We start from the raw sequence: 60,948 nt of genomic DNA on the forward strand, positions 1-60,948 counted from the left end.
TGTCTCCGGAATGTGTTCCAGGTTTTAAGTTTTAACAACCGTTCAATAATACCACACAGAAACCTGCCTAAGGCAGGAAAGTTATGACTGGCAGGGACCAAGGGATGGTATAGATAAATACCTAGGAGAGTGAGTACCCCCATATTTTGGAACTTCAACCTCTGAAAAAGGTATAATGTCTCTCTGGCAATTCTAGAGAGAGAGAAATCACTGCAGTGTTCTGGGGTTTGTCCTACACCTGCTGAGAAACGCTCAACACTAATCCCATCCCCACAATGGGCACTTTAGCTAACTGAACTCCAGTAACAGGTTTGGTGGCTACTCTGGCCCTCATGACATATCCTGTAACTGAAGGAGCAATCAGCAAGACTCACTCACCCTTCAGTAGTCCCATCTACCATCAAGAAAGTCTAGTGGACAGTGGAAGCTAACAGTGGACTATCATGGCCTAAATGAAGAAATGCCACTGCTGAGTGCTGCTGTGCCAGACATTCTAAAGTTATATGAATTGGAATCAAACACAGCCAATTGCACACTGCAAATGAATACTAGCATCGCTTTTCTCTCAACCTGTTTTGTAGCAAAGTGCAGGAAGCTACTTGATTTTACTTGAAAAAGCATCCAGTACACCTGGAATCAACTGCTCCAGGGGCAGAAAATCAGCCGTACTATATGTCACTGGATGGGAACAGGGGACTGCTCCTAAAGATCCACAATACATTGATGACATAATTGTGTGAGGCAACACAACAGAGAAAGTTTCTGAGAAAGGAGGCTGAGGGGAGACTTTATTGCCCTCTCCAAATACCTGAAAAGTGATTGCAGGGACGGTGGTGTTGGTCTCTTCTCACTGATGACAGAATAAGTGGAAATTATCTCAAGTTGTGCAAATGGAGGTTTAGGTTGGATATTAGGAAACACTTTTACAGAAAGGATTGTTAAGCACTGGAATAGGCTCCCAAGAAGCTGGTTGAGTCACCATCCCTGGATGTGTTTAAAAACCGTTTGGATGTGGTGCTCAGGAACATGATTTAGTGGAGGGTTGTTAGGGTAGTCTGGTTAGGTTGAGGTTGGACTTAATGCTCTCCAAGGTCTTTTCCAACCTGAGCAATTCTATGATTCTGTTTGCAATGGAATTGTGGCATATTAACTATTTTGGAGGTGGTATTTTATTGCCTTTTATAGTGATCACATTATATAGCAGAAAAACCAACATTACATTGTTTCTCAAGTTAAGAATTAGGATTTTGACTTGCTTCAGTATGACTTCATTTTGTTTCAGTACTTCTTAGCTTTTTAATCAGAGCCTTTTCTATGACGTAGAGACTAAACCAACTACATGATTTTATTAAGATCCTTTGGGGAAAAAAAAATTCTGAATGTAGCTATCCCCTCTCCTTTATACATAAATAAATATGTATGCCTTTCATTTCACATCTGTCCCAGGCAGTAAGACTGTTCCCATCTTTACCTTCTTCTAGATAGCTACCGTAGGTGAACAACAATAGTACAGTAATTCTTATAATTGAACAGTAATTCTTATAATCGTCTGTCAAGGGACAGACTTTTCAGGGGATTTACAAGTGAAGGTTGCATCCCAAAATTTGAGAACTTCAGCACTTTTATCGTTAACATGCTTACTTGATCAATACTCAGCACTTTTCTTCATCTTCCTTGAAAGGGAAACAGATGCTAAATACATGTAATTTTTCCCATATATCTTCATAAGCATACCATCTGTGCTTATCTAAGTGTTGATTATTCACTTCTGTAACAACCCTGGATGTTTCTTTCACCCAGTCCCTCCTGCCTTACCTGTTTATCACAAAAAAGTGCAGAAAGAAACACAAATGCAGTTTTCCAAGCATCTTTACAAATAAAGCATAGCATCTGCCTGATTCTCATCAGAGCATTCTGCGTGACTTTGTAAAGAAATCTGAGTATAACTTCAGCTTTCACCAATTCTTGCTGTAAAAAAAACAAAAACAACAAAAAAACCTCTTCCTTAAACTTTAGTCATCATGTTTCACTTTCTCAGATTGTGTTTGCTGACATGGGAAGTCACCTGAATATATATTTCAGAATAAACTCCTTCTCTGAGCAAAGTTCAGTTATAGCAGTGGCATTATATCTCAACAGCCTTAGCAGCCAGCAATGACCAAAGAAATGCCCAACAGGTGAAGTGCTGAATTTCTAACTGATTTTAAAAAGCAAATGAAACTTAATGAAAAGAATATGATGTTTCTCAAATTATTTTTCTAAGTGAGGATATATCTGAGAAATTTAACATTTTTCCCCCTATGCTCTTCTCAAAACAATGTTAAGTTCTCAACATTTAATTTCACCCATAGTAGCTATTTTGAACCCTAAACAATTTTAGTCTTCTGTGTTTAGCTTTCAGTTGGTTTTTATGTCCTGTTTCATTCCTTTAAATAATGTCCCGCACAACTTTTAATTCTTAATCTTTAGTTTTTTGTGTTTTTATTTTTATCCCCCCAAGTTAGCTCTTGGTTATCCTTAGCCTGAGTTAATTCTGTCTTGCTGCCCTTTCAGCGTTTCTACTTAAAGGTTGGTTTATACTTCAGCATTTCCCATTGTGTCACTGGTCACACTGATCACCACCCCATTCGGCCAGTTTTTAGTTTATATCACTGTCTGGCTAGCCAGTTCATATATTACTAGCTTTTTTTTTTTTTTTTTTTTTAAAAAAAAATGATGATCTTAAGGAGGACAGCACCAAAAGCTTTCTGATATCCACATAGACTGGATTTATCCAATTGGTCAAGCATATCTGTCTCTTCGTGAATCTGTGCTTACCTCTCCTGATGACTTTCTAACTCATCATATTCCAGATGGTTCCCAAGGTTAGTAGCTTCATCGCAGTCCCAGTGATGAAGGTGAGGCTGACAGGAATGACATTGCCTGGGTCTTCTTTCCTGACATTCTGGGATTTAAGAATATGTTTGCTTTCCTCCAGTCCTTGGACATTTTCCCCAGTCACTCTGATGAATCAAAGACTCATATTGAGAGTGGCTTCACAATGACAGCAACCAGCTTCCTCAGCACCAGTGCATACCTTTAGGTCCCACAGACTTATATTAAATTGAATTTGTTCAAATACTGCTTGCTCCTCTTCCACCAAGGGTATATGCTTCTCACTCCACTTCTTCCTGGTCTTTGGGACTTGAGATTCCTGAAGGTTAATTGTAATAGTACAGGTTGAGATAAAGGAGTCATTCAGTGCTTCAGCCTTTTCTTTATTCTGTGTAACCTGGTCTTCCATCTGCAAGTAGTGGACTTGCATCTTCTGTTGTCTTCCTTTCAGCATCTGTGTACTTGTAAAAGTCCTTTTGTTGTCTTTGACATCAATGGCCAGATTTACCCCAATTGAGCTTTGGCTTTCCTAATTGCATTATTGCATGCTTGGACAATGTCTCTGTATATCACCTAGTTTACCTGTCCTTGCTTGCACATTCTGTATGCCTTCTTTTGGCACTTAATTTTCCCAGGAACATCTTGTTCATCCATGCAGGCCTCCTGGCTTTTTTGTTTGACCACCTACTCACCAAGACTGACAGCACTTGAACTCGATGGAAGTCAAAACTCTTCCTTAATGTCCTCACCAAGTATTACACTAAATGGCACAGAATATATTTTTCATAAGTTTGTGTGAGCTGCCCTTCCTGTTTCCACTCCCAGGCTCTTGCCTTTCCTTTTCACTTGCTTAAGGCACACAGTAAGGTACAGAGAAAGCCTTGGTAATACGCAATTATGTTTTAGCAGCAGATAAGACACTGATGTGTTAAAACTGAATTGGTCACAAATCAAAAACACAGTGCCATATGGTCTGCAAGGAAGACAATCAACTTATCTGAACCAAACTCAGTATACCTACTCTCATGGAGTGATGTACAAGCTCTCCAGTAGGCCCTGCAGGCGCCTTTCTAGCATCATCATCAACTTCTGTAATACACAGTCTAAGAACAATTTGTAAAGTTCGCCACTATACAAAGAAAATTCCTGTGGACAGGCTTTTGATCCAGGGAATAAAATCAGGACTGAAAGGGTTTTAATGTCCTTAAAAAGAAATTTAAAAAAATGCTTCTGAAATATAAAAAGCATTCAGGCTTCAAATTAATGAGCTTCCTACTACTCATCCTATGCAGTGCTGCAGTTCATTCTGACATCCACTCTTCAGTGTGATGTATCTGAAAACCTACTTTAAATTTCTCATCTCCACTCATGAATGTGGATTAGGGACTTACTAACATTTTATCAAGGTGAAAGAAAACAGTAGTATTTTTCATTGTATTTCTAACAATGCTGTTTTACAGACCAGAAACACGGACTTTATTTCAGTGGCAGCATGATGGGTTGTGGTTCCTTTCAAAGTACATTTTCACAAATACTTAAGAAGCAAACTGTGTTTGTTTTTACTAACTTAGCACTTCAGCTTCCCAAGGAAAAGATTGATTTGCTTGCTGCAAGTCAGCATTACTTAAAAGTAATTTTCAAAAATGTCTTTGACCATCTTTGCACTAGAAGGGATGTGTTTATACATAACACAAGTCTTTCTGGTTAACCCTGACTAACAGGAATAGTTCACTTCAAATGGATATGCCCAAATATGGCGGGAAAAACAAAAAACCTACTTCATTACTTGGTTTAAAAAGATGAGACTGAAGAAAGATCACATAATCTTTCTAACAGTTCACTTTTTTGTTCTCTTGTTGAGATTAGCACTTCTCACAATTTGACTTTGGTCCTATACTCTTTACATAGAGAATTATAAAGTGGTTTATACTAATAGCATTTAATGATTATGTAGTAAAGTTTAAACACACAATGTAAATTACTTTGTTACTCATCATCCCACTGATTTTACAGCAAAAAATAATGTGTAGTTCAAGTGTCTTGCTTTATTTTACGTTTACAACTTTCAAGTAGCGTTAATTCTTCCACACTCACCAGATCCTAATAAAAAATTTGTCTCTAATTCCTAGAAAATCAGTGCAATGGTAATAGAGATGTCTGTCCTCTTTCTGCAGTGCCAAAATGAGAACAGACCCAGTGGAAGGTAATTTGGTTTTGTGGAATAAATCTTGCCTACCTTTAGGTATCAACAAACACCAAAATTGCTGCCATGGACTGGGGTGGAGGGGTGGGGGTGGGGGGGGAAGGTAACAAACAAAACAATACAGTAACGGAAAACAAGCAAACAAAAAAGTGCCTCTTCTATGAAGCTGATGCAATAACAGTGGTGGACTGACCATGTAAAAGAGTAAGGCCTGGCCTAAGATTATTTTGTATGCATCTCAAAACCAATCTCATTTATGTCAGATGATTTTTTCTGCTCCTATACAGAATTTGAAAATGAATGATAATCTCATCCTGGGTTCTTTAAGGTTGTATCATTTTTATATTCATACAGAACAATAACAAAAGCAACAAAGATGACAGAACTCTTCACCACAACAAAAATCCAGTATTAGTCTTATTACACTGGAGCATCACAAAAATCACTGGACCTTCACAATCACAAAAAAATAATTAGAAAATGAGACAGAACACTGTGTAAAACTATAACAGTTAAAAATGATTTCAGACTTTCTTCAGTATCAGAATTTACCCTGCATATTTGTGCAACAGTAAAGAAATGTTAAATTTTAGGTACACGATAGATGGTTATCTGAATTAATCAAGAGCAATAAAATCTCCTGTTAGGTACAGAGAAGCCATGGTGCACTCTTCCAGCTTCTTCCACAGCAGAGCCTAACCAAAGTTTTCCATGTCTCATCTCACAAATTGGCAGTAACAGTTACTTGCTTCACAAATGTAAGCAAATGCCTGGATTGATCTAATATGGATTGATATAATCTGTGCTTTTTAAACAAGCAGTGGACAGGCCCCATATATATATATATATATATATACACACACACACACACATATATATATATTTTAAAAACATTTCTCCATTCAAAATAGTTGCAGAAGAAGTGGCCCTAGAGGCTCACTATTCCTTTAAATCCTGGCTTCAATTACATAATCTGCTACAAAAGACATCCCATCAAACATAGTTGCTATGGGAGCTTCAGGACTATAAAATGACAATAATAAAAATTTGACCAGTCTTGTCAGAGATATAGAGCACCTCTGACTCTGCTTGGGCTAATGTCAAGTTTAGCTATGCCACCCATATTTTGGGAAGAGATGTGCAAGAGTACCACCCTATTTTCTTGAATGAGACTGACAGTATGACTCTTGACAATTATTCTTGCTATAAACTCAAGTCTGTTAAGCCAACAACCAGAAAAAAAACAAAACTTCTGATAGATAACTCAGCAGCAGCATCACATGTTCTGAGACAATCACAAAAAACTGGATTGATTAACATTTTCTTAATAATACCACTACTTACTCTAAACATCTAATCTAGTGAACCTAAATACAGATATAACGCAATGAATAACAGAAAAAATACATGCCTCTGACTGAAAGTTTTTGTAAATTTGTTGTGTGCATGTTTGTGCATGGAAGAAGCTCCGTAAAGTTAAGAAATGAATAAATATTTCATGGTTTTCAGCAAATACTTCTTGTAATACTTAAAAAAGAAAAAATGTAGCCAGACCATAAAAACTATCATAACACTGTGAAGAATAGTTGTCCCCTCTTGGGCAATTATATATGCCTCCATAGTAAGGTATAAAGTCTCATTAGTATTCATAACTATGGTATCATAACATGGGTAAAAACCTTCTTCTAACATCTACCTTGAAGAATTAGGATATAAAACCTCTTTTTCCCTACTTCACAGAGCTAAAGTTACTCTTCATAGCAGCCCATACTTACAAAGCAATTTGTCAGTGTAATATACCACAAAGGAGAGTTCAGTAGATTCACTTCAACTTGAAAGAGAATTACTGTTTCTTATTTTAAATGTACCTCCTCTTAATTTAATTCAGTGTTGCTTTCTAGATAGACACAGGAGTTACAGTTTGATGATAAATCTGCTATAATACTGATCTTCTTCCTCAAGCAGACTCAAATTCTACTTTGTGCAACTCAATGTTATACACTCATGAACACATTTTTATTATCTGATTTTTGCCTTTCTAATAGTTTTTTGGACTAATATAATTTAGCATTTTTTTAGATCACAGAACTTCAATTGATTTAATTGAATCCTTAAATTGCTTACCAAATCTTAAATTTATTTCTTCAGAAGTGAAGAAATGATTCTACCTCTAGGGATACTAAATATTGCTAAAATAAACAGAAACAAATTTTGCAATACTCTCTTCCCCTTTTAATATCACAATATCATTATACTCTCTGTAAAGGGGCTGAAGTTAAAGCTTTAAAGCTCCAAATTCTGCTTCCAGAGGATATCTGAATTCATTTCCATCTATTTTTAGTTCAGAGCCTCTGCAAGAGGAAAGAGAAGGCAAATTTTTAGAACACTGTATTCAACACACTCATGTTGAAAAGGGCATTATAGGATAGAATATAGATGGATCACTCATGTATCCACAAGTCACATAAATAGTGTTTTGAAAGTCATACCTATTCACTCTTTAAGACTCTTCCATATATTGGTAAGGATGTGAGGATGTTTAGATGACCAGTTCCTCACTCTGAAGCAGCGTGATCCTTACTCCTGGGTAGAAAAGCCAATGAACTGCAAATGCTGTCTGTGTATCTTTGTTCAATATTGTATTGAATTTATCTACTTAAATAGTGATTTTCCGCACAACCATCTTTAAAGATAGATTGGTCTGGATTGATGATTGCCTCTACTTAGCCATTATAGCATAAGTAGACTCTAGGTTACACGGTAACTCCTTTTACTTTAAGCATGACAGAGTCTAAGAGTTGACTCCTCAAATTCCAGACTTGGCTGTTCATGCCTAGAACACCGGTATGCTATTTGCCAATTTTTAATATACATTTTCTTCTAGGTTACCTGAAGTATAATACTCCTGAAAGATAAGCACTTCTATATCTAGTCATCTCCTGTAATCTGAATTTACAGTAAACAGGAATAACAAGCATTTCAGAAACAGCTGTTGCAATAAGGACAAGCTATATTTTCCTTATTAGTTAGCAAAAACTAATTAATAGTTAGCAAACCTTTTTTTTTTTTTTTTTTTTTGTAAGAGAGAGCATGAAGTGTACTGTAAACCAGACCTATTACTTCCCTGTACTTTCAGAAGCATTTAGCTCCAGGGGAATTTTGATTTGCCTGAGACACTACACAATGTTTTACTCCAGGTCTCCCATGATACTTAGATTCAGAGCAAGGATGTCTTCTTAATTGAACCACTGACTCAACATGAAGCTTCAGGCAGCACAGCCAGCTCCAACAACATGTGAAAGTATGCATGATTATTTCTTGCTTTTTAAAGCCATTCTTCAACTACTGAGGGCAGGGGGACTGGTTAGATTTGACATACATTCCTTAGAAAAGGTTTTCTATTATATATCAAAAAATAACAACAACAAAAAAAAATCTACACTAATGATATCTTTCAGAGCTTTGGGTAATTCATTCCTTAAATATCTCTTCTATTTTACCTTCACATCTACTTCAGTTTTACTACTGTTTCAAATTGCCTTCTCTTTTTATGGCCCATGGCATTCTTCAGAGGAAGTGTTTGCAGTAGTACACCAATTCATCTCTGCTTTTTCCTGAAGTTTTGAGTGAGCCTTTTCTTCTCCAATATTTTTTTCTTGATTACAGTTGCAAAACTGAAATCACTTCTGCCTCATTTCAATCTCTGCATGTTTTTTATGGTGTTTTCTTCATCTGCATTAGTCACGCACAAGCTACACTTAATTTTGTGTACAAAATCATGATGGAAATGTATTCCACTAGTAGGATCTTCAGCTTTGTCTAACTTCTTACTTAACTAGCAGGATTAAGCTACTAGGTGACAACTTTCTAGCAGTAAACTCAGAATTATTAAACTATCATTTAATAATTTTGAAGATGTTTTAATAATTTATATTAAAGTAATAAGAAATTAGATTGCTTTCTCAGTCAGAAATCTACCATTTTCGTAGTAACTCCAAAGAACACTGCTAGACATGCAACGAAAAGTACTGATCAAGGAGTCAGACCTTCACCACAAAACAAGCTACAAGCCACAATCAGCTGTAAAGACACCAAGCAAAAAGCAATCTAGAGTCAGAGCTCTGTGGTTCAGTACAAAGTTGGCTGTGGCAACTATAGCAAGTTATTAATTAATACAACCAATCAGTTCCAAAGTAGCTAACATGTTTTAACATGAGATACAGGAACTGTCAGTTGATGTAGGGAAACCAAGCTAAAAGATTTGAATCAACTTTAAACCGCACAACCATTTTCAGAAATAAATAGAAGTAAGCTGAGATATTCACCCACATAATACATGAACACAGCGTAAACCTTTTCAAGACCAGAACTATACTACTAATGCATACTGTATTAATTACTAATTGTAAAAAATGTCTGCCTATCTGTTAATGACAGCAGCAAGAAAAATGGCTTATTCTGAGCATTTCCTATATCTTAGAAATTACTTTCTAACACAGGGAGTCTTAAATGAATGAACACAATACTGGAAGCTTATCCTTTAGCAACAGAAGCTTATTAGCCAGTAGTATTACTATAAACACCAGAAATTCAAACTGGAAATCACTTGGAGCCCTGAAAAGCACAGTTAAACAGTAACAATACAGATAGAATATTTCAACATTGAGGGAAGATTATTTAGTGAATTCAATTTATACTTTCCAATATTTATCCTTTCGTTTGGTAAATATGTCTCTAATAAAAATGCATGTGTAAATGAAGAGTTCGCTTTCAAATTTTACTGCTTGCTTGACTTTGAAATTGCTCCTGTGATCATGTATTAAAAAATTTCTGCTTGACTGAACTGAAAGTGTGGGATTTCTGAACCTCATTAAGATGAATTTCAGCACATTGGAAAAAATTTACTCTGTATGATAATAAGTGAATAGGTAATGTTAAAGTTAATTTTTCTTAATGAAATCTATTATTGAGCTTCAAGAAACCTTGTAAGTTACCTAACTTATGATGCAGAGCTGCAGTTCCTACAGGATGTGTGGAAGGTCTGCTCCTCTAAAAGTGTCTGGCCAAAGACTTTCTCACCACAAAAGGGGACATTAAGAAGAGGAAGCCATAAACAAGAACAGAGACAGACACAAGCCCAACCAACAAATATTAATGAAAGCAGTAATTGGTCAGTTACACTGTTTGGTAATGCAGTGTGAGAATATCTCTTCCAGTATCATTGCTGGATCAAGGAAGCAAAGGGACGCTAATCTCCAAACAGTCCTTTCAGCCTGAGTGCAGTGAGTGGGCCTCATGGGAATCCCACCCTTATTCTGGTATTTCCTTTTTGTCACTTGAACAGGATTCTCTTCAGCAAATGGGTCCTTTCACTTACCTAGCATTTCTACCACCACTGGGCTCCATCAGGAGAGGGGTGGTCAGCAGGGATAGGGAGGTGATTGTCCCTCTCTACTCTGCTCTTGTGAGGCCCCATCTGGAGTACTGTGTCCAGGTGTGGAGCCCTCAGTACAAAAAAGATATGGAGATTTTGGAAAGGGTCCAGAGGAGGGCCACGAAGATGATCAGGGGGCTGGAGCACCTCCCCTGTGAGGACAGGCTGAGGGAGTTGGGCTTGTTCAGCCTGGAGAAGAGAAGGTTGCGGGGTGACCTCATTGCAGCCTTTCAATACCTGAAGGGAACTTACTCCCAGGAGGGGAGTAAACTCTTCGAAAGGGCTGATAATAGCAGGACACGGGGAAATGGTTTTAAGTTGAAAGAGGGAAGATTTAGGTTGGATGTTAGGGGAAAGTTCTTTACTAGGAGAGTGGTTAGGCCCTGGAACAGGCTGCCCAGGGAGGTTGTGGATGCCCCGTCCTTGGAGGTGTTAAAGACCAGGTTGGACGGGGCCCTGGGCAACCTGATCTAGTAAAGGTGTATGTTTGGTGGCCCTGCCAGGCAGGGGGGTTAGAACTACATGATCCTTGAGGTCCCTTCCAACCCGGGTCATTCTGTGATTCTGTGACTCTGTGCTTTCTGACAGCCTTTTCTCAGCATAGCTCCTCTGCTGCAAGTGAATCCCATGGAAAAAGCAATGCATGCTCTTTGTGCTCCCTAGGGTCCCTTGACTACTGCAGACCTATGGCTCAATTATCATTACTCCAGACAAATAAGCCATCCATATTGAGCTTAGATGAGGAACAGCAGGAGCTGCTAGGTTTGGCAACAAAATCTGCTGCCCTTTTTAGGGAGTTTCACATTTTATTTTTCTCCAGGTATTGTTTTCTCTCCTTATATTTTATTTTTACTTTCCTTAAGAATCAGACCCCAGCCATTGAACCAGTAATGCCAAAATACAACCTGAATTGCTTTTGTAATATTTACAGTCAATATCACTTATCTTCTGCCACATCAAAGTACTCCAACAAACATTTAACTGCAGGAATTCCTTTTGAAGACTATACAGTTACAAAATTGATAGGTAAACCAAAGTTAAACAGATGCTTGTAAGAAAGATTATTGTGATAGAGAGCTATTTTATGATAAATGGGAAACACTTACTGATGTTGAAGGCTCACAGTAATCTTCACAAAGGATTGATCTCCAAAGAAAGAGAACCTGTCTCAATGTCAGTCAGCCCTTAAATTAGATCTAGGAGATCTAGCTTGGGTTTACCCCTTCTGGGAGCACATCTGAATTACATCCACCTGTGCTCCTGCAGCTGCCTCTTGTTTGCCTCAGGCGGTCAATCAGAGGTTCAGGCTGTGACCATCAGTTTCCCACACAAAGACAAAAAAGACAAATAAGCCAATAGTTAACCTCCTGTCTGACCCCGTAGATTTTGAATTATTCTCTCAGAAGCTGGTGAAATATGACATCAAGCTATGGGGTGCAGTCGTCAAACCAGAGTGATAGGATGTAATTCAGAGGGACCTAGACAGATTTGAGCAGTGGGCCCAGGTGAACCTCATGAGGTTTAGCAAATCCAAGTGAAAGGTCTTGCACCTGGGTCAAGCTAACCTGCTACCAATGTAAACTAGGAGACAAAAAGATTGATAGTAGTCCTGCAGAAAAAGACCTGAAAAGTGGGGGTTGTTACTGGTGGATGGCAAGCTGGACGTGAACCAGCAATGTGCCCTCACAGCTCAGAAGACCAACTGTATCCTAGGCTGCATCAAAATATGCATGACCAGCAAGAATAGAAAAATGATCCCACTCCTCTACTTTGTACTGGTGAGGCCTTGCCTGGAGTACTGCATCCAGATGTGGAGTCCTCTGTACAGGAGAGACATGGAGCTGTTGGAGTGAGTCCAGGGAAGGGCCACAGAAATGATCAGTGACATGGACAGTAAAATGAGGACATGCTGAGAGAGACGAGGCTTTTCAGCCTGGAGAAAGCTGTGAGGTGACCTGATAGCAGCCCTATTAATTGTAGGGGACTTGGACTAGATAGCTCACAGAGGTCCCTTCCAACTCTAAGGATTCTATTAACTAAATGAAGAAAGTAGATTTCTCATATTGCAGCATCTAGATGTTGCTGGAAATGATGATGGCACTGTCATATTTGTCCATGGCAATGCTTTTTCTTTTTGGATTTGACTGTGTGTCTATTGGCTTGTGACAGTAGTGACTGGGTTGTGGCCACCCAGCACTTCAGAACCTCCAGGCTTATGGATTCTGATGTCCAGTTGGTGTGATTTTTCTGTTTCCAGTCTGACCCCCCTATTTGCAGCTCATGTCAACTGCCTCTCCTGTTTTTTGCCCCATGCTGAACCGGTTCTGGTCACACAAGCCTTTCCTGTAAGAGAAGTGTTCCAGTGTCACTGCCTCCATAGTCTCCAGTGAGCCCCTCTGGATGGGCAGCGTCATTCCTGTCTACAGTCCTAGAAAGGAGGCAGAGCCTGGATTAGGCCTGTTGTGTGTTGGGCAGAGGGGATCACCCCTGCTGCTCTCAACTAGAGGAAAGGATAGGAGAAAATTTACAATAGTGAGCCACAGGCTGTCTTTGACCTGGTGTGGAAGGAAGCAGTGCATGGAGAGGGCGGGGCAGCAGTGTTGGCTTGTGGGGGAGTGAATCTGTAGGACTGTGTCCTGCTGCCTCAGAGGAAGACACGGGTTTCATTGAAGGCACCCCAGTGCTGTATGGATGAGGAGATCCATGGAGTGACATGGGAAGACTCAATCAAAGCCTCAGACACTGCTGTGAAATGCCAACAGTGAGCAGATAGGGAATGGAACAGACCAAGGTACTGTGGAAAACCCAGATGGCATTGCTGGGATAGGAGTGCTGCAGATGATAATCGCCTGTTGTGATGTCACTGGCACCAGTACCCCTAGGTGAGGGATAGTGACATACACAGCAGAGGACTGTGACGTCCTGGCCCTCACTGCTTGTAGCCGGACACAGTCTCTCTCTCTCAGTCTGGCTTGTGCCTGCACTCCAGCATGTCTGTGAGGTTTGGAGTGAGCAGCCTTGCAGAACAAAGATGCATATGAACCATTCTGCAAAGTACCAGTCATCACATCTTCCAAGGAAGAGCAAAAACTTATAGCCACTTCTAACAAGCCAGCAGTGAAGCTGCTATACAACAGAAGCAACAACAAATATTCCTATACCAGCAACTCTGACGACAACATGCTGAAAAACATCGAGCTATTTGATAAGCTGTCCTTGAGGTTTAATGGGAGAGTGCTCTTTATAAAAGATGTGACTGGAGACAAGATCTGCTGCTGGTCTTTCTACGGGCAGGGACGGAAGATTGCTGAAGTCTGTTGCACTTCCATTGTTTATGCTACTGAGAAAAAACAGACAAAGGTGGAGTTCCCCGAAGCCCGCATTTATGAGGAGACGCTGAACATTCTGCTGTACGAGTCTCAGGATGGCAGGGGACCCGACAACGCGCTCCTAGAAGCCACAGGAGGAGCAGCTGGCCGCTCCCATCACCTGGAGGAAGATGAGGAGCGAGAGCGCATCGAACGCGTGCGAAGGATCCACATTAAACGTCCGGATGACAGAGCCCATCTGCACCAGTGAGCTGAGCCGTGGCTGCGCGGGGTCTGTCTGGAGGGCTCTGCCCTTGTCCTGATGGATTGTCTGCAGCAGGGGACCAGGCAGCTTCTCTTTGTTCAATGAGTCTGTAAATTACGTTTTGTAACGAAGTAGGTTATCTGGGGTATTTAAATGCGGTAGTTCTAGGGTGAGAATAAATAAGGTTACTGGGCGTATGATAGGTATGTAAAAAGCCCACTGAGCAGCTGGAGAAATGCCCTGAGTTTGTAGCCCTCTTGTCTTTGCTATTTTGTGGCTAGTGAGGAAGAAGGACACCTCAGCCTGGGCAGCTTGGAGGGTTTCCTTGGTAGGGGACCTGGGCACTTGTTCCTCCCCTGCCGGGCTCAGCATGTGACCATGGCCTCTCTTCCTTTTCTATCGTGACCCCTGCTGCTTCAGCAGTGGTGTGAGGAGCAGCCCCTCATCGCCTGAGCTCTCCTGTCCACCATAGCAGCTGGACAGCATGGTTACTGAGCTGGACCATTGCTGCCCCACACCAGTTCTGTTTTGGCTGCATCCAGTGGTGGGCCCCCTCTGCAAATGCAGGGTGAGGTCCATCTTGCACTCGCTGTGTGTGGACAACAGAGTTTGTGGTCAGACAGTGTGTGACATGGACCAGAAGAGCACCCCAACACTGAACAGGGATGGTGTCCACCTGGGCGGCCATGTTCTGCCAGCAGCCAGCTGTGCTCTGGCTCCTGCTGGCCTGGCTGCACCAGGAGCTGAGGCAGTTCTTTGGGGCTGACCACATGGCAGCCTTTGCAGTGCTTCACCTTTTCATCTCCGAACTGTGCTTCTCTGGCCTGGATGAGAGTGTGCTGACTGTGTGGCTGCTCTGCTCCCTGCAAAGCCAGGCTGCCATCTTTGTGTGATGGCTCATTGCCCAAGCTGTGCCGTTGTGCAGTAGGGGGGTGCAACATCTGCTTGGCCTGGAGGCCTTCCATGCTGAAACCGGGCAGGAGAGCAGCCCTGCAGGTACCCCTGGTGCAGCTGCCTCCCCACCAGAAACTGCTGACTATGGCCTGCAGCCCTTCAGCAGCACACAGGAAACACCAGTGTGGAGGCGGAGCTTCCTGTCCCCTCAACCACTGCCCTTCATGAGTGTCACAGCCAGCCTCCATCCATCCCGGCTCCAGTGCAGACAGTCCAAAAAGCAGCCCAGGAGGAGCTGGGGGAGACAGTTCCAGGTCCCTGAAGTGATAGCACAGTCAGGGTGCGCTCATGCAGGGCATATATGCAAGCCCCAAAGAGGAGAGCCCATACCTCTGCGGCCACTGCACCTCCTGCCACCCTGCTGGCAGCCCCTGCAGCTGGCCAGAAAAAGTTGGGCCACAACCAGCCCTCAGGGACTCATACTGAGTCAAACTGAGTAAAGTAATAATATTACAGAAAAGTCTCTGTGTTGCTACCAGTGCCTTTGTCAGTGCTGTGCAGAGCTGCAAGTTGTTTTATGAATCTCTTGGATCTGTATTAGATTTGTGGTGTTCCCAGGTTACATCTTGTGGTTTTGAAGTCACACATAAGGATAAGGGGAGCTGATCTCTTAGAACCTTTACGAATAATTCATTGGTGTTTTCAGCCTGGGTGGGATGACTATAACACCACAACATCTGCTTTATTTACTTATCTCTTCATCTCTGCCCAGAGGCTCTCAACCACATCATTGCTAAGCAGGAATTCTGTACAGCCCAGCCCCTCTCTCATGCACAGCCACTCGTTTTAAATAAACCCAGTGCCAGCAATAAGTGTCAGACTCAGGGCATCAGGCAGCAGGGCATGCACAGGTGACAGGCCCAAGGTGTGCACAGAGGGGCTGTGCTGTGCTGTGCTGTGCTGTGCTGTGCTGGGAGTAATGGGGGTGTGAGTACCGGTGATGTTCCAGAGATATTTGCATGTGGGAGTGCAGCAGGGCCTGCTGGCTCTGCCAGCCCCAGGGCAGGAGGGGTTGGGCTGCACCCTTCAAGTGTGAGGTCCTGTGTGCAGGGCTGCTGCAGGCAGCAGCTGGGCTGGGGCTGCTGTGGGATAGTCACGGCAGGATGAAAGCTGCATCAGGCAGCAGCTGCTCTAATTTACATCACTTAACATTTTATGTAATATTTCATTAGTGACACTAAACAGCCAGATGTCTTATTTTTATTTATTTATTTTTTTCCCCTCCTCACACCTTTTTCCAATAGCTTTTTTTTTTTTCCTCCACTTTCAGTAAGAGGTTTGCCAGGTGCAACTTGGAAAATTCCTGGCTGAGAATATGCTGGCCTAAAATATTCTGATTGCCCTCCCACTAGAAGGGCTGGTAAGGCAACCTGTCTGGGCTTACTCATTATCTTTGTTTTCAACTTAAAAATAGTATTGCATATGGGTAGTACAACAGGTATTTGAAAAACTCCCTTGCTTAAGTCCAGACAGTTTATATTAAAAATAAAATGAAAAGAAAGAATAAATGCTTTTTCAGGAATACAAAAGGCATGCAGATGCATCTGGTTGTGTTGCAGCTCTGTGTAGTGAGAGGTACAGGTGCAGTAAAATTGTCGCATTTTAAGGCCAAGAAAAAAACTTCAAATGCCAGTTTTTCATCAGGGTATTTATATTGTACACACTGTATTTCTTGCATCATGAGCTTTACCTCATGATGGACTATGTAAACTTATGGATGGGGATGTCTAAAGATCTTCAGCAAAACATAGAACTATCTTGCCTTCAACAATTCCACAGTATGATGTCTAAAATATAAAGCATATTTATTTCCCTTCTACTAGTAGTAATCTACATAAACCTATGCAAAATATTCATCAATTCAGAACATGTTGCAGCACTTTCATTACATGTATTGAAATAAGTGAAAGAAAAATGCTTTAAATCATGGTACCTCTAAGAAAGAAAGGTTGTATTGCATCTAAATGGAGTCTTAAAATGATGCTGTCTGTAAAACCGATGTGTTTATCCAAAGTACACTTTGAAAATTTAGCACAAAGATAAATATATTTGCTAGGAAACCTATATAATATGCAGTATGCTTAACATTTGCCCACTGGTTAACAGAAAATAAAATGTGTATGTGTGTATGTATGGCCCATACATTTAGAGTACCCATATCATAGAGGAAGATTAAAAAACAAATACAAACCAACAAATAAACAAAAATAATCCACAAGTTTTTGTGTTTCTATTAAGCAACCTGACCTTTCCTGAATCTTTCGTCTGTGTACATGAGATTATTCTGGGTGTTTTTAAAAACCATTTGGTGTGGTGCTCAGAGATATGATTTAGCAGAGGGTTTTTAGAGCACTATGGTTAGGTTGAGGTTGCACTTGATGATCTTTGAGGTCTTTTCTGACCTAAGTAATTATATAATTATATGGTTCATATTACTTTCCGATAGGAGAGGAACATGTTGCCACACAGACCTTTGCTTTTTATCTTAACAGCTTTGGTTATTTTGTTTTGTAAAGTGGGTATGTGACTTTTAGATACTACTTATTTGTTCTCTCTAAGGCATAAGAAAGTGCAGTGGGTTACACAGAAATGAGTCAAGGTCACATGACATTGCATAGCCATAGACAAGAAGGAAGGCATATGTAGTACTGTCCACAATCCACAAGTATTACATTCTCTCCAGGACAAGAAGAAAGTAGTTTACTTACTTGTCTTTTTTCAGGTTGATGGATTATTCTCATGCCTTAGAATTCCCATGTCATGAAAGTAAAATAGCATCAAGTATCCACTATTCAACGCTGTCCAGAAAAACAAGGCAAAGATTTATGTGACCTTCATTCCTACCATAATACCTATGACCAGAACATCCATCAGCTTTCATTTTTTTAAAATCTAGTAGAAATCCACAGACTAATGAATCTGATTCTTAAAATACTGTTAGTAAAAATGCTCAGGAATTGTTTGGGTGTTTTCAATAAACATAAACTTTGGAATAAGCAATCTAGTTAAATAACATGAGAAAGAAAAACTAACACATCCCCCACCCTCAGCGCAGTGGTTCTATGTTTGTAATCTTAATTTATTCAGCTGTATCTGCCGTTGTAACCATTTTCCAGCATTGTCTTCCCATAGCACTATAGACACTGAATACCAAAATGTCTATTTTAAATTAATCTTTTAGAATCATAGAATGGTTTGGGTTGGAAAGGACCTTCATGACCATCTAGTTCCAACCCCCCCTATACATGCACTGTAGGGAGGGCCACCTCCCTCTACACCAGATTGCTCAAAACCCCACCTAGCCTGGCTTTGAATGCTTTCAAGGCAGGGGGAATTCATGACTTTACTGGCTAACCTGTTCCAATGTCCAACCACCCTCACAGTAAAGAATTTCTTCCTATTATCTAGTCTAGATCTATCTTTTTCCAGTTTAAAACCATTTCCCATCATACTTTCACTACATGCCCTTATAAAATGTCCCTCCCCAGCTTTTCTGTAGGCTTCATTCAGGTACTAGAAGGCCACTATAAGGTCTCCTCGGAGCCTTCTCTTCTCTGGGCTGAAGAGCCTTGGCTCTCTCAGCCTGTCCTCATAAGAGAGGTGCATGAGCCCTCTAATTATCTCCGTAGCTCTCCTCTGGACCTACTCTGACAACTCCTTTTACTTCAGCTTTGGACTTCAGAACTGGACACAGTACTCCAGATGGGGTCTTATAAGAGCAGAGGGGCAGAATCACCTCCCTCGGCCTGCAGGTCACACTCCTCTTGATGCAACCCAGGATACAGCTGGCCTTCTGGACTGCAAGCACACATCTCCAGCTTGTGTTGAATCTTTTGTCAACCTACACTCTCGCATCTGATGTTGTTAACGTCCATCAGGAGTTCCGACAGGACTGCTGTGGTGACATTAGCTTGCTTCACGGATCAGCATGCCAATCTCTCAATTTCTCTTAGGGCCTGGGCTGAAGCTACTCCCGGAGCTAAGACGGATGCAAAGATTCTAGCTGTGGGACCCCACAGCTGAACCTCATCACTACAATCCTGGTTTATTGACCTTTTCTGGCGTCGAGCTCGATTGATCTTTTTCATAACACTTATCATTGCAGTGTGATTGGGAGCCAACAATGTCAGCTTTCCCAAATAACACGGCCCCCCAACTGGATTCTTTGGTATCCCTTGCCAAGCTCTATCCCCACATATCAAAAATATGTCCTTAGGAAGGGCCTTGGCTGTACCATTGCAGTTTATTCCTTCCCCAGCTAAAGGTTCCTTTCGAGAACAACAACCAGAACATGCCAGATCGTCAGGGCCCCAGTAGCATGAGAGATTATAGGTGGACCCGTTAGGATGACGTACCACATACTTCTGATTGTAAGAGAGCCACCTCCCACCCTGCTTTATGCATTGGTCTGCAAATCCATTCTTGGAGCCATCCCCGGAGCAGGGACGGGAGAATCCCTCCACCCTTTCAGCTGAGAAACCACAATATGCCCCTGACAAGCTATATGTGTCAAATTGAATGGGGTTAAGTAAAGTAAAGGGTTCCGACCCAGTTGTTCCCGAGAATGGTGCCCCATTCCCGAGTAGGCCTTCCCATACCCTGCGATTGGACAGTTGACCCGGTGTCCTAAAACCCGAAAAATACAAACATCTAACCGGGCGTTCCCACTTTTGAGAGTTCTTATTCCATGTTACGTTACCAACCGATTGGGATCCAAGAAGCTGCAACTCTGGTGGATCCCAGGGCAAGGAGGTGTTCAAGGATCTAATAAAACATGCAGACATTCTGGCCCAGTCAGTGAATTTAGACTCAAATGCTTTCATAAAGAAAACTTTGTCCACTGCATCTCTCTTGCAGTTGTTCTTATGCACATATCCGTTGAACTCCTTTGGGTCCCACCTGGGTACACCTATAAGGCATGTTCTAAACGGTGATGTGGCTGACTGCAGGCTAAGGCAGAAATCTTTCTGCCCAGTTCGATTAGACCATGTAACCCAAATATTTTCTGGTTGTGATGTTAAGTGAGTACCCTCTCCCCCGGTAATGAATGCAATTACACAAAGACACACAGCAAGTGATACAACAGATGTCCTTCTCGTTGGTACTAGCAGCAGTTCTTTATCTGTTCTTTTTCCTTTTTCTGAAGAGTCACTTTTATGAGCCTTTTGCTTCAGGCAATCCTTTATAACAGAAGTCAGCGCTTCCTTAGGCAGTTCCGATCCTTCTACTGCCCGTATCAATCGATTGGCAAACTCAGAGAATGACTCTGAGGGACCCTGCATAATCTCTGACCACGGGGCTACAGGCTCTGCTTTTCTTATAAAGTGTATAAAAGCAGAGGTAGCCGCCCCCGTGGTGGCAAGCAGCTCTCCTGGGCGGAGGTCCCTAAGCTGCCTCTGCAGATCCAGCCAAATCCGCAGATGAACCTGAAAGCCTCATTAAATCAGTTTTTGGATCTCCCTCCTTCCCATTTGCTGGATGCTGTGGATCGCGCGCAGCCTGTGCTAAAACAGCTTTGAGTTGTATTATCCACTCCTCCTTCCACACAGTAAACTGTACTGGTTCGAGGGCTACTCTCATAAGGCTTTCAATATCATATGGGAGTAGGGGACCTGGGGCTACGAGAGCCTCAAAGGCACTCATTGTCATCGGGGATCTCAATCCCTTTTTGTCAATCGCCTCTATAAACCGAGCAACTGCTTTTGCTTCCAAAGGTACCCAAACCGGTCCCTCCTGTTTGACTACAATTGGGAACACCGCCCAGTCCCGCTCCTTGAGCCCCACCTCTCGCATTGTATCGCAAATGTCAGTCCAATCAGTGGGCTTACGCGATATCTCTCGCTCCTCCCACTTCTCCCCCCTCCTCCGGGGAACCACGACCGACTGGGTGGGGACAGGCAATTCCTTCCGTTCCTCCCCTTTCTCCTCCCCCTTCGCGGGAGACGAAACCGACGGGGTGAAGGCAGACAGTACCTTTTGTTCCTCCCCTTTCTCCTCCCCCTCCTCGGGAGGCGAAACCAAAGGGGTAGGGGCAGGCAGTACCTTTCGTTCCTCCCCTTTCGCGGGATGAGGTCCCTCCTCCGGGGGCGGGTCTAGGGGTGGCTTAACGCCTCCACGGCGCGCCTCCCCCCATGACTCTCCCTCCCTCGGACAGGACCCACCCCCCTCAGGTGAACGAAAGCTCTGCAAACAGGGGTATAGGCGGGGATAATATGGCGGCGCCTCCCCAGATGAGGCAACTTCCGCCATCCCTTCCGGAGTTGTTTCGGGCGCCGCCATGGCCATTGTGAAAACGGCCGGCGTGGTCGGCGCCATCTTGGCTACGGAGTCGCCGCAAGGGAGCGGTTCCTCCGCACCCTCCGGGACCCCAGACGTCCCAGAACCCACCCCAAAAACCCCATTCGCGACTGCCTGGATCTTTTTCTCCTCCTTAGCCGCTTTAAGCGCACCCAGGACCAAAACCCAGGTTTTTAACTCCTCCGCCTTATAATCGTTTGTTGCTCTTAGGAGCAGGGCAGCGGTGAAAGATTCCCACCGCTCCGAATCGAGCAAATTACAAGGGGAGGGTGAAAGCTCCGCTTCCTGCAAAAAAGTAATAACGGCAACAATCTCCTTCTTAGAAGGAGCATTCCTACCGCAGTGGGTTTTACAAACCCGTAATAGTACCTTTGTGACGGAATCCATGTTTTTTCTGGTGCTCGACACCGTACGTCCTCGCACCCTTTGTATATATACCCGGACCCAAAGTCCCACGGTCTTCCACGGTCTCACCGCAGGATAATCAGTAGCTGCAGCCAATATATCGCCCCTCCGGCGCTTCCACGGGATCTAACCGTAGGATTCGCGTCCGTCTCGCGGTTAGCCGTCGCACACTCACTCTCAGGACTTCCTCACACGGGGCACCAATTGTTGCCTTGTGTAAGGTAACCTAAAGAACTACGTCCATCATTGAGAATGTGCATCTGACGGCCCCATGACCAAGTTACACGCTGATCACACCAATATGGTGAGCTGTAAAATGGCGTTTAATGAACCGTGTGAGACCCTTATATAGGGCTCCAATTTCAGCCTCATACATATACATTACCGAGCACGGGGAGGCCTATCGCGTTACATCCCGTGAGTTCGTGCCGCCTAATACATCAAGGCTACTAGAAGGATTGCCTTGTGCAAAATAAATACATAATATCATCTTATGAAACGTTAAAATCTAGAAAACATAACTAATAATTCATTTTCCCTCTTTCCTTATTTCTTTCCCAGTATAACTTATGAGCTGATTTGGTATGAGAAAAAGACTGTTACATTTTCATCAAACAAGCAGGTTTTACTAGCATAATAAATTCCTAACATGTCCGTTCATCTCAATACTATACTGAAAAATGTTACATATAAGTTTTAAGGTAAAAATAATTGCAATTTCTATTCTATTATCTTTCTTGACATGTATATTCCTTTAGCTAAAAATGCGTGTAAATTTGAGCAAAATACAATGACTAAGGGATGTTGTTATTTATTAAGAAATGTACACGATATCAAAATATGCCCTTTGGTTTTCCAGGCTATTTGTACATTTGATTTGCAATAAGTTTTCTTCCCATTGAAAACAAATACTACATTTTGGTCTTACATCCAGATGTCCAGAGACTGAATCACCACATGAAGTATGGTGGCTAAGGCTATTTGAGTACAAACCAAAGATGTTTTATTTCCTGTTTTACAAACAGAATAACACTGTAAAAAATGGTCGTAGCTTCCAAGAATCACACTTGTCAGACTGTATCAGAAAATTCAGATTCATTCTGCATCATTTGTTAAGATAGTTCTAGAAATTATAGCCACCGAGAAAAAAAATGTATTAACGTTTACAAAATTCCTAACTCCATATCTTATAGTCTCAGTTCAGGCATGTTATTTAATCTGCAGATAAACAGGTTTATTAATCTTTGAAATAATTAAGAGCTTGCGGAGTGGTAAGAGTTCTAAGATAGACAGATACTTAAGAAAATGTTTTCTTGTTTCTTAGCTCGATGGCTTGTTCCATATTGTAACTCAAGCATAGTTGCTGAAGGAAACACAACATGAGGAAGAACTGTAAAGATTATCCTAATTCACTGACTGCTGCTGCTCATTTGATGGGGAAGAGCTTATCTTTGAGGAAGATGGGAGATGAAATAACAAAGAAAATGGCTTGAATATCAGTAATTTTTCATTCACATGACATAGTTGGGAGCTGTCAGGCCTCAAGAATTAACAGTTTAATTAGAAGCATGAGGGCTGCTCTAAAAGTAGCACCTTCTATTTTATTTTGTTGGCCCATTATGTCAGAGGAAGATGTTGGTAGTATGGAAGTAGAGGCTGAACTTTCCTGCCACTATTCTGTTGCATGCTTTTGCTGTAGAGGCAGTAGAGGAGCAGTGTGACAGAACACTGTTTGACATGGGAGTGTGGATGAAGCAAAGGTGTGTCACTCACTAGCCACAAAATAGCAAAGACAAGAGGGCTACAAACTCAGGGCATTTCTCCAGCTGCTCAGTGGGCTTTTTACATACCTATCATACGCCCAGTAACCTTATTTATTCTCACCCTAGAACTACCGCATTTAAATACCCCAGATAACCTACTTCGTTACAAAACGTAATTTACAGACTCATTGAACAAAGAGAAGCTGCCTAGTCCCCTGCTGCAGACAATCCATCAGGACAAGGGCAGAGCCCTCCAGACAGACCCCGCGCAGCCACGGCTCAGCTCACTGGTGCAGATGGGCTCTGTCATCCGGACGTTTAATGTGGATCCTTCGCACGCGTTCGATGCGCTCTCGCTCCTCATCTTCCTCCAGGTGATGGGAGCGGCCAGCTGCTCCTCCTGTGGCTTCTAGGAGCGCGTTGTCGGGTCCCCTGCCATCCTGAGACTCGTACAGCAGAATGTTCAGCGTCTCCTCATAAATGCGGGCTTCGGGGAACTCCACCTTTGTCTGTTTTTTCTCAGTAGCATAAACAATGGAAGTGCAACAGACTTCAGCAATCTTCCGTCCCTGCCCGTAGAAAGACCAGCAGCAGATCTCGTCTCCAATCACATCTTTTATAAAGAGCACTCTCCCATTAAACCTCAAGGACAGCTTATCAAATAGCTCGATGTTTTTCAGCATGTTGTCGTCAGAGTTGCTGGTGTAGGAATATTTGTTGTTGCTTCTGTTGTATAGCAGCTTCACTGCTGGCTTGTTAGAAGTGGCTATAAGTTTTTGCTCTTCCTTGGAAGATGTGATGACTGGTACTTTGCAGAATGGTTCATATGCATCTTTGTTCTGCAAGGCTGCCTGGCACTCGTCCACCAGCCCCTGGACCAGGTAGTACTTGGCTTCAGCCAAGAGCTCTTCTATCTCTCTGCGGCTCTCGGGGAGCGGCACAGCACCATCACGCAGATAGTTCAGGATGGTCCCAAAATGTTTCCCACAGCGGTCAATCAGGATCCAGCCTTCACTGTCTGTCAGAACCTCCATTCTCCCGCTGAACATGGCCTTGAGCATGGTGTCCTGCTTGGTCAGTGTCTGCATGGTGGTGTAGTACAAAGCCCCGCCGATGTTCAGCTTGACATACTTAGAGCTCGGGCTCGTTCCTTTGAAGGACGTGGTGCGGGTGGCAGCTGCCGGCACTGCTGAGCTCACCACACCTTCTCCCGACATCTCTTCCATGAAGGGCGCTGCCCCACGGCCCGACCGTCTGCTCCTCCTACATCCAGTCACATGCCAATGTGCCACAATCGGCCCTGAGCCAGGACTAGGAACCCTTACAGCAGGAAGCTTTCAGAAATGAAGGGCCTCACTGAGTGATGCAGAGTTGCCACTGTGGGACACCCAGCAAAAAATACTCCAGGTGAAGAATCAAGAAGGTCTGAAATGGCCAAAGTACTCTGGGCTCTGCCACAGCAGCACCCTGACTGAAGTTTAAGACTTCCTACTGCTGGTTGCTCTCTCAGGCTTTCTTTTACATTAACCATTACAGCTGCAGCTCTTCTCATTATCCATTAGCATCCAATCCTAGTGAATAATACACTATCTTCCATCACTCTGACTGATACTTGACTCCACAATAGGCAACACGAGACTAGGAGGTAGATAAAAACACCCATTTATTACTACTCTCTGTAAACCAGACACTACAGCATTCTCTTCACAACGTTTCAGCTTCATCCTTTCACACACAGCTGCCATTTCTGCTGAGAGACTTGGAAAATGCTCAGGATAAAGGCAAACAGGGATTAACCTCTTCTGGGCTGCTGCCTTCAGCTCTACACCAGCACTCTGCACTGCCCTCACTCAAAGCCAAATGCTCCTGTATCAGCTGCAGGACTGAGCTACAGCTGCTGGCCTCCTGCCTACACTATGCTGGCACTGTGTGCCAAACCTGTTATGAATTTTAACCTGTGGTAAAGAAAGCACAGCTTACTGATGGGTGATCATCACATCAATAGAAGTGGGGATGGGCCTCTCCACAACCCAGTGCTACAGAAGCTCCACTGAACCATTGGAGTGGGGCCTGAGAGCAGTGGGAAGCCACAGCCACCTGCACAGCCTGGCAGCACTGGGCTCCCTCTGCTTCAAGCCTGGTGCTCCTCCTGCTATTGCCCAGCCTGATCTACCAACTCCATCACCTTCTGACCTGGAAGAAAAGAATCTCTGCAGCAGCTCCACTGTGCTCAGATCGCTGTGCTTCTGCCATGCTGCGACACCCAGGAGATGGGGTCAGTGAGAGTCAGGAGGGAAGGTATGTGGCTGCCTGACTTCTGTCGTTTTGTTTGTTTTTTAAAGTGCAGGATAATTGCTAAAGCCAAAGGAAGCCAGCCTTCTTCCTCACTAGCCACAAAATAGCAAATTACAAGGGGAGGGTGAAAGCTCCGCTTCCTGCAAAAAAGTAATAACGGCAACAATCTCCTTCTTAGAAGGAGCATTCCTACCGCAGTGGGTTTTACAAACCCGTAATAGTACCTTTGTGACGGAATCCATGTTTTTTCTGGTGCTCGACACCGTACGTCCTCGCACCCTTTGTATATATACCCGGGCCCAAAGTCCCACGGTCTTCCACGGTCTCACCGCAGGATAATCAGTAGCTGCAGCCAATATTTCGCCCCTCCGGCGCTTCCACGGGATCTAACCGTAGGATTCGCGTCCGTCTCGCGGTTAGCCGTCGCACACTCACTCTCAGGACTTCCTCACACGGGGCACCAATTGTTGCCTTGTGTAAGGTAACCTAAAGAACTACGTCCATCATTGAGAATGTGCATCTGACGGCCCCATGACCAAGTTACACGCTGATCACACCAATATGGTGAGCTGTAAAATGGCGTTTAATGAACCGTGTGAGACCCTTATATAGGAATAAAGGAAAGCCTTCAGTGTGTTAATGCACTACTATCCTTATAGTCAAAGGAAACATCTTTAGGGAACCAACACAGCTGCTCAGCACACACTGACCCATTTCCATTGGGGTTTTTGTGCTTACCGAGGTGCACGCTCCCTGGGAATTCCAGAGACGGGCTCTGTCCATGCGCATTGACTGCAGACACTCGGAACTGATCATCAGCCTCTTCAGACAGATTGCTCACTGTGAACTCTGGGATGGGGACATGAGACTCGTGGCACCTCACCCACGTGAAGCCAGTTGGTTTATTGGGTTCCACATGTAGCCATGGATTGGAATGGGGCGGTGCATCTTCGCAGGGGACCATGCCAGCGTCACTGAGGTTTCTGTTTTATTTTTCACCACGGGGTCAGCTGGGGGCTGGGTGGGAGGTTTTCTGGGAGCTGAGCAGAAATAAATACAGAAATATTAGCATAAGGTCATGTAGGCTGGAAAAGACCTTCAAGATCAGCAGACTCAACTTTCAGCATGACCTACTGAGTCCCACCATTAACTACTGTGCTACCTGAGGACATACATGACAAGCTTATTCCTGCAGGTATTTGCATAGTGAATATATTCACCCTCTGGTTGCTTTGGAACATTTTAGAGGTTAAAATCCCATCAGACTTTTTCATTGTGTGCAGCCACTGATACAGGCAGGAGGCTGGGAATTACCTGATGGGCTCTAGTTACAGACTACTGACACAGTAAAGGATTGATTTCATTTCATTTTGGCCATCAGAAAGTTTGGTGTCTGGTTTAAGTCACCCATCTAGACTCCAATTATAATCATATGGAGAACAGCACATTCAAAAGAACTCATCTTAATAAACTTGAATGAAATCACAGAATCATAGGATCATGGGAGGGTTTGTGTTGGAAGAAACCTTCAAGATCATCCAGTTCTAAGCACCCTGCCATGGGCTGGCTGCCCACTAACCAGCTCAGGCTGCCCATCACCCATCCAACCTCGCCTTCAACACCAAGGACAGGCATCCACAGCTTCTCTGGGCAGCCTGAAATGGAAGCAATGAGCCACATGTTGAAGATACTCAAACATTCATGACTGTAGAGAGAGCCAATTACTCCATACATACTGCCTGCCTGGTCAATGGCATTAAAATGCCAACAACAGACTCATCCAGCTCATTGAAAATGGTGTGAACATGGCAAAAAACACCTTCCTAAGATCCAACCTAAACCTCCCCTGTCTCAGTTTAAAACCATTCCCCCTTGTCCTATCACTATCCACCCTCATACACAGCCATTCCCCCTCCTGTTTATATGCTCCCTTCAAGTACTGAAAGGCCACAATGAGGTCTCCCCGCAGCCTTCTCCTCTCCAGGCTAAACAAGCCCAGATCCCTCCACCTTTCCTCATAGGAGAGCTGCTCCAGCCCTCTGACCATCACAGTTTTCCTCCTCTGCACCCACCCCAACAGCTCCACATCATTCCCAGGCCTGGAAGTTTTGCAGTGCTGCAAATATGGCCTCACAAGAGCTGAGCAGGAGGGGACGATCACCTCCCTCTCCTGCTGGCCACCCCTTTTTTAGTGCAGCCCAGAACACGCATGGATCTATCTTTTTCATACGTATATTCTCATAGATGTACATATATATACCACACCTACAGCCCCACAATCTGCTACAACTCCATATTCCTCCCCACATCCCCCGACAGCCCCCAGTAGCCCGATATAAGGTCGCCACAACCCTCTATCTCTCCATACACCACCCCTTAAAGCCCCATACCTGCCCATATCCTCCAATAGCTCCTCACAGCCCCTACACACCCTCAGAGCCCCCTAGAGCCCCTAGTCCTCCTATGGCCCACCACAGCCCCATATCCCCCCTACAGTCCCCCTCAGCTCCCTTTACAGCCCCTGCACAGCTCTATAGAACAGTCTTACAGAACTACCTCTAGTAGAAGCAATCTCCACACAGAGATCCTTTCCCAGTGGCACTCAGCCCTTCAGTGGGGTCTAAGAGAGCTGCAGCCAGACTCAAACACAACTGCTCACACAGCTCAGCTGCCTTCACCTGTGCTCCTGACGCTGACACATTGCAGCCCCACATCCCCCTCTGCCCCCCCCACAACGGCCACTCCCGCGCACTGCGGCTCAGCCAATCGGAGCCGGCGGAGCTGCCGCTGCCCAATGGGAGGCCGGGGGAGGCCGGCGCTGGGACGGGGAGAGGAGAGAAGAGACAGAGGCAGCACTGAGGTGGGATGGGCTGATGGGGAGTGCGGGGAGGACAGGGAAAGTCCCTGGCTTTATCTGTTGACAAACTGATCTAAAACAAGCAGAGAAGACTCCGTTGGAACTGGTTGATGCAGAACAAAGGCATCCCCAAAGGACAAGTTGCACTGTTTGATGAACATTATTGGATGAGAGCTAAGCTAAGATTTAAAAAGTTCTGGGGCTGTCTCTGAGCATCAAATCCAGAGGAAGCCTGCATGATTCCCTGAGAATGGATACCTCCTACTTTGGTGTAGGATTAAGGGAACACTAGCAGTAACTCCTATCACAAAATGTCACATGGCTCAGACAAAAAAGCCATCAAGAGGGCTTAATTAGGAGCACCAAATGGTCACAAGATGGTCTTAGGGCAGGGAAATAATCTATCTAAGTGATATTGATTGATGCTATTAGTTCTTAACAGCTTGACTCTAGAGGGACTGTTCTTCTTTGGTCACCTAGTTTTAAAAGAATAGATGGCTCCTGTCTATTACAATTTTTAATGCATTATTTGTTCACTGATGCCATAAATGTGCCTGGCATAGCAATTGGCCTTGGTATATTCAGTGACTGAAAGCAACAGTTGTTGCTCTAAGAAATGCAATACTAAGCTAGGTCTGCCTGTAGCTGACAGCCATCAGCTTGCTCCTCAGGCCGGTTGTGTCTGGATGGAATGAAGGGCATGAAATACTGATGTGCTCATCAAACGCTGCTTGTTAGCTTAGAGACAAGGTGTTGAATAGGTTTGTTCATGTATTGCAAACACGTTACTTAGCTGCCTTCATTTTAGCTTCAGAAGAACACGTGCAGAATACAGACTTGATTAAAAGAATTAAGAATTGTCTGCATAGAACCTACTCTTTTCTTACACAGGAGAATCAAGCACATGTTTGTATGTGAGTACCTCCAGAGGTGAAACTCGATCACCCAAATCACAGAATCACAGAATCACAGAATCACAGAATTACCCGGGTTGGAAGGGACCTCAAGGATCATGTAGCTCCAACCCCCCTGCCCAGCAGGGCCACCAAACATACACAAATGTAATGAGCAGAGACATTACAATCAGTTCTAACTGTGTCTTCATGCTGTGCTGAATAAGCCTGAGTCAGGATGTAAACCACTTTCTCTTTTTTTCTTCAGATGAAGCCATTAATGTTGTCAACAAGCCCAAAACGACTCCAGAAATATCAGTCAGTCCTTCTGAAGACCTGGAGCTGGTGTGTGAGGTGTCAGCTGCAAGTGGAGCTGTTGTATGGAAGAAAGATGAAACAGAGGTGAAGCAGGACCAGAGGACAACCATCATCTCCCAGGGGACGCACCGCAAGCTCATGGTCAAAAATGTGACCCTGAAAGACCAAGGGAGCTACAGCTGTGAAACAAAAGATGACAAAGCAACATTCCAAGTGAAAATCAGAGGTGAGAAAATGCTTGGAATCCCAGAGATAAAGGAACGGTTCATTTTGTGTGTCTTGCATTTGGAGGATCAACTTACAGCCTCTCTGGTGCAAAACATTTTGGCTATAGGTCTTTCTTTGTCATCTAGTGTCATAGCAACACTTTTCAACTTGTGCTTTTCCATCCAGGGATGAATTACTGCAACAAACAATAGGCAAGGAGGGTAACTTGTGCAGCTCTTGTAGTCAGCTGGTGTCTGCAGGGTTACAGTGCAAGAGTACACCAGGCATGAAAGGAGTGAGAAAAGGGGAGGTGTTTGAAGAGATCTGGTTACAAAATTTGAATGGCACAATGAGGTGGAAAATGCCAATAATCAGACTGATAAATGGCCTGGGTTGCAAAGGCCCACAGTGCTCATCCAGTTCCAACCCCCTTCTTCCTATGTGCAGGGTTGCCAAGCAGCAGCCCAGGCTGCCCAGAACCACATCCAGCCTGGCCTTGAATGCCTGCAGGGATGGAGCATCCACAGTCTCCTTGGGCAACCTGTTCTAGAGGGCCGTTCCCTTCTGATTTACTGGAAATGTAGAGAGACATGAGAAGAAAAAAAGAGAAGGGAGGAGGTTCAGCAGTGCATGCAGGTGTTCTAAATCTCATGTCCAAATCTGCTATTAGACTGCAAAACGTTTAGCTTTGTGATATGATATGATATGATATGATATGATATGATATGATATGATATGATATGATATGCCTATCATTTCCCAAGTTGAGTCTACAAACAAGGACAAGGTAGACAAGGAGGTGAAGGCTGTACTGACTCAAAATGCCACGCTGAGCTGCGAGGTGGCCCAGGAGAAGACGGAGGTGAAGTGGTACAAGGAGGGGAAACTGATCACCTGGAGCAAGAAGTTCAAGGCTGAGTCAGAGGGCAAACAGCATCGGCTGGTGGTGAGCCAGGTGGAGAAGAAAGATGCAGGGGAGTACAGCTGCGAGGCTGCTGGCCAGAAACTCACCATCAAGATTCATGTAACTGGTAGGAAACACGTTTTGCTTGATATTCTTTGATTATTCCATAGTCTGACTGTGGAAACATCTGTGTGAACGTGTCCTCTTGATTCTGCCATGAAACTTTTGGGGAGGATGAAAAGAATTGCTTACAAACGTGCAGGTAAAATGATTATTTGCTTTTAACAATGTTTCATCCAGCTCTTCCCCTACAACTACTTTTATCATCATCTGTCCATGGATGTCCAACTGTGATTTGTACAACGTGCAACACTGCTCTACCAGTTGATATTTCAACAGTAGTAGTTACAGATCTCTACTGTGGCTGCACTGAGAAGGTTTGGTTGTCGGTGTCCTAAGAACTTTTAGTCAGAGGCATTGCACTTGCCTTTGGCTTGTTGAATCCCACGTTGACGACCATTCGTTCCATGTTCTGTAAATGTAATGATCAGTCGTGAATCCATTGATACCTTTCTAATTGTACGTTTCTCATTAGTCTGAGAGTTTAGCACGGAGGTAGATCTCTCACTCCAGCTGCAGTAGAGATTGCTCTGGTGTCAGTATATTTTGCACAAGATCCGGTAAATTTTAACTTAGACTCCAGATAGCCGTGGGCACATCAGCTGCATTCTGAGTGACCATTAGTGAGCTGGCTGATGACAAGGGTTTGTCTTCTGTTTTATTTGTAGCTGCACTCTACTGGTTTTTGCTCATAAGTCAACTTGTTCTCTGTTAACTTTACAGTTCTCGTCTTGTATTCTGAGCTGATCAGGACAGGGAATCTGTTTTCTCCTGTTCTTTCTTATGGCAGTGAACACATTGGAGCTTAATCCTGGTCAAGGTTTGGCATTTGATCAGCTCTGTGGAGGAGCAACTGTACTGGGAGTCTACTGCCTTTCTGCTCACACAGACCTGGTGTCCTTGCAGGGCATAGCTTGCATTCTGTTCCCTTGTAAAGGTTGCAGTCTTTGCTCTCTCCGTCTTGGGGCATTCTGCTCCTTCAGTCCCTGGTGTGCAATATATCTCTGCTCCTGTAGTAGACAGTTTTGCTGCTGCCTGTGGTGTAGACTCTAAACTATCAGCTCTTACTGTTCCCACACCACGTGGATGTTATTCTGGGGCCTTTGGATCTGTTCCGTGAGTTGTGTAGCTCATGCTTTTGGCTCAGGAAATTGGCAGTTTCAGCAAAGAGTGGATTACAGACAGGGTAGATTTGGGAGGTATCTGTCAGAGCAAATGAAACATGAACGTTGACAGAAAGACTATGGCAACAGCTGGAATCAACCAAGTTAATCCTCAGCAGCCAAAGCCAGCCCACGTCTTATTGCAGAGGTGTAGGGAGAAAACCCAGAAATGTAGTGCTTTTCCACTTGAATTTTGCTAGCTGAGGGCTATTATTAGCTGTTTGCCTCAGAAACCAAAGGTTTTCTGTTCTCTTTCAGACCGGATGAGCTCATGGCTGCACAGGGTAATGTAATACCTCCTCCTCTGCCATACGTGGAGAGTGCTTGCCTAGCTATCGTTGCTGTATTTCTCATGTGTACCACTGTAACATGACGTGCCAGTCCAGCCCTCACTGCAAAATGATGTGGTGTGAAAGTCAGGAGGGATTATGAGTACTCTTGGAGTGGTTGGCTCTTTCACTACAGGAATCCTCATCTTACTAGCTTCGCCCAAAGTGGAATGGAGTCCTGAGTCTTAATTGATCCTCTTCCCATTGCACTCAGGAAGCTTTTCAGGGTTCCTCTACCCCAGGGTTCCAATGGTAGCACAGAACAATCCTATTTTAAGGACATGTTGAATATTAGGTACTCAGTGTTGAGTGTTACGGAATGCAGATTAGACCTTCTTGCTGAAAAGAAACAAGTGCTGCACACCTTGGAAACCTATAGAAAACTAGAGTAAAAAGGGCTGATTCTGCCATCTCATTATCTCAGTATTTGTGGTGCACGCTGAAATCCTTACTTGAAGTGGGCCAAAGCTCCATTGCATTTGTGAGAAGTTTTGCATCACCTGGTTGGTCTAGGCCATGTTTGTTGTCTTGCTAATAAGCAAGCCTTCTGATCTTCATCAAATCATTGCGGTTGGAAAAGACCACAAAGATCCCCACATCCAGCCTCAACCCATCCCACCATGCACACTGCCCACGTCCCTCAGTGCCACATCTCCATGGTTATTGAACACTTCCAGGGATGGTGACCCCACCAGCTCCCTGCAAAGCTGTGCCACCACATCACCATTCCTCTTCAGAAGAAGTTTTTCTTAACATCCAACTTGAACCTCCCCTGAAAACCATCAGTCAAAACAGGGGCTGTTGAAGATGGGCGGAGAGAATGATGCTTCTACAGTCAATACAAGCAGGGAGATCAAATGTAGAGTGTGTCAACTGCATTCTTGCATTGGCTTGCTGCCCTGCTCCCTGGCCTTCAGTGGACTGCAGTGCTGGTGGTAGAGCTGTGGTGTGAATCCTGGGATTGCACGTACTGCAACGGTCAGCAGCACAGCAACTTGAGCTGAACTTACCCTCCTGGGCAGCTGCTGCCACTCAGAATTCAGACAGCATGCAGAGGAGAAAGTCATGAAGGAAGGGAAAGGGATGGCAGCAGAAGGCTTCACAGAGTGACAGCGAGGAGGGAGGAGATAGGGGACAGGTCCTGGAAGGGTTTGCCATGACTGCTGGGGAGCAGGAGCCTTCCCGGTCACCTGAGCTGGGTATGCCTGAATATGCTTGCACGAATGATCTGAAGGAGTGGTCTTCCATGTCTCCACTGCAAATAAAAGGCAATGTCAGTCCCCCTCACACCTACTAGTCCTGCATTCATCCTTGGAGCCTCTGTCTTGGTATCAACATCAGGACCCTGGGATCTTTCCTGGGACCCAGACAAGCATAGGAAGCTTCTTCAAAATTGGGCTGCTGTTAGAAGCTGGCTAGCACTAGAGAAGTCCATGATGTAAGTGCGTCAGAAATATTCTGCACTTCTATAGCCTTTTGTAGGGCAAACCATTTAATAGAAGTGGGAGCCCATTTATTTAGGGTTTATCTGTTCTCCTACATTTCAAATACTAGGCGTATTTGGACCCTCTTGGTTTCTTCAGCTCCTAGGTTCTTTCTTGCCTAGATTTGACACTTTGTTTTAACAGAAGAGCTGATATTCTCTAGTGAAGGCTATTAGTTTGGGCACAAGTGGTAACCTAAACCTTTTCCAACCTGTACATAAAACCTGCAAGATGGTCTCATTTCAGTCCCTCAGTCAATACTTTTTCTTTTCTTCCCTCAGAGCCAAAACCTGTGTTTATAAACCAGGAGAAGGTGCAGAAAGAGGTGAGTGCTGCCCTGGCATCAAGTGCCTCCCTCAGCTGTGAAGTAGCACAGGATCCAACTGAAGTAAAATGGTACAAGCAGATAAAATATCTATTTTAATTTCCATGCCTTTGCTTCTCTTCTAAGCAGAAGCTCTGGATTTCTTGTTGGATCATTTTCTTCCTTCCCGCTCAGCAAAAGATTCTATTAGCCATATTCTTTATGTTGTAACAGATGATGGATGAGCTGTTATAGAATTGTGAGGCATAGAAACTGAAAACTGCTGACTTTAAGGATTTGAGAAGTTACTAATTTTCCTGTTTCAATGTCTTTCTCAGAACCAGAGGCTAAATTTGAAAAGGAATTTGTCCAGAAGGAGACACTCGTTGTTCAAGAGCATGAAAGCATCACTCTGACTATCTCAGTAACACCTGAATCTGCTGCAGTGAAGTGGTACAAAGATGGAAAGGAAATCAAGACGAGCAAGAAGTATGAGATCAAGAGTGATGGGGCATCCAGGACTCTGACGGTGATCCTGGCAGAGAGCACAGACACTGCTGTGTATGCTTGCCATACGCATAAGACAAAGAATGACAAGCAGGAATTGGAAGTAGAAGTGAAAGGTGAGCAGATAGAAGCCCGCATGTTGTGTCCTTCTTTACAGCTGCTCTTTTCTTATGGGAGGATGAAGTGAAGAAGATTGGTCTCTCTTAACAGCTGTTCTTAAAAGCTTGACGCTTGAATTGCTGTTGCAGCTGCAGTAGCAACCCCAGCATAGACCAGAAAAGACCTTCTTGCCTCCAGAGATCCAAGTTTGTCCTCTGCTGCCCACTTGAGAGCTCAGGGACTATGGTGGGTTCTTTTCTAGTGTGTGCTCTTCACTGTCATCACCCAGTTTCTATCTCTTCCTAAAGTAGTTGGTAGGGTGTGTTCAGAGCCTCAGCTCTTCCTGACTCTGCTAAGCATGTCAGAGCTGATGAGGAGGATGTAGAATGGGGTTTGTGTCCCTTCAGACACCTACACTGGAGAAATCTGCAGCTGGCATGCACCCCACCAGCTCCCTTTGGCTGTGACTGCATGGGAGTGGTTGCTAGCAGGTCATGTCGACAGGTTGAATGTGTCACATTCCCAGATCTCTGATTCCATTGGCTGTGTCTCCAGTGACATGAAATACAAATGTGGCTGCTGGGGTTCTTCCATCTGTACAGATTTTTAATGGTAGTCAGGCAAATTAGACTCTGAGGTTAAAAAACAGAACAATCAAAGCAGCAATAGGAGACAGTCCCAACCAACCGACAATAGCAGCAAAAAACCACCACACATCTCATTAGGTAGAAGATTAGAGACACTGGAAGGTAGTCTTTAAGCCTCTTTAAAGCACTGTTCTTACATTGCAGAAATAGAATGATAATATAATTCCATGCTGATAATATCTCCAGATTTCTCTCTTCTGGGTTTCTTTCAGCCTGCCACGATCCCCAAGTGTGTCTGTTCATGGGGTTTTTTATTTGGTTTTGTAGAACACGTTTGTTAACTTGTGCATTCTCATAGTTCTTTTCTTTCCTCTGCTTCTTAGAAATCCCAGTGAAGTTCACCAAGAAGCTCGAAGCTGTTAATGCTGAGATTGGAGGCAGTGTCACTTTAAGCTGTGAAGTGAGCCATGCCAAAGGGAAGGTGGTGTGGCGCAGGAATGCAGTTGAGATCAAACCCAGCAAACGTTTCCAGATTGATGAGGAAGGGGTCAGAAGAACCCTGACAATAACAGGGATCCGGGCTGAGGATGAGGGAGAGTACTTCTGTGAGTCCAGAGATGACAAGAGCAGCATTACCATCACCCCCAAAGGTATGTCTCTGGAAATGAAGGCTGACAGTGCGGAAGGATCCTTGGCTTCCCTCATCAGCCATTACAACACTGCAAAGCTGAGTTCATTTGTGTGTTTATGCTGTTCTCTGTGTTAACAACTAGTACAAAACTTGTCTTTCTCTCTAAATAGCTGTGGAACAACTGCTTCTGAAGAGCACAGCAGTTAAGTGGGCAAATCAGCCTTCAAGTCTGGAATTAAGCATCCCAAATGTAAGATGGGAATTTTTTTACCCCTTCTTTGCCTCTTTTCTTCTTGCATCTTTGTAGATGCAAAGAGGATATCCTCTACAGGCAGGAGATGTGAGTGTGAGTTATGGTGATCACTTCCTGCGGGTCATAAAATCTGATGCTTCCAATAAAATCATGGACTCTTTTGGCTCTTTGAAGGTGCTCATACATAAAGGAGCTCCTACACTTAGGGACACATCTTTCATGTGCTCCTAAGTGGTTTCTTCTCCTCCATCAGCTCCCATGGTGGTGAAATTTGTTGGTTCAGACTTTTGTACTAGGAGCTCAGCAGTGGTTAAAGCTCACACTTGTGCAAAGTAAGTAAACAAGCTCCTGCAATTCGTCTCTACTCTGTTTTAGCTGTGGATTAGCTTGAAAGTTCCCTTCCATAAGCTTTATGGTTCCCTTCTGTAAGTCTACTTACACAGACTGAGTTGCTTAACTTGAAGTCTTGCTCCAGGATTTTGAGCATATTATTAGCAAAAAATATCACAAATAATTTCACCAACAATTCTCCCCACCTATATGTAGCTTTCCTTTTTTTCACTGGAAGGGTTTACACTGGCAGATAGGGTGGGCATGTAGAAACAACCCCATTAATTCTCACGAAGCTGTGATTTCTCTGACTGGCCTTTGTTTTGTGATTCTGCATGCATGCCCCGTAGCTAAAGCCTGGATGTCTTCCCCAACACCTTCAGTCTCCCATCCTTACTTAAGTTACTCCATAGCAAATCTCTCTGCTAGTACAAGAGAGTTTTTATTTTACCCCTTCTGTGAGGCAGCAACTGGATGGGAAGGGTGAGATGAGGGAGGACTAGGTTGTTTGGGTGCATTTTTATTTATTTATTTATTTTTGCCTAAGAGCCAACTGGGAATCAGAGATACCAAAAATTGAAGACGAACTGTGTCATACTGAGCAGGGTTTGTCAAATCACTGGCATGCACTGTTAGGACATCTTCTTCATCAACATATTCCGGGCTGAGAGTTGTCACAAAATTCTGCTTCTGTGTCCCAAAATGTGCACTTATCAATTCTATTGGCAGTTATGCCAATATTCTATTCGCAATTATGTCAATAATGCATATAAGAATGTTATGCACTGGGCCATTGCCACCAGGGTATCCCTCCAATATCAAGAGGATTGTTGTAACATGATTGTCCCTAGTACAAGTAATGATAATGTGCTCAAAACAATAGGTTTTTTTGTTGTTAATGACAAGTTCTAGTGAGCATGGAGAGTAGGCACTGCCTTTCATTATTCCTTATGCCAGATGCTCCTAGAGACCTCATTCCCAACTAAATCCACATCCTTCTTTCTCCTTCTCAGAATTGCCTGTGAAAATCAGCAAACCATTGGCAGACATGAGCATCACTCAGAAGGACAAGGTCACATTTGAGTGTGAGCTGTCCAGGCCCAAGTGGACGTCAAGTGGTTCAAGGTATGGCATGTAGTGGTATTTTCATTTCTGACTTGTCTGGAAATGAATGAGAGCCTTTAATTTCACTTCCAAGGGATGCAAGTCTGAGCTTTTGCTTGATAGCTTTTGCACTGCTCTCTTTTCTTTATGCTCTTTTACTTGCCCAGATCAGCAATCTTTGTTATTCTGTCCTGAGTTCATTTATCAAGCTGTTTTGGGTTTCTTGTGAACTCCTGAGGTCTTGCTGCACAAAATATTGTTGGCTGGAGTACAGTCTTGACCTTCAAATCTAACATAGAAATTCTCAGCCAGGATTTTGCAGCCTTGTTGTGAACTGGGTTTTAGGGTGAAATCTCAGTTTTCTTTGCACGTGACAGTGTGAGAATTTGCTCTGGCACTTTGTGTACCTCCGCGGTGCTCAGCTGTTCCTTCCCTTACTTGGGGATAACGTCATTTATTCAAGGTGATGTCCAAACGGGCTTGTTAACAGTCCTCAGCAGTGCCTTAAGCTCTCATATGTCAGCCAGAATTTCTGCATGTTCTATAGCTGTTCCTACATGTTGAAAACACTGCACTGTGCTTAAGCTTCAGCATATGTTCCAGTAAGCACAGTTCCATTAATTCTGGGGGAGTGGATGAATTAAGCATAGATCTGAAGGCTGCCTTTGCTCAGTGCAGAGATGGAAGGACTCATGGAGATGTGACTTGATATTTTCCCTTCTAGGATGGGAAGGAGCTCCATCAAAGTAAAAAAGTGGGTGTTACTTCCCAGGGAAATAAGAGAAGCCTCATTTTTCACAAGTGTGAATATGAAGATCAGGGAACATCCACGTGCCAAGCAGCTGAAGAAAAGACATCAGCTACCCTAAAGGTACATGGTATGTTTAACTGAAAGAGCAAATAAATCCTCTTGTGGTGTTTTGCACCACAGGAAGAAATGCTTCATGGCAGTTTGGGCATTTCTTGGTTAGTCATTGTGGATACCTTTCTCTTTCTTCTTTATGCTCAAGGCAGATTTTCCCTCCATGTGTTGCACTGGTTAAACCCCAGTTTGTAGCTCATCAGCAGGCTCTGAAGCATCAGACTGGTTACTGAACACACGGGTCTGCTGTGCCCTGGTAGATGCCACCTTCCCAAGGGACGTCTGAAAGGATTTCCTACTAGATGCTGTCCTCATGTGGCCACTTGGGTTCAGTGTTAGCATGAACATGAACATCTGTCCTGTCCCATGACTTTGGTGAACTCTCATTTTCTCTCTCAGACTGCAACCAGTTTGGGTTGCTGTTTCAGTACTGGCTGTTTTATGCAGCCATTCCATTTGCTCTGGTTTAGGTTCTTTTTTTTTTTTTTTTTTTTTTTTTTTTCTCTTTTCTTTTTTTCAGGCATCATTTCTATACAGTAGGCAAAGCCAGCCTATTACATTTGATTTACAGTTTTTAGCTTTGGCTGGTAAGCATGTCAGCTCTCAGACATTTTCATCAACAGGTTTGAAGAGCTGAAATGAACCAGCCTGGTCACACTGGTCTGTTTTTGGTGGTGTAATGAATTTATGAATTTAAACTGATTGACCCCATAAGGTTTTACAATGTATTGCTCACGTCTGGTGGAGCTATCACAGCAACGAGTTTATATATTTAGCATTTGGGGAGGCAAATGGTTGGGGATACTCTTTCATTTGCTTGCATCTCAGAGTGAATCACCAGTATGTGAACCATCCTTCATCTCCTTTGTATTGCTTTTGTGTGTGTCTGTGTGTGGTTTCCCCTGTGAATTTCATCCTTTCCAGTTATATGGAAGTTCTCTTTTGAGCAGTGAAATTAGATGTTCCATCAGCAGTCATAATGGTAAAGCTGAGTTGCCACCTTATCTGTGTCCTTTTTGTCTGGCGTCTCAATAACTGCTGCCCCACCACAATATCTGCCTAATACTTCAGCTCCATGGATGCCTCCTTGTGCAAACTGAGAGCCTGTATTTGGTGTGCATAGATCTGGGCTTACATCTGTGCTGGTAAATGCACTAGTGCATGGACTAAGCAGTCCTGCCTCCTGTGCTGTGAGCATTGAGATGGGGCTCCTACAAGCTGCCCATTGCAAGATATTTAGAAACTAATTGCTGCGGAGGTTTCCATCCTCTTTTCAGACTAACTGAAATTTGGTTAGTGGGATCAAAACAGAAGGGGCAGGGAGGGAGAGCTGACCAAGGACTACTGATGGAACAACTATGAATCCTTGGTTCCTCAGGATTCCCTGCAACAGCAGTTGGCAACAGGAGTAAGGGGGCTCAGGAGGACACTGTAGAGTAGTGTGAAAAATGAGCGAAGGGAGTTACTAATTGATCCCTCTTGGAAAGCAGTCCAAGAGTAGTCCTCTTCATAAACTCTCCCATTGTGTGTGGTTTTATCTTTATGAGGTGTTCATAACAAGTGATGTGTAGATCTCCCTTATCTCATAATGTCTTTGCCTGCCTGCAGTGAATATGCAGGATACTGGATCATATACCAGCTTCTTTGAATTACTGCTCATGTCAGGAGATAAAATCTGCCTATTCTTTGAACTAACACTGGCGAGGGTTAGTTATTCTGGCTACCGAGAGAATGACACAGCAGATTAAACTCATTCATTTCCTTCTTTGTCAAATGCCTTTTCATCCAACTGCATGTCCCATAGAAATTCAGAGCAGTGTTGGCTGAGGGAAGTGGAAATATTTATCTCCTGTGTGTATCTGCCACCCTATTTGTACATGTCCCTCCTGGCAGAGCGCAGAGATTGGAGGAGTTGGATTAGGCAGTGGTTTCGCTTTTGCTCACAGAACCACTTGTTCTGTGGTCTCCCAGCTACGGGAGTGTGCAGCTACGGGAGCTGCAGTTCGACTTGATGATCTTCAAGGTCTTTTCCAACATGGGTAATTCTATGATTCTATGATTCAATACAGGAACTCTGCTCCTGAGGTTAATCCAAGTTGTATCCAGACCCTTCAGAAGGAAAGGGAAATAGTAGCACAGAAAAACGGTCTGATTCTGACATAAATAAGTGCAGACCTGGAGAGTTAAAAGGGATTGTGTGATGTTCAAGGGATTTTGAAGTACAGATGTCCCCTAGGTAAGATTTGTGGCTGACATTCCCCATACATTGTGGGCACACAAGCTAAGGAGAGACTAGTGATGAGCATGCAGAGAAGCCAATGGTTCAGACAGGTTTGTAGTGACACGACATTGTAGAGTTCTGTCTAGTTCTCCTTGGCATAGTTTGGAAAATAAAGATGAGGTGATTGGTGGTAACCAATATGGCTTCATCAAGGTCAAGCCATGGCTGACAAACTTGGTGGTCTTTCATGGTGGAGTAACAGCATCAGTGGATAATGGGAGAGCTACTGACATCATCTACTTGGACTTGTGCAGAGCATTTGATCCCGTCCTGCATGACATCCTGGTCACCAAAGTGGAGAGAAATGGTTTTGATGGATGGACCAGTTGCAGGATAGGGAACTGGCTGGAGAAAACTTGTTGTTCAGAGCTAAGTTGCTGTATTTAACCAAAGTAATTATCAATGTCTGTGTTTCATTGAACCTCTATTCCATTTCGTAATGCGAGGAGTTTGATATCGGGATGGGAAGGTCATGGTTTGATTTGGATGTTGGAGTAAGAATCAAAAGATCTGGGCTCTCTTCAGGTTGTCAGTCTTATTGTCTGACTTCTTAACAACATTCCTTTCTTTCTATTATTTTTTAATGATGTTTTAAGGCATTTTGAGCTGATAGGTGTAGTGTTCATGTGCAGTAATGCTGACGTGAGTAAGTAGGGTGATAATGTAAGGGTTTTTTACATTCCTTCTAAATCTCTGCTTTCTCTTGTTCCACCCTTCTTAAAGAGCAATCCATTAGTCTAGTATAGGAGTTGTGTGATGAGGATGTGACTGAGCCTGAAGAAGCCAAATTTGAATGCGAGATATCCATTCCTTCTGTGAAACCTCCCAAGTAGTATCTACGTGGGAAGTCTTACAGGCTGGTAGAAACTTTATTATTCCGCAAGAAGGTACCATCCACCGGCTGACCATACCGAAAACCACCACTGATATGACAGGCACCATTCAGTTCTCAATTGGCAAATCCAAATCCACAGCCAATCTGCTCGTCAGAGGTAACATATCCAGGCTTGGTTTACATCATGAAGATGAAGAATTAATTAACGTACAGGCTTCCTTCACTGGAGTCTTTGAAATATTGTGTGTGTGTCTGGAGGGTCTGCTCCATTTCCAGTTCAAAGTCGTTGGACACCAAATGAGACAGCTGCATCTCAGTAAAAGATCTGTTTGAATAGTTGTGATGTGCTTACTATTCAGATCTACAGAGCTGAGGTTTTGTCCTTGGCTATACCAAAGAAGTCAAATCAGGTGAAATTAATTGTATTTCTGAACTAGACAAGTTTAAGTTTGGTAGCACCTAAATTTGATGCAGTTTGTCATTGATTTCATCTGAAAGAAACTTCCAGGCTTTTTATCTGCTGTTGTCCCCAGCGTAAGAGTCTCCATTCACATCCTAAAGTACTTGTTATATTTTCAACTCACTCTTAATTGAATAAAAGCCTCAACTGGGAGTAATTTAAAAAGCACAGAACAAGAGCTGGAGCTTGCATTTGGTAGATAATATACAGTATTACTTTATAGAAATGTAGTCAGTTGCATTCCCTATAGGCAATCATTTGTTTTATCTTTAGAGTGGTTCAAAGAACCATTGTGAACATGACATTAATTGGAATGGAACAGACGCAAGAGACTTTCCTATTCTTCCAATTGTCCTCATCCTTTCTTCTCTTCCACCCCTGCTTTGCAGATTCCCATATACAAATCACCAGGAAGTTGGAGGACAAGACAGCTTTGGAATGTCATTCTGTCATCCTGTCCTGTGACTTCAAGCCTTCTCCAAAGGTTATGAAATGGTTCAAGGGCCACACACCCATTGAGCCCTCTGAGAAATACAAGATCAAGAGGGATAAGCATTCAGCAGAGCTCAAGATTCTGAAGTTGAAGCTGAGCTGGTGTGTACAAGTGCAAGGCAGGAATTGCAGGGAATGAGGCCACGCTGACAGCTGAAGGTATGAGCAGGGAGGGTGGCCTCTTCCATGTCCTATTTCACCTCCGATTTCTCTTCTTGAGGTTGATTTCTGACATTCTCTCCTGCTAACTTTATTAATGTATAATCTTCACATAGATGATTACACAAAGATCATCTAGTCCAACCATTCTACCACATCCCAGTATGATTTACAATAACAGTGGTAACAGTTCACCTTGTTTCCCCACAGCCCACAATGTAGAAGTAACGAAGCAGCTGCAGGATGTGGAAATTGAAGAAGAGAGCTCTGCTGTCTTCTCCTGCGAGCTGTCCCATGATGTCGAGGACGTGGAATGGTTCCTGAATGGCAACCTCCTTTACACCAACAATTACAATGACATCAAGAACGTTGGAAATTGCTGCACACTGACAATGAAGCAGGTTAAGCCTGAGGATGCTGGCCCAGTGACAGTGAAGTCAGACAAGGTGTCAGAAAGCGCGCGCCTGAAGGTGATAGGTGGGTCTGATCACTCCCCTCCTGGATGTAAGAGATGCTAAGGAGCTCCAGTTCATTCTATTGTGCAGCAATCCTGCTTTTGAAGCTCACCTCTCTGGGGTGACAAGTCATCAGGGGCTTTCTTCCAGTGGAAGGTTCCATTGCAGCAGATATCAACGAAGGAGGATGGTTTTGGTGTCCTGCCAAAGCATTCCATTGCTTTTTACCATCATTTTACTTAACACAAGGAGACTTACAAGAGCAATTTCTTTTACTGCTTCAGTAGCATGCAGTGTCAATGCTGTTGTCTGCAAGGATTTATGACTGCAGGGAGAGATCATTCAGAGTGTGTGTTTTGCCTCTGGAATGACTAATGACCAGGCTGTGAACAACCCGATCTAGCTGTGAATGTCCCTGTTTATTGCTGGGGAGCTGGGCTAGATGGCCTTTAAGGGTCTCTTCCAGTTCTAAGGATACTGTGATTCTAATCTGCTCTCCCCAGCAGTTAAACTCTTTTACTCAGTGCGCTCAGAGTTTGAAGGATTTCCTCTTTCTCCTTTCTTTTGCATTTGGTGGATGTTTTTTCCCCAGTGTAAACCTCTGATGTGTGAAATAGAAGATAGATAAAAGGAGTCAATAAAACAGGAAAATCAAAAGTGTTCAGCAGCTTATCCTCTTAATCCTGTGGCCTGCTGTATGAGCTCTGCTCCATGTGAGGGCAATGCCAGCTCTCCAGCTTTAGAAGAGCTGCATCCCAATTACTTCATATGATATCAGTCCCACCCATGGCAATGCAGGCTGTCCCTCCTGTTCCCTGTATTCTCCTACTGATTAGTTCAGAATTCCATAAAGCGCATTCAGTCAACAGACATGAAACCGCTTTAGGTTCTATATTGGTGTCGTCAGTACTGGTAAAGATTTATTGATCCCTCTTTAAAAATCTGAAAGCAACTGGAAATGTCTCAACTTCTGTATCACATTGTTGTGTTTTGCCTGTTTAATAGCAGAGAAGCCTGCTGTCTTCATGAAGTCCTTGGATGATGTTTTTGATGAGGAGCGGGGTGTGATTAAATTGGAATGCAAAGTCTCTAAAGAGAAGGTCAAACCAGTGTGGAAAAAGGTCAGTGTTGTGCTCACTTCTGGCAACAAGTATGAGCTGCTACAGTCTGGGAAGACCCTATGTCCCCTTATCCATGACCTCGAGAAGTCAGATGCAGGTTTCTATACCTGTGATATTGGCACTGATGTTGCCAAGTCAGAGGTCGGCGTTCAGGGTAAGTACTGTGGAAAGTAAAGGAGTGCTGAAAGCACATTCAGTGTGGTCACTATGTCTTACACCTATTCCCCCACGAGCCTTAATAGTTTCTACAATAGAACTGTATTACTGCAATTTAGCGCAGTGATGTCTGGAAAATTCCCATTGCTATTGATGTAAATGTATCTCATTTTGCCATGAAAATCACCAAACACGTCAAGAATGACCTGGAAATGTTTGCTTTCTAAACATTCCTAAAATGGAGAAATGGTTTGAACACCAGTGGGGGTAGGATGGTAACAAATTAGCTAATAGAAACAGTTAAGTTCTTGTCATAGGCAAAACCCTTTTCCTCACGCAGCATCCTAGAGTTGTCCTCTCTGTTAGGTTTTTCCCCCTGTGGCTCATTGAATCTTCATTCTGCTCCATGGACTGAGCTGCTCTCCTTGTAGTTCTTCCAGAGCAAACCAAGAGATTCACGTCTCTTTTTTTTATAGCTTTCTGGTAATTCTGAGAGGAGAATGTCTTAGAGAATACATCAGTAAGGAACGCAGCCATGATCTGCAAATCCTGAGTTACCAGTACTGCTACTCACATCAGTCACAAATGCCTTTTCTCCATATAAACCTCATACTAACCTATCTCTTATCTTCCAGAGCTGAATATTGGCATTACCAAACAGCTGTAAAGCACTGAAATCCAGGAGGGAGAAGACTGTAATTTTGAATGCATTCTGTCCGATGAAAGCATTGATGAGTTCAAGTGGACACTGAATGGAAGCAGAGTGGAAAGTGGTGGGCGATTTAAAGCTTCTGACGTGGGTTGGAAATAGACTCTCCTTATCAAAAGTGTGACTCCTACTGACGCTGGGGAAGTCATTTTTACTGCCCATGGTCTAACCTCCAAAGCCTCTCTGTCTGTGAAAGGTAACGAGATGGGAGAGATTCTGGGGTCTGATTCCTTCAACTGTCTTCTGATAAGATTGTTGTGAGAGCTAACTCATAATATGGTTAATGTGAATAGCAACCTTCTACTTGAACCTTGAAGCACTGAGAATTTCTCTTAAAAATAAGTAAAAGGTGGCAACATTTTACACAAATGTGAGAACTACCCAAAGCACTGGGGTAGTGTTGGAAATGGGCATCTCACTCCAGCTTGTTCCATTAACAGTAAATCAGGAATGATCTGTTGAGGGAACTGTGGGAGCAAATATCCTCTAAGTATAAGCTGAAGGGATGGCCTTCACATCATCTAGCTGTACAACAAATTCCTATCTAGAACATGTGCATCTGAGAGCATCATCTGAGGCTCCCAGTGTGATGAGTGGAGAGAAGGAAGAGGCAGTTTTCAGACATGGTTCATCATCCTCAATGGGGTAGATTTAAGAGAGAATTAAGGGTGCCTGGAATTCTATTGTCTGTACTTTACAGATTACTGCTGGCTGTAGGATGGCCTCTGTTGCAAGTGCCTCTCTAACTTATCTCCAGCATGTAGATGCGTGTATTTTGAGAGAGGCATCCTACCCTAAGTGTATGTTACTCAAAAAGCATGTTTTCTTTCAGAAAAACCTACTGAGGTAACAAAACAGCTGGAGGAAAAGACAGCAGCAGCAGGGCAGGACATCAGCCTGAGCCGTGAGCTGTCGAAACCAGATGTGAACATCAGGTGGTACAAGGATGGCAAAGCAATCAGAAAAAGCCAGAAGTACGACTTGCAGCAGGAGGGAACTGGGGCCATTCTGATCATCCATGACTCTACCGCCAAGGACAGCGGGGAGTACACCTGTGAGACAGAGGACTCTGAAACAAAAGCCAGGGTCACTGTGCAAGGTGAGTTGAAAAGCACACTGGGGATGGCATGTAGAGAAGTCGAGGTAAATATCTGCAGCCTGTGGGTGATGTTTTTCTCTTCTGTTTCCTTGAGCGGGATCAATTCTTAGTTTTCAGAAAATATGGTGGATTAAAATATTTTAGTTAAAATAATCTCTAAACTGAATGATAAATGGCATGAGAAAGCAAAGCTGAGAACTAAGCTCCAGAAGAGAAAACAAAGTCCAGTAGGGCATATTTAGCGACAGGTGAAGAACCCTTGAGCGCACTGAGGAGTACTAGCATACTCTGGAATGTCTCTTGGGCTCCCTACAGCACACATACTTGCTCTGGGGCATGTCTGGATGTCTGTAGAGCTAATTGCAGGGCCCTGAGAAACCTCTGGGGCACATTAGGGGGCACTGGCTTCCATGTGAGTGTTTCCAGGTTCCCAGAAGTCAACAGGGAAGCCTTTGAAGACCCCTTGGGAAGACTCAGTGGGGCCCTAGAGTGATGTAGCAGCTTGTGTTGGTTGCATCTGCTTGGCAGGGAAGCGATTTCCGTGCTGGGAGCTGATTGACTGGGAGGTGATTCCCTTGGTTTAATTAATTTAATTACCTGGATTATAATTAAATAACACTGTTCAGCGTTCAATCAAGATTATATTTTTCCAAAGTACTGCAGTCGTGCATCTGTAGCAGCTTTCCTAAAATATATCGAGTTTATTCAAAATTCCAGTGATGCTCCTAAAGCACTTGAAGTGCATTTGAGGTGGCGAGTGACAAAACAGCTCTGAGAGAATCATCATCAAATCAGAACATTGGAACGGTAACTAATAGCAGAGATTCTGATAAGAATATTTAAATTTTCAAATTACCTTTTTCTAAAGTTGTATTTCACCAAGTTTCATCAATGTGCACACTGAAGAGCTGACTTGCTATGTTTCTTTTTATAAAAAATCATGTGTTACAATTGAGAAAAGAAGGTATAGCATGTAACATCCTCCAAGTAAAGTGCAAAAAACATTTCTTCACAGTTCCAGCTAATGTCTTATGTTTTGTTCAGACTCACTAAATGATGTATTTCAGGGTACATCACATGGGAATATAAGAAGACTATTCAGAGCAGGAGCTGCAGAGCAAGATGAACAGCATGTGAAGGTAAGGCCGGGAACCAAGGACACAGCTTTTGTGTCACTCAGCCACCTGTGGCAGAGGTCAGGATTTCAGCAGGGATTTCTGCAGACGTTCCTTGAACACCCCCAGGGTGGGTGACTCCACCACCTCCCTGGGCAGTCCATTCCAGTGCCTGGCCACCCTTTCTGAGAAGTAATATTTCCTAATGTCCAGCCTGAACCTCTCCTGCCGCAGCTTGAAACCATTCCCTCTAGTTCTATCAGTAATGACACGAGAGAAGAGGTCGACCCCCAGCTCACTGCAACCTCCCTTCAGGAAGTTATAGAGAGCAATGAGGTTTCCCCTGAGCCACCTCTTCTCCAGGCTGGACATTCCCATCTCCTGCAGCCTCTCCTCATGTGGCCCCATTGTGCTCCAGACCCCTCACCAGCTTTGTTGCCCTTCTTTGAACACGTTCCAATGCCTCAGTGTCTTTTTCTCAGTGAGGGGCCACAAACTGGACACAGAATTCGAGTTGTGGCCTCACCAGTGCTGAGTACAGGGGGACAGTCACCTCTCTGCTCCTGCTGGCGTCACTGTTTCTGATGCAAAATGTATGTAAGTGTCACATGTGTGACATCCTTTTTGATGGAGTTCTGTGACTGGAGTTCAATGGATTTGAGAGCTGACTTGAAGCCTGTGGGCATCACCCAGGAGTTGGGGTGAGAGGATGAGGTGTAGGAACAGGAACCTCTTTGGTCGTTATTAACTCCCAACTTTTTGGTCAGGAATCTCTGTGTGTTTCTTTATCATGTAAAGAACAGAGTCATTGTGCAGCTTGTGAATGAATTGATTCACGCCTGCTGATTGGTGCTGTTCTCTACAGGGAGCTGCAATGGAAATGGACACTTGTGGTCCACTGTCCAGCCCCCTCCCGTGTTGGATTTTCTGGGCTTTGAGACACGTCTTCCAGATGCACTTTGTGTTATTTCTGATGTGTTGACCTGTTGAGCTCCAGCCCCAAAGGAGGATTCAAGTACTACCATTGGGAATGTAGTATTTCTTGCTAAGCAAAATTCGTGTGCACCCTTGTCTTTCGTCTGCACAAAGGATCTTGTAATCATCTCTGTCTGTGTTTCTTTTAGACCCAGAGATGGAGCAGAGAGGAACACAGACTTGGGTGAATCTTCATTCAGGAGCAGGGACACGTCATGCTCATCTGAGGTGTCTGGCTGACAACAAGAGCAGAGAGGTAAGTTTCATAGGGTCGCGTGCCCATTTTATTTTATTTTTCATTCATGATGCATAGAGGCGTTCCCCAGACAAAGTGAGCATTTCTCAACTGGACTTTCTAGAAATGAGCTAGGCAGTGAAAATGGGTTTGAAGCATCCCTAAGAGCCCCGCAAGAGAATGCTGAGAGTTAATCTGGCACCCTCCTTTGGAAACGTCCGTTGTCTGTCAGCTCTTCAGCTGTGCCCTAACACCTCCCACTGCACTGCCACACCAGGATAGAATTCCAAGCCCACACTGAGTCCTGGAATGTTGTGGTGCCGTGTTGGAATCAGATGTGACCACGTGGTCTTGGCTCCCCGCCTTGTGGGGGGTCATGGTGGACCAGGCTGTTGGCCGTTGGTGATGTCATAAGCGTCTGGAATGAGGGGAGGAGCGGTGCGTTCTGTGTTCCTTTGTGGGTGAGCTAGTGGTCGGAGTGGTTGGTTGTCTTGTTGTTCTTGTGCCTTTTGTGCCGTTAGTTAGTTAGTTTTGTTAGTTAGTTAGTTTTGTTAGTTAGTTAGTGTTGTTAGTTAGTGTTGTTAGTTAGTGTTGTTAGTTAGTGTTGTTAGTTAGTGTTGTTTGTTAGTGTTGTTAGTGTTGTTAGTTAGTGTTGTTAGTTAGTGTTGTTAGTTAGTGTTGTTAGTTGGTGTTGTTAGTGTTGTTAGTTAGTGTTGTTAGTTAGTGTTGTTAATTAGTGTTGTTAGTTAGTGTTCACACTTGCTGTGATGTGTGCTGCGTGCAGTGAGATCAGCCGTGAGCCTGAGGTGGCGGCGACGGAGGTACAGTATGAAGCTCTGGCTTGTCTTTGTTCCCTGTGTTGAGCCATTAGAAGGAGCTGCAGATGTACTCTCTTGCAGGAAAGAATGGGCCAAAAAGGGCCTGGCCAGCTGTCTGCGCCAGTGCCATTGCTGATTAGTCTGGGTAGAGAGAGATGCATCTTTGCATGGCCTGGCAATGCACGCCAGGAAGGGAAACAACTGTGATGAGACGTGCAGCTCCTTCTGAAGTGCTCCTGATAAGGACGGAGCACATTTGCTGCAGCTTTCTCTGCAGATGTGCTCCTCACCTTGAAATCCTCCTGGTTTGTCCTCAGCTCCTGACCACGGCCTGTGCTCTGTTTTGCAGGCTGATAACATGCGGGAGCCGCAGCTGGTGCGTGATATGTCATCTATAAACGTACCAGCGATTGCGGCGGCCCATGTTATCAAGAGCCACGTCGCCCAGGGGCGGGACGAGCTCTCTCTGGAGGTAAGGAGTTACAGGCATTCCATGCTGTTGTGCACAGAGAGTAGTATAGGGTGTGAACACCTCAGGAATACTCCCTGATATTTTGTGTCGTAGAAAAAGGCAGTCGTTTGAGGTGTGCTGAAGCTGGGATTGACGTTTCAATCTCTTGCAGGTTGGAGATCTGGTGTGCATCATTAGTATGCCACCAAAGGAGATGAGCCCCTGGTGGAGAGGGAAACGTGGCTTTGAGGTAGGCACACGTTTTTGACTAGAGAGCACAGCTTCAGTAGAGTCGGGAATCTCCGGTTGGAGCTGCTCTGCCTGCACAGGATGGCTTCTGGACGCAAACAGTTGCCCTGTGTCGGTGTCAGAGGACCTTCCCTTTGGCTATGGGCTTGGGCTAATGCCCATCTGTCTTTTTGTTCTTATTACAGGTTGGTTTTTTCCCTGGTGACTGCGTGGAGCTCATCAGGGGAAAACTTCCCGATTCCATCCTCAATTCCTTGCCAGAGCCAGGTACATATGTTACATTTGACAGCACGGGTTAGTAAAATGGGGTCAGAACATGGCTTTCAGGGGTTTCGTTAATGCCCAAGTTGAGCAAGCTTAGCAAGAGGACTGCATTAAGCTCCTTAGGCACCTCCAGGGATGGGGAAAATTCGTTCTTGCGTGTCCTTGTTGGGAACGTTCTTCCCATGCACTCAGCCTCGTCCAACCAAGCCAGGCCTGAAATGAACTGGTTTCTTTGTTTTGTTGTGCAGTGTCAAAGAAACGGGGCAAGCTCATCACCCGCCTTCGTTCTCTGGTGAAGGCCCGGCCCAGGAGAGAGAAGCAGCCGGAGCCTCCGACACTCTCCGGATCCATGTCGTTGCTTGACATCGTTGAGAGGTATTTAGCCAACAGGACTTGAGGGCTGAGCTGTAGGAATGGAGGCATCCTCTGCTGTTTGAAACAGAGCGCGTTTCTAAGCTGTGTTTCAGCAGAAAGCAGGCAATGCCGGGAGCAGGAAATTATAGGCAAGGGCTCGGTGCAGCTCTTCCCTCACCCTGCACCACGACTGACAGCATGCTCTGTTTTCTCTGCAGAATGAGTTCTCCCAGTAAGAGGGCAGAGTCAGCAGCTTGCAGTTGGCGTTCCTGCTTCTGCCTGGGCAAACCATCCCCTGTGGCCAAACGCCAACTGCAGAGCAGTGCCAGGGAGCCCTCTGAAGCAGAAGTCTTGGTCCTGGCAGGTAAGCATGCAAATCCAGCTTTCAAAACACTGCTTGTCAGCAACACAGGTAGAATTCATGCTTTCAGTGGGCTTGTACCTCCTTCTGGCGTTCAAGCCCATGCCTGACATCTTTGGTTGACCCCTGTCTTTCCCAAATGAGTTTCTTGTCAACACAAGAGCTGGACCTGCACGAGGATCACTTTCCAGACAGTGACACTGTTGCTAGAAGCCTATTTGCTTCTGCCCACCACCACTACATAGCCAAATGGCAAGAACCTCCTTCATGATTCATCTTGCGAACGTTCAACACTAACCGCTGTGCATCTACTCCTTCCTAGGTGACCCAAGCCCTTGTGTATCCCCAAGACGCAAGGCATGTTATGATGATGAATCTTCCATCAATGAAGAGTTGATACTAAGCACAGGATGCTGCAGTTCGGATGAAAGCCTTCCATATAACATCAGCTTTCAAGAGAAGAATGTCATCATTGTTGAAGCCCTCATCCATCCCATCCCTACTGAAGCTGCTGACCTGAGCCTGTCAGACACCTCAGCCACCAGCCTGGACTCAATGCCTCTGCAGTGCAGCCCACCCCACTTGCAGCCCGAGTGCCCTGACAGCAGCACCACCATGCAGGCTCAGGTCAGCGTCACCGAGGAAAAGCCAAACATCTTGGAGGGGGAGGTAGAATCAGGCCAAGAGTCCCAGGCTCCAGGCAACAGCACGACTTCTGAGCCACTCTCGTGAGACAACAGAGGATGAGTCTCACCGTTCCTCTAGACTCACACACCCTCCTTTCTCCTTTTGAATAAAGGCATGCTTGTGCTCAATCTGCGCCTTGACTGCATTTTGAGTTTTCATTCGCAGAGATTGGGATGAGTGCAAGAAACATCAAGGCAGCTCAGCTTGCAACGCTCTGTCTGTGGTGTGCATGCAGCTGAGATCTGGGTGTGTTCCCATTTTGCCTGACTTTGGGATGCCTGCAGCGAGAGCTCTGCTACCATTCTGTATGGCAGCAAATAATCTCTAGCATCCTGGATGCTGCTCATGAAAAACCCAAGCTTCCCGGCTGTGGCTCTGTGATGCTTTTCAGGGCCTTTTGATGCTCTTGGACGCCGTGGCTGCTCCCTAACACCTCTGTCCTCCCACCGTTTCCATTCCTGGCTCCCACCTGTGAGCTGTCCCTGCAGATCATCTCCAGCCCTGCCATCATCGCGCTGTGGCAGGAGGAGCTCACCCTGACCAACATCAGGCAGTGCTGCCTGCCTCTCTCACTCTCTAGACCAAGTGAAACTACACTGTCGTGGAGACAAGTGCTTTCTGTCACATCCTCCATCCCTGCAGACATTTACTGGTAGGCGGCTCTTGCAGAAGATTCAAGCAACAGAACCTTTTGCTCAGCTACAGCACACGAATGCTACAAAAGCAGAAACAACCCTCAAGCTCTGGGTCTGTTTGTCTTGCAAAGGCATGAACCGACTGTGTTTGATGGTACCCCCCATCCTTGATTTCCTTCCCTGCTTCTTGTCTGATGGCACTGCTGAGCCAGGAACAAGCTGCCCAGTGTGGCAGAGCATGGTGCAGAGCTGTGCTGGGACCTCCTCCCCTTCCTCTGCTGCAGATCAGTGCCCCACAGTGCCATCGGGGTGCTCTGGCACGGGATGTGCCTCCAACCCAAAGCTCCTTCCCACCTCCCAAGGAAAAGCAAAGCATCCCAAGCATCTCCAGCAAAGCTGCCCAGCAGACAGCAGGGAATGCAAACAGCTTCTGGCATTGTGATTTATAATGTACTAAAAATTAAGAGAGATGTCTGGAATTTTGGAACCCACTACTTGCAGTTGTTAATCTGTCCAAACTGGTCTGGTTTGGAATGCCCGCATCCTTCTTGAATCGCTCTGCTGTTAAAGGCGGAGCAATTCCTACAAGTGCCATGGCCCCACTGTTGTTCTAATTCTTGTTTCTTTGTTTTCCACACACTGCTTTTCAAGCCTCCTTTTTCTTTACAGTCCAAGTGAGAATTGCACTGTGAGGTGTCTGAACCTTGTTGTGCCTCTACATAAATAGAACAGCAGCAAATCCTGGTTTTAGTACTACACTAAGCTTAGTGGAAGAACAATTCAATGAGGGTTATATGCTTTCTCTGGGACGATAAGGTTTTTTTTTTCTTGAGATAAAGAGCCAGCTTTTCATGGGCTATATGTGGGCTTTGGCAAGGGCAGACAATCCAGTCTGTCAGGAAGCCATTTGAGGTGCTTCAGGTGTGTAAGCTTGTCTTTTTGTTTTTCAGGCTGATATTTGGAGCATGGGTGTACTGCTGTATGCTCTGCTGTGTGGGTTTTCCCTTTTGATGATGACAATATGATGGCACTCTACAGGAGGATACCCGTGGGTATCAGTGGTGCTAGAATACACTGACAAGGGAAATAGCTGAGCTTGACAAGAGGCCTTGCTTTTCGGATGGCAGAACATGCTGAGCTGTGGGTAGAAAGGCCTGTCTGCTGAATATTGTCCCTGTTTTTGCTGCTTTGTCTACCAGTATTTTGTGGATTTCGTTCTACACTTGGTTGGCCTATGTGGCACTGTAGCTTGATTCTATACCAAGATAGCATACAGAATTTAAGGAGAAGTATTTTCTTGCCAATGGGCTGCAGTTTTTGTATCTGGTTCTTCAACTGGCTGCTCCCTATACTATCTGTAGTAAAAATAGAGACACATCATTTGATTTCCCAGAAATGAATGTTCCTAAATGCCAGCCCTTCTCATGTCTACGAAGAGCAAAGTTCTGCATTTGCTATTAGAATTTCCTCTTCCAGAATCAGGAGTTAATGTAGGACCCCACAGATTGCCTTCAGAATCCAACAGTTAGTTGTGTTTCCTTTCGGAGAACTTAATCAGAATGCAGTATAAAAGTTGATAATCTCATGGGCATTAAGTTACAGGCTTGCTATTTCTGCACTGAATTTGTTTTTATTTTACATGGTTGTGATCTGAAAGTTGCTTGAAACGCAGGCACCTCGGCACTGTTGTGTAACTGAATTTCACACATTATAGAACCTCAAATATCCTGGAATCTAAAACTCTGACTTGTTTTAAGTCTGCTGCTCGAGTCTAATCAGGGTCATAGTGTCTGTGTGCGGTGGAGTGTGTGGGGAGATTGTTGCTGCAGATCCTGGGAAGTTGCTGTGTATTTGCAGACAATGGCTGCTGTTGGTCACTGGGTGCCACTGTTGCTCTGAAGAACAGCTGTGCTGTGCATGCAGCACAGCATGCTGTGCACGCCATGGAACTAGGAATCAAGGAGAGAGAGAAGCGTCACTTCTGCTCTAGTAAAAGGTCTCATCTGCTGACAGGCTTTTGTACTTGAATTCAGAACTCAGGACCTGTTGCCACGGAGGGACTAATTGCTGAAGTTGGATGACTCTTTCTGTTTACTCCTTGTAATATGTAGCCATAACTCTAACTATTTAAAAAAGAATCTGAAATCATGGCTAATTATTGACTGCTGCACAGCAGAACACTACCACGGTGAGATTGGGCTGTGAGATGACTTGAAAGCTGTTTCCTCAGTATAGGTCTTATTCTTGCAGCTGGGACACCTTGATGAAGACTGTGTAACAGCTTTCTGTGTTTCACAACAAGAGAAGAGAGAGTAGATCAGCATTAACATCAGAGGGAATAAACGTATGTCAGTAATTCTCTGTATTTAAGCCCACTCCTACAGTAAATAACTTTGCTATATGAACAGACTCTAACACTCACTTATTCTCAAACATGAAATATTTCACACCTTTCAGAGGCAAGGTACCACTGCAGAACATCGTAGTCTACCTAATAACTACATTTCTGAAGTTCACATTTATTCCTTTTTTCTCCTTTAATTGTGTTTTCTCAGCCTTTTTGTTATGGTTTTACCATGCTGAAATCCTTATGAATCTCTGGAAGTCCAGGCAGACTCAAAACAGAAACTTATGGATGAACAGCAGATGTCACATGCTGGCTTTACTCACTGCTTTGAAATGTTTCACTAATAGGTGGAAAATATCAACACATCAGGTAAGACAACCAAATAAATTTGGGGAATTACAGTTCACAAATACTTCAGGAAATAAATTAATTCCAGTAACTTTAGAGAATAAATGAGAAAAGCTGAACTGAGTGCTGCTAGAGATGCTGTATAAATGTCAATAATGACATTCCAAGCTGTAGAAGAGATTTAAAACATGATGAGTACTCTGGCTTTAACCTGAATCTGAAAGTTGTCTCTTGCAATTGAGTTGTCTTTCTATTAAATAGAAAGTGGTAACATTTGAAGGATTGTTAAGATTTCCATATAACTTTAGTAAGACTAGATGTAAAATGTAAGTTTTATCTAGGCGAGATCATTTGTGGAGTCACTGTTACTTTTCTTTAGGTACAGGGAATAAAGAGAACAATCGACCTACAAGGGGAAAAAGTTGTTCAGTTCAAGACTGTGATATTTTCACAGTCTTAACTCAAAGGACTTCTAATGCCTGATAAGTAATTCAAGCTTTTTATACTACACTGAGTCTGTCAAGCATTGTACCCACGGTTCTCATAGTAGTCAAAAAGCTGCTGAAAATCCAGCTGAATGTCGATGCTCCTTGGAGCTGGGCTGAAACTTGCCCCCAGAAATGGGAGTCCAGCTGAAGTGCTGTACAAACTGAATTAGTAGGAGCTTTGCCATTCACTTCAGTAGAGAGATTCTGGCACCAGCTTTAGTTTTCACTTCCAGCAATTGTACAATACACTAACTTTCAAGCAGAAACGAGAATAGTCTGCTTCTTTATCTCAGACATATTGTAAGAATCATCTGACGCCTGAAACTACCCTAATGTGATCAGACGTGAAGGTTGCACATCAAGGGGAAAATATGGCAGACATGCAGAAATTTTCTTTGTTCTGACAATGTTTCTGAAGAGATCTAAATCCTCTTGTTTTATAGTGGAATTACGACCAGTTGTGGCAACCTATCTCTTGCTTCAGTCTAAGAAGGCTCGTGGCAAGCACATTCCTTGAGATTTCCATCCCAAACAGGACGTGCCAGTACCACACAGTCAGGAAGCCTGGGGGTAAGTTTTAGAGTTCAGCACAAGGTTCTGGTCAAAATGCCTCTGTGTGCTGAAGCTCTGCCCGGGTAAACAGTCTGGTGGCCTAAACATCGGTGAGGGAGCATGTGTGCAACCAGTCTTGGTCATCAAATCTTGTTCTGTGATAAGGCCACCCACTCAGTGTATGAAGGCAAAGGATGTAATCTTTCTAGATTTCAGGGAGGCCTTTGATCCTGTCCCTTTGGCTGCACGTTCCCAACCTCTCGCTCAGCCACGTAGACCAATAGTACTATTGAGGTTTGAGATCTTTCTGCTCTGGATGGGATCCTTTTGTTATCTCTTGGTGGGCTGTTTTCTCCAGTCTTCAGGACTGTAAGATCTGTCAGTGCTTGCAGAGTCTGTCCATTTCCTCTTTCTGACTTCCTTCTCTTGCAGTTAGAGTAAGCTCTGTGGCCTTCCTTACTCGCAGCTGGGCTAAAGTCCAGCAGTCTGTGGCCTTAGGCTTCAGCAAGTTTATCTACATCTTCTAGGCAAGTTCTGGGCAAGATTATTCTACTCAGGAAGCACAACAAATCAGAGAACAAAAATAGCCTCATGAAAATAGAAGCATAGAACGGTTTGGATTCGAAGGGTCCTTGAAGATGACGTGGTCCCACACCCAAGCTATAGGCAGGGATACCTCCCTGTAGACCAGGTTGCTGGAACGTCCTACCCAGCCTGGCTTTGAATGCTTCCAGGGAGGAGGCATTCACAACCTTGCTGGGCAACCTGCTCCAGTGTCTCACCACGCCCACAGTAAAGAATTTCTTCCTAATATCCAATCCAAATCTACCTTCTTCCCATTTAAAGCCATTTGCCCTCATTCTGTTGCTACCTGCCCTTATAAAAAGTCCCTCCCCAGCCTTCCCTGTAGGCCCTCTTCAGATACTGGAAGGCCACTCTAAGGTCTCCTTGGAGTCTTCTCCAGGCTGCAGAGCCCCATCTCTCTCTGCATGTCCACATAGTAAGGTAAACTTCTTTTTCCATTTCAACACGATGCTTAGTTCTGCTCTCCTCCAACCCCAGGTGCACAATTTCTAGATGACAGTTTCTACTCACTTGTTTAGCTGGGACTGTTGTGTGCCTGATCATCCAGGAGAATTTTGTCAGTGGCATCGTTGTTTGCCCACTGCGGAAGTCTCCAGAGCCCAGTTTTTGGCTACAGAAATTCAGACTTGGGGAAATGACCTTGGGGAAATGACTTGTAAGATCTGCCTTTTCTTCAGATCCCAGCAGAGCCAATCTTCCTGCGCCAGTGGTGAAGCTGCCTGCATGGAGCTGCAGACACAGTCATATGTTGTGGAATACCTCATCAGCCACGCAGATGTCATCTTCTGCTCCAAATCCACACCAGCCGTGGGAGAGTGAGCAGGTGAGTGTCTTCCTCCATTAGCTTGATCTTGATCTGACAGCTTCATCCAATCCAGGGCTTCGCCAAGACCTTTGAAAATTCTATTACTGTCGAGGAGACAGCAGGCTTCTGGGCTTAGGTTAGAATATGGTGCCCCATTCCTGGATCCTTAGTGTGTCCAAACCCAAACCTTACATGGAGAAAACGGTCACTGCTGTTAAGATTTTTTGCAAGCAGGTGAAGCTTGATTGAAATGTTGCAGCAAAGCTTTCTGAGATCCCTGCCCCCTAGTTTTTCTAGGGTTTTTGTTTGCCTGTTTCAGTATAGTGAGTTGCTCTTAATTGTGGCTGTGTCCTTTGCCACGAGCATACATCTGAGCACACAGTTATTTTGAGGTCCTCTTCTTCCAATGTCTCAGATAAGCAAGTCTGAGAGAAATGCAGAACTGGGATGGCTGTGCTGCTGCTTTCTGATCCTCTGTCTTACCTGTGGTTTTCCCTTGCAGGGCACAGTTCTCTGGCAGGGCCCAAGTCTGTGTTGGTGTCTCCTCCATCCACAAAGCTGCTCACCGTGCAGGAGGCACAGGCTGAGAGGAGAGGCCAGAGCAGCTCTCCTGTTGCAACACGGAGCAGCAAGATACAAGTGGAGGAAGGGCCTGCAGCTGTACTGAGGAACTTCGACGCAATCATTAATTTTCCATCTGAAAGGTAAAGAAAGAGGAATTCCCTTTCCAGCCGCTATCATCATTGTTCAGGTGATTTCTATTGGTTTATTTTTTGTCCATTATATCTCCAAGCACTCAACTAAAAAACAGTTGTCCTACGGGCTCAGTGGAGCCACACAAGGTGCATTTCCTTCCTGATTGGCAGGCACTCATGAGATGCAGAGAGCCACGCTGGTGTCTATCCTGGTCTGTGCTGGCTGTACCTGGAAACATTGGGGTTTTCCAGATTTCAGGGCCACGCACATGAAACCAATTGTGCTTCTCCTGTAAGCAGAGCTGTTGGTTGGACTTGCTGGCACTAGAAATTAAAGATGGCAGTGAGCTGAGGCCGAGGAGGTTTTAACGTAAGAATCAGAGACCTAACCAGGTCCCCCAGCAGACACAGCAGTCTGTCCATGGAGCGCTCTGTGAAGGACTTTTTACCTTCTCCGAAGCTGACCCACAAGAGAGCATTCAGTGATGACTTGTGAGCACCGTTTCCTCAGAAAGCAGTTGCACCTGCCGGCTCCTGTCCTTTCCTGCTGATGAGCCTTTGCTCACATACATGCTCCGCATCTTGCTTGACATGGTTGACAGGAATGTAGCCAGCAGGACATGAGGGCTGAGCTGTAGGAATGGAAGCATCCTCTGCTGTTTGAAACAGAGCGTGTTTCTATGCTGTGTTTCAGCAGAAAGCAGGCAGTGCCGGGAACAGGCAAATATAGGCAAGGGCTCGGTGCAGCTCATCACTCACCCTGCACCACGACTGACAGCGTGCTCTGTTTTCTCTCTCCAGACTGAGTTCTCCCAGTAAGAGGGCAGAGTCACCAGCTGGCAGTTGGCGTTCCTGCTTCTGCCTGGGCAAACCATCCCCTGTGGCCGAGAACCAACTGCAGAGCAGTGCCAGGGAGCCCTCTGAACTAGAAGTCTTGGTTCTGGCAGGTAAGGGTGCAGATCCAGCTTTCAAAACACTGCTTGTCAGCTACACAGGTAGAATTCATGCTTTCAGTGGGCTTGTACCTCCTTCTGTATTCCTGCGTTCAAGCCCGTGCCTGACATCTTTGGTTGACTCCTGTCTTTCTCTAATGAGTCTCGCAAGCTGCTTAAAACCTGCTTGACCGGCAGCACCAAGCCTTTGCCCTTTTGGATAGTTAAAGCTTACACTAACTGCTGTGTGTCTACTTCTTCCAGGCGAATCGAGCCCTTGCCAACTCAGGAACCCACCGGCAAGTTGCAATGATGCACGGTGTCCTTCCATCAATGGAGTGCACTTAGGATGCATGAGTCACTGCAGTTCCAAGGACACCCTTCCACATGACAGCAATGATGGAGAGAAGGAGGTCTGACCTACTCAGTTTTTGGCCCCTCCATGCAAGAAAACCTTACGGTTCTGAAACATCTTCAGCTACGAAGGTAGTAAGGGGTCTGGAGCACAAAGCCAAGGAGCAGCTGAAGGTGTTGGGATTGTTCAGCCTGTAGAAGAGGAGGCTCAGGAGAGACCTTATAACTCTCTGTAACTTCCAGAAGTTAGGTTGTAGTGAGCTGGGGTTTGGCCTCTTCTCTCGAGTAATCAGTGATAGAACTAGAGGGAATGGTTTTAAGCTGTGCCAGGGAAGATTCAGGCTGGACATTAGGAAATATTACTTCTCGGAAAGGGTAGTCAGGCATTGGAATGCACTGCCAGGGAGGTGGTGGAGTCACCGACCATGGGAGTGTTCAAGAAACGTTTGGATGTGGTGTATGGAATATGATTTATCCGGGAAGTATTGGTAATGGTTGGACCAGATGATCTTCTAGGTCTTTTCCAATCTTGATAATTCCGTGATTCTGAGCTGAGAAACTTTTCTTGCTCAAGTCCTGCTTCCAAGTTTAACCACCTACGGGGAAGTAGATGTCACTTTTCTAGTGTCCTTCAATTCCGTGTCTGCATTTTCCTAAAAGTAAAAGAATTTGGAGGTAACCAGAGTCAGTGAAGTGAGCGATTTCAGTGCCTGTTTCTGATGGTGGCAATGAGTTCAGAGGTCACACTTAACTGACGATTCCTGTTTCCATTCTGACAAAGGCTGTAGTTGCAGCTGACTTCCCGAGGCTGCCATACGTGGTGGTGATGCAGCCTTGGGCTTCTTGGGGATTTGCATGACTCCCACCTTTCCTTTCTGTGTCTTGCAGGTCAGCTGGTGCTGGAAGTGGCCGGTATCTGAGCAGGAATGAAGGTGAGTGCAGGAGCAGCTGCTGAGGGGAGGAAGGAAGTCCATGCTAATGAGCTCTGAAGCATCTGCAGGTCCAGTACGAAAGGAGGCAGCAGTGATGCAGGGGGCTCCCCAGCAGGAAGCTGGCTGATCCAAATGCTTGCTGAGAGTTTGGAAGCCAAAACCCTTATGGTCTCTGTAAGGGTGGCTAATAAAAAGATGTTAACCAAGGTGGTGGTAAATAGTCAAAGGTTGTTAGCAAAGGAAAACTCA

At 44.4% G+C, this 60,948-nt stretch overlaps 3 protein-coding genes, 2 long non-coding RNA genes and 2 pseudogenes across 7 annotated transcripts; 6 read left to right on the forward strand and 1 right to left on the reverse strand.

Moving 5' to 3' along the window:
- Positions 1-13,522: 13,522 nt before the first annotated feature.
- LOC146753646 (BTB/POZ domain-containing adapter for CUL3-mediated RhoA degradation protein 3 pseudogene) lies at positions 13,523-14,371 on the forward strand (annotated as a pseudogene).
- Positions 14,372-23,513: 9,142 nt separating this feature from the next.
- Positions 23,514-25,914, reverse strand: LOC146753647 (BTB/POZ domain-containing adapter for CUL3-mediated RhoA degradation protein 3 pseudogene; annotated as a pseudogene). Its single transcript, XR_014940080.1, has one exon. The product of XR_014940080.1 is annotated as a BTB/POZ domain-containing adapter for CUL3-mediated RhoA degradation protein 3 pseudogene (transcript).
- Positions 25,915-33,888: 7,974 nt separating this feature from the next.
- On the forward strand, positions 33,889-36,566 carry LOC146753648 (obscurin-like protein 1). 2 transcript variants are annotated; one of them, XM_085530696.1, is made up of 4 exons: positions 33,889-34,398; positions 34,716-35,000; positions 35,954-36,220; positions 36,372-36,566. In XM_085530696.1, exons 1-4 carry the CDS (start codon positions 34,305-34,307, stop codon positions 36,506-36,508), a joined length of 783 nt encoding a protein of 260 aa, XP_085386822.1. In that variant the 5' UTR covers positions 33,889-34,304; the 3' UTR covers positions 36,509-36,566. The 2 variants fall into 2 exon arrangements, 1 of the variants encoding a protein (XP_085386822.1); XR_014940081.1 differs by lacking the exons at positions 33,889-34,398; positions 34,716-35,000; positions 36,372-36,566 and adding an exon at positions 35,147-35,229 and having other exon boundaries at positions 35,954-36,042.
- A 1,071-nt stretch (positions 36,567-37,637) lies between these two features.
- LOC146753649 (uncharacterized) lies at positions 37,638-42,971 on the forward strand. Its single transcript, XR_014940082.1, has 3 exons — positions 37,638-37,909; positions 38,613-38,759; positions 42,716-42,971. It is a non-coding gene; the product is annotated as an uncharacterized LOC146753649 (long non-coding RNA).
- Positions 42,972-43,141: 170 nt separating this feature from the next.
- LOC146753650 (immunoglobulin superfamily member 22-like) lies at positions 43,142-44,960 on the forward strand. Its single transcript, XM_085529407.1, has 2 exons — positions 43,142-43,454; positions 44,438-44,960. Exons 1-2 carry the CDS (start codon positions 43,142-43,144, stop codon positions 44,725-44,727), a joined length of 603 nt encoding a protein of 200 aa, XP_085385533.1. The 3' UTR covers positions 44,728-44,960.
- Positions 44,961-49,744: 4,784 nt separating this feature from the next.
- LOC146753651 (uncharacterized) lies at positions 49,745-52,154 on the forward strand. The gene is made up of 6 exons (XM_085530698.1): positions 49,745-50,132; positions 50,284-50,361; positions 50,546-50,627; positions 50,873-50,999; positions 51,197-51,342; positions 51,662-52,154. The coding sequence occupies exons 1-6, from the start codon at positions 50,019-50,021 to the stop codon at positions 52,069-52,071; spliced, it is 957 nt and encodes a 318-aa protein (XP_085386824.1). The 5' UTR covers positions 49,745-50,018; the 3' UTR covers positions 52,072-52,154.
- Positions 52,155-55,184: 3,030 nt separating this feature from the next.
- Positions 55,185-58,513, forward strand: LOC146753652 (uncharacterized). Its single transcript, XR_014940083.1, has 4 exons — positions 55,185-55,377; positions 56,288-56,414; positions 57,659-57,804; positions 58,289-58,513. It is a non-coding gene; the product is annotated as an uncharacterized LOC146753652 (long non-coding RNA).
- Positions 58,514-60,948: the final 2,435 nt, after the last annotated feature.

This window comes from Coturnix japonica, chromosome Z (genome assembly GCF_054131305.1).
Source record: "Coturnix japonica strain WE chromosome Z, WE-NBRP24, whole genome shotgun sequence".
In the NCBI taxonomy this organism is placed as follows: Eukaryota; Metazoa; Chordata; class Aves; order Galliformes; family Phasianidae; genus Coturnix; species Coturnix japonica.

Excerpts from the sequence above, each read along its gene's own strand:
- LOC146753650 (XM_085529407.1), top strand. The coding sequence starts at position 43,142 with ATGATTTACAATAACAGTGGTAACAGTTCACCTTGTTTCCCCACAGCC. Across the intron at positions 43,455-44,437 it reads CGCGCGCCTGAAGGTGATAG|CAGAGAAGCCTGCTGTCTTC; the intron begins GTGGGTCTGATC and ends CCTGTTTAATAG.
- LOC146753648 (XM_085530696.1), top strand. The coding sequence starts at position 34,305 with ATGGTCTCATTTCAGTCCCTCAGTCAATACTTTTTCTTTTCTTCCCTC. Across the intron at positions 34,399-34,715 it reads AGGAGAAGGTGCAGAAAGAG|AACCAGAGGCTAAATTTGAA; the intron begins GTGAGTGCTGCC and ends TGTCTTTCTCAG. Across the intron at positions 35,001-35,953 it reads ATTGGAAGTAGAAGTGAAAG|AAATCCCAGTGAAGTTCACC; the intron begins GTGAGCAGATAG and ends TCTGCTTCTTAG.
- LOC146753651 (XM_085530698.1), top strand. The coding sequence starts at position 50,019 with ATGCGGGAGCCGCAGCTGGTGCGTGATATGTCATCTATAAACGTACCA. Across the intron at positions 50,133-50,283 it reads GGGACGAGCTCTCTCTGGAG|GTTGGAGATCTGGTGTGCAT; the intron begins GTAAGGAGTTAC and ends AATCTCTTGCAG. Across the intron at positions 50,362-50,545 it reads GAGGGAAACGTGGCTTTGAG|GTTGGTTTTTTCCCTGGTGA; the intron begins GTAGGCACACGT and ends TTCTTATTACAG.